This window comes from Bufo gargarizans, chromosome 3 (genome assembly GCF_014858855.1).
Source record: "Bufo gargarizans isolate SCDJY-AF-19 chromosome 3, ASM1485885v1, whole genome shotgun sequence".
NCBI lineage: Eukaryota > Metazoa > Chordata > Amphibia > Anura > Bufonidae > Bufo > Bufo gargarizans.
This window is the reverse complement of record NC_058082.1, coordinates 45168180-45226594: the sequence shown is the minus strand read 5'-3', so window position 1 is coordinate 45226594 and position 58415 is coordinate 45168180. Positions and strand designations below refer to the sequence as shown.

The following is a 58415-nucleotide window of genomic DNA, read 5'->3' as shown; positions in this document are numbered from 1 at the left end:
CGCATACGGTCCACAAAAACGGAACGGAACACGGAAAGAAAATACGTTCATGTGCACGAGCCCCAGTACAGGGCAGGACCTCCAGCGAGGGAGACGCTCCTTATAACCGCTCTCCCCTCCAGCCAAGAGGTGAGGGTCCTGAACAGCAGACCCTCCTCTATCAGTCAGGAGTCCATACGCCTCTGACATGTATTTGCCGTGGAATCCGTGGCAGTCATGTGAGGCTGTCAGTAGTACATGCAGTCATGAGAACAGGGCCCCCCCCCTTGCCCACAGGGATGGAGCAGTGGTCGCACATGTGCAGTGCAGCTCCATTCATCTCTACGTGACCACCAGAGATAGCCAAGCGCTGCGCTGAGGTGGTCATGGCGCTTGTACGGGACCTCCGCTCCATTCATGTGGGGGAGGAAGGGGGGGGGGGGGACAGGACCTCCATTCTGGTGACCTGTGGGTACAGGACACATGTATAACCTGCAGGGTGACCGTAGTCTCAGTAGTGCAGCCTCATTCTTTGGGCCACCGTTTTGTCAGCACTTACCTCGGGGGGAGGCCGGTTGTCAGTGTGCAGCAGACATGTCCTTGTTCTCACGGCGCTGTTACAAGGTTGCGGCCAGACTGTAACCATGACGACAGCACAGCGGCGCCATCTTGTGTGCTCTACGCTTTAATGATAAATAAGGCAACGTAATATCTACAAAGAAAGGACACAGAAAGGTTCTCCGATCTGAGGCTGGAGCGGCCGTCGCCCTACCGCGTGGGCCCGATTCCTCCACCAGCCAATGAATATGAAGTATAAGAAAGGGGAGGAGTCTGCTAGTTCAGGAAATTAGCCGCGAGCAGCTACAATGTCTGTGGGGTCCCTGGTATTGTCCGCGGCTTCTCTTTGGTGCAGGGGGGGGGGGGGGGGGGGCTCTTCCATAAATATGGAGATCAGATTGAGTCTCATGGATCTTAAAGGGGCTGTGTCCTCTCACACGGTGATAGCATATCGCTTGGATAGGGACCCGCTCCTATCTCCAGAACAGGGCCCCCGAAGTGAACAGAGAGCGGTGTCACACGCACAGCCAACCTCTATTCTCCGCTATGGGAGTTCTGAAAACAGTTGAGCGCAGGCTTGGCTATTTCGGGCAGTCGTGTAGCTGAATCGGCTATTTTCGGAACTCCCATACAAATGAATGGAGAGCACGTGCGCCCTCCTTCACTTTGGGGACCCCATTCTGGAGATAGGTAGGTGGGGGTCCCACCCTTGGGGCCTGCTCCTATCTGACCTTGGTGGCACGTCTGCAATGTGAATCCCCCCCCCCCCCCCCCCAGTGCCTAGACCCGCCATGTTGATAATACTTACCTGGTCCCCCGACGCTGGTTTCCTCCCGGATCACTCCACGCGGTGACCTGCCGCCTTGCGTCATGTATGATGTCGCACACGACGCAAGGTGGGCAGGTCATCTTTATTTCTGCAGGCAGGAGCGATCCGGAAGGAAACTAGCGTCAGGGGCCAGGTAAGTATTGTCAATATGGGGGTCCGGGCACTGTATGGGGGGTGGGGGGGGGGGGGGGGGTTATTCACTCTTGGAAAACCCCTTTAAAGTGAGTTTCTGTTCCTTTGCAAGTAAATCTTAAAGGGGTTGTCCCATTAGGACAACTTATGCCCTGGCCGCAGTATAAGGGCTCATGTACATGACCGTATGTATTTTGCGGTCTGCAAAACATGGATCTGCAACAAAAAAAAATAACGGATGACGTCTGTGTTGCATCCGTTTTTTTGTTGGATGCATTGTAACAATGCCTTTCCTTGTCCGCAAAATGGACAAGAATAGGACATGTTCTATTTTTATGCGGACACGGAATGCAGACGGAGTAACTACCAGCGGTCGGATCCCCACCGACCGATCACTTATGTGGATAAGTTGTCTTAATGGGACAACCCCTTTCCAAGGACTGACCAGATTAGATGAACACGGCTCTTTCCTACTAGACACACTGCCACACCTGTCTGCAGGTCACGTGCGGTATTGCAGCTCAGATCCCTCCACTTCACCGGGCCCCAGCTGCAGTACCAGGCACAGCCCATGAACAGGGGTGCCACTGTTTTCTGAAGGAAGCGGCCATGATTTTCTAATCCTGTACAATACCTCCTTAATAAACGTTCTGGAACTTTTAGTATACCTTGTTTCAGTTCAAGATCTCTGCTTGCCGTCAGTGAAGGACCGGTGGTAATCAAGTAATATGACCTAGACATTTCCAGTAGGTCTCTTGAAAAAAATAAAAATAAATGCAGATCTCATTCTGCCCGGAGACACTCGGGATGGAGATCTGGGGATGCCGACAAGAAACCCTGAATCTGCACCTTTCAAATATACTTTATGTTCCAGTTTCCACATCGTTTCAAGACCTCTGCTTGCTGTCTGGGAATAGGAGCATTCTTGTTTACATCCACACAGACTTAACAGTTCTCACCGCTGAGGTTTTGTTACACTTGTATCCATTCTGGACAATCCTTTGTGAGCAAAACATCTCAGCGGCACAAATTTCTCGACAGATGGTTTGTTACAATGTATCAGTCTAGGGGTCAGGATTTTCTGGACCCATAAGTTCTAGCAGCCATATACATTAGAGTTGGACATTTCGGATTTCAATATGCCCGATCCTGTGGTTCTGTGCCAACGGCTTTCGCTCCTCTCCACAACACACGCATGCTTGGTCAGGCTGAGCATGCATGTGTGTGGGGGATCTGAAGTGACAGCAGTTCAGGCGATTGTTATCTAACCGTGTAAGGCCGGCTCTATAGCTGTACAGGTTTTCAGCCGCTGGATGTAAACAAAAATGCTCCTATTCACTGACAGCAAGCAGGGATCTAAAAAAAAGGAATCAATACATAATGTATGTTATAAAGATGCACATCTCTGCATTCCATCAAGGTTTGACGCTTTCCCCGATCCCTCCCCCTATTTCCACAGGGCATTTTTTTTTTCAAGGGACCTACTGGACCTACCACCTAGAACTGGGAGATCCACCTCCGTGCCAGCCCGCATCATGCCTCGGGCCAATCGCCTCTCACTGATTGGTCGACTGCCTAGTGCATCACATCGGATGGATCAGCCCGGTAGTCACCGCTCTAGTGGACCTCGTGTGCTCCAGGAATACAACTCCCACTAGGATCAGGACACTGAGTACGGTTCCATTGCATGAACCTTGCTGTGGGCCATAAGGGCGGACTTCTGCAGGAAGCACTTTCCGCAGGCCGAGCAGGTGAAGGCCTTGTGTCGGTTGTGGAAGGCCTGATGAGCTTCCATGACCGACAGGACCGAAAAACACTTCCCGCAATCGGAGCAAGCGAACGACTCCTTGCTGGTGTGGACGCTCTGATGGGTGATGAGGTGGCACCGCTGGGTGAACCGTCGGCCGCACTCTGAGCAGGCATAGGGCTTCTCTCCTGTGTGAGTCCTCCGGTGTATGATGAGACCCGTCTTGTCCGAGAGACACTTCCCGCAGTCCGGGCAAGCGAAGGCGCCCGTGTGGATCCTCTGATGCTTGACCAGGCTCGACTTCTTCATGAACGTCTTCCCGCACTCCAGGCACGAGAACGGCTTTTCCTCCTTCGTCACACGTTTGGGTCGGGATTTCCCCACCTTGGACTCGGGAATGTGAAAAGTCCACTCGTGGACCACCAGGGAGGACTTATCCATGAAGCTCTGCTGACACAACACGCAGTGGAACGGTTTTTCGTGCGTCCTCTGGTGGGAGAGCAGGTCAAGATTGTTTCTGAAGCCCCGCCCACACTGCAAGCATTTATGTAGAGCGGGGCTCTCCAGCAGTGGCGGTAAGTTTACGGCCCCACCTCCGTATTGCATTCGATGACTGGAGGAGGCATCTACTCGGGGGTTTTGCCAAAACAGGTGTGGTTGCTCTGTCTTGCTCCTCGGGGGCAGGGCCTCATTTAGAACAGTCTTGGGTTTTACCATTACCACTACGGGGGGAGCATCGCTGGAAAAACTCCCTTCTAGGTTACTTGGGTGAACTCCGTTTTTATGGTGTACAGGAATTAACAGGTGGGGGGAGTCAGGTTGGACTTTCCAGGTGGTGGGATGACCTGTAATAGATGTGGAAAGTAATTAGATGCACAATAGAGATCATCCCCATTTCCAAAAACCCTACATGATACTGGTGGAACCATGTAGTGATTAACCAACACAGGACCCTGGCATAACAGGATTTGTAATTTCACTTGAAGCCCCGCCCCCACGGAGCTGCTCAGCACTGTGAACACTGTAGGACACATAGTGTGGAGCATATTATGGTGGTACGTCACCACCAGGGCAGGGTTTCTTTACTCACCTGATCTGATCTTGGTAGGATCTGGTCTCTTCTTACGCCAGTTGGACACCACGTCTCCAGTTTTAGCCTGTAATACAAAAGTCGAGTCATAAGGCTCACACGAGAGGGTGCCTTCCATGGTCTGACCCCCGAGTCCCCACTGCTTCCCTGCCAAGCGAACTGTTAGAAAAACATGGCTGCTTTCTTCCAAAAACAGCGCCACAGCCGTCTGCAGGTTGCGTGTGGAATTACAGTGCGACCTCATTGACGGGAAAAGTTTCCTGTACCTGATATTTCTGTGGGATGATCTGGATATCACCCTCTATACAGTCCTGGGAACGGACCGGGCTCCCTCTTATTTCCGGGGGGTTCACAGATTTAGGGTCACCTGTGAAAAATGGACACAAATTATTTATAAATCGCCACAGGAGGGGCTCCTGGGGTATTAATAATAAAGGGTTCCCTCTCTATAATTCGGGCCCTTGTGGCAGGTAAGATGTAGGACCCTCAGAGGTACATGTGAACGACCCCATCATTTGCTCCACAACCTGTAAAATTCCTTTAAATGTTTGATAAAAGGAGAATTCTCATCAGATATTCTGGATTACTGGACGTTTTGCAGCCATATTTGACGCGGTCTCACCTGAGCTGATCTCTACGGGATCATCTTCCTCCTTAAGCGGGGGCGGTAATATCTCTCCTCCCGGAGAAGCCTGCCACATAAGAAGAAGACCTCACTTACTATACGTAGCGGAAGAGACTCAAAGTCGTTAATATCCGATGGGCGGGGGTCTGACCCCCCACACCCTCCCCGAACAGCTGTCCGGCACGGGAACTGGCACCGCCATGAAACCCGGCACGCCCACTACACTGGGAGCAGTACTTCCTAGGCTGATCGGTGGTGGGGATCGGCGCAAGACCCTCCCCAATTAGATCTTAATGACCTATCCTGGGGATCATTCCTGGAAACCCCTTTAATCTCCTGCCATTTTCAGATGGGGATTGGCTAAAGGGCGGGGATTAACAATTTTGGAGTAGAGGGGGGGGAGGCTCCTGCTGCAGCCAGCTGTCTTACTGCCAGAGTCGGGACAGTGAGGGGGAGGACACAGAGTGAAGATTAAGGAAGGAATGGTTGGGAATTTTTAGTTTTTTTTAATTTTCCATGTTTCGTGTCCTCCTCTGAGCCAGAGCTGATGTCTCCATTCTGCGGGATCACTGGAATGACCACAAAATTAAGCCTTAGACTAAAATAGTCCCCCCAATATTGGCCAATGGGGGGACACCGAGAGGGACCACATGTCAGCGCGGCCGCCTCCTGGACTCGACCAGCTGCTAAAGAGGCAGAGGAGCCCTCGCTGCTGGTCTCAGTGGATGGGAACATCCAGATTTACCACGCCAAGAGGCCTCCACTTTGACCCCCTGTGGATGGAACAGCACTAGTGATAGGTCGGTGTGGTCACTTGGGGGGTCGGTGCTGCAGGGAGGGGCACACGAGATCAACGGCAGTGAGCACCGTCGGCTGGGGCGCTCCCTGTACCTGGTGATCCTCCGTCATCATCATCATCCCGCTATCATCCTCCTCCGTGCACTTCTGAGGAATGAGGGGGCTTGTGCAGCTTTCTGGGGGGTTTGTAGGAATGTCTCCACCTGTGAGGAACAGATATCGATATGACATCAGTAACTATTAAATCAGGCTGATAAATAATAGCACCTCCCCCAAAATGGCTGCCTCTAGTGCGCAGACCGGGGGAGAAGCATGGAAAATCGTACTTTGTGGGGCCATCTTTTAAAAAATATTGCAGTTTTCACAATAGCCACTAGAGGGCATAGGGCTGCACTTCTGCTCCACATCTCACTTTACAGCTGTGCTGTGAAGACTGAAAGCTACCAGAAGACAGGAGACAAGATAGGCAGGAAGGACAATACCAGATGTGGAGACACACGCAGCGTTATTCTGCACTAGTGCTGTACGCAGCGCCCCCTGCAGATGGATATATGATGCCTTACACATCACTGACCTGTGGAGGGGGGGTCAGCAGGTGTGGTGGCCGCATCCTCCTCATTCAGCTCAGTGTCTTCATCTGCAGCAATAACCCGGTCACAGTCTGTGAGAAAGGACGAAAATGGGAATCTACACATCAGTGAACCCCCAATAGCGAACGTTCAGACAATGATGGGAGTTGTAGTGTCACATTAGCTGCAGGTTAAACATCGCTGATCTAATTTCTATGTCCGAGCTAAGAAATCATAGCAGCACCAGCAGAATAGTGAGTGCAGCTCTGGAGTATAATACAGGATGTAACTCAGGATCAGTACAGGATAAGTAATGTAATGTATGTACACAGTGACTGCACCAGCAGAATAGTGAGTGCAGCTCTGGAGTATAATACAGGATGTAACTCAGGATCAGTACAGGATAAGTAATGTATGTACACAGTGACTGCACCAGCAGAATAGTGAGTGCAGCTCTGGAGTATAATACAGGATGTAACTCAGGATCAGTACAGGATAAGTAATGTAATGTATGTACACAGTGACTACACCAGCAGAATAGTGAGTGCAGCTCTGGAGAATAATACAGGATGTAACTCAGGATCAGTACAGGATAAGTAATGTAATGTAAGTACACAGTGACTGCACCAGCAGAATAGTGAGCGCAGCTCTGGAGTATAATACAGGATGTAACTCAGGATCAGTACAGGATAAGTAATGTAATGTATGTACACAGTGACTCCACCAGCAGAATAGTGAGTGCAGCTCTGGAGTATAATACAGGATGTAACTCAGTATCAGTACAGGATAAGTAATGTATGTACACAGTGACTGCACCAGCAGAATAGTGAGCGCAGCTCTGGAGTATAATACAGGATGTAACTCAGGATCAGTACAGGATAAGTAATGTATGTACACAGTGACTGCACCAGCAGAATAGTGAGCGCAGCTCTGGAGTATAATACAGGATGTAACTCAGGATCAGTACAGGATAAGTAATGTAATGTATGTACACAGTGACTGCACCAGCAGAATAGTGAGCGCAGCTCTGGAGTATAATGCAGGATGTAACTCAGGATCAGTGCAGGATAAGTAATGTATGTACATAGTGACTGCACCAGCAGAATAGTGAGTGCAGCTCTGGAGTATAATACAGGATGTAACTCAGGATCAGTACAGGATAAGTAATGTAATGTATGTACACAGTGACTGCACCAGCAGAATAGTGAGTGCAGCTCTGGAGTATATTACAGACTCAGTCTCTACCATTATACGGTGATTATTACGTACCCGCAGGCACTGGAGGCTGATTATCCTTTGATACAACATCTTTGTAACATTCTTTATGTCCTTCCAAATATTCCCACTCCTCCAAGGAGAGGAAGACGGCGATATCCTCACATCTCACAGGAACCTGAGAGAAGCAGAAGAAAACCTGATGAAGTTCCTACAATTATCATTTAGTAGCTTCGGTGGAGACGACATGTTCACCTCTTGAGCCGTGGACTGGGTGTTCTCGCTCGGCTCTGGGGTCTCTTCCTCTGTGGCCTCCTCGGGGGCCGGTGACTGACATGGACGTTCCTCCTTTGGACTCTGATCCTTGCTCGGTCCCTCTGATAAACATAACTGGCAGTCGTCTGGGGATCGGTCGTCCTGCTTCTTGCTCAGGACAAAGTCCTGTGTGGAGAGAGAACTGGTGTCAGATTAGGGGGGACTTTTCGGGATCCAGATCACCGTCCACATCAATATCCACTGTGCATCCAACATGGCAGGAACAGCGGTTGATGTGGATGGTAAAATACTGGGGAGTAGTGCATCATGTCTCATACTCTAGTCACATCCAGAGCTGCATCATGTCTCATACTCTAAAAGTACCGATACTGATAGAGGTGACGGCAGTAGATATCCCGGGGCTGCACAGATCTGTCACTCAGATGTAGGTATGTACACAGGTAGGTACTCTACATAAACACTGATTACAACAGAGGGTCATTCATATTATATAAAGTATTGAACATGATTAATAACATAAAATATCTCGCTAATATATCTATATGGATGATAACTAGAGATGAGCCAATGTCCGCTCAGGAAATTCGTTCACACTTCGTTTGGTGGTTAAAGGTGAATTGCGTTATGGATTCCGTTACCACGGACCATAACGCAATTCTGTGACGGAATGCATAACGACCCATAGACTTCTATTATGACGGAACGAATAACGGAATGCCTCTAAAGGCATTCCGTTATGCATTTTGTCATAGAATTGCGTTATGGCCCTTGGTAACGGAATCCATAACGCAATTCACCTTTAACCACCAAACGAAGCGTGAAGGAATTTCCTGAGCGGACATTGGCTCATCTCTAGTTAGCAGCGTACCTGCAGACTCCATAGACAGAGGACATCTCTGTATGCGCTGATGATGGAGGACCCGGGTGAGGAATAATCATTTATTAGCCGCAAATATCATTTCTCCGGACAGATTTGCCCTTCGAAAATACGAATAAAACGTACAAAATTGTTAAGGAGATATTTCCGATTTTGCCACTGGCCAGGTTCGTGCATAGAAAAGGAAAAAGACATCACAGTCCGAGTCTGCCCTATCCCACCCACACACCTTTCTCTACACCATAAGAGGCCTCCTATCCATCTTCATATATCAATCATTCAATTATCATTAGGACCTTTTATAACTGTAGATTCAGTCGTCATAATCACCCCCAAATACCACCCAGAGGTTCTAATCTCCCTTCCGCTCCACCATCGCCTCTACTAATTCCTAGGCCGGTCATAGTTCATCCGACCCACCCGAGTCCCATGTACTATTGACTGAACCCCCTTCCCTTCCTCCAGTCCAGAGCCTTTTTTTAGCGTTACCACCCAATGTATCAGAGAACCCTCCATTGAATCAACTCTCCCCAGTACCGACTCCGCCCCGATCCATTTGGTCAAGTATCCAACTCCTCACAGCCCTACTATCATAGAATACACAGATCCGGTCCAACATTCCGCTACCCTCTCGTCCTCAGGAGAAAATGACTTCACTTTTACAGTCCGCTCTCCACGCCAAACCAAATGAAAAGGAAATAAAATAAAAGTCAAAACATAGAAGACGTGGATGCAGAGGAGGCAAAAAGCGATCATGCACACAAAAAATCACGGCCTCGTCAGGTCTAATTCAGGACAGCCCACCGAACACCACAACCTCAGGTCTAATTCAGGACAGCCCACCGAACACTCGGAGGTCTAAGGGCATGTCCTTGGTAAGGGCCTCTCCTTCTGTCCTCCCGGTGGCCCAGACCTTTTCGAACTATTTGTGGACCTAAACCAGTTCACTCAGAAATTGACCCTACACTGCCGAAACACATCGATTCCCCCGACCCCAACGGTTGGAGACCCCCTAGCTATAGAGGACATCGACATGGAGACTCTAGTTGAGGAATGCACCGAGATCCTCTCCTCTCTTAAACCAAAATCTACTCTCTATCCAGTGGAAAGCAGGGGTCCACATTCAGAGACCTTCTAGAATTTGGTCCTCAACGATCTTAAGTAAACGATGAAGAAATCCCACTCTCTGCTCCTAACCTCTCTGGAAACCAACGTAAGGCCATTTTCAGTCTGGCTAAAAATAGAGATAGTCATTTAAAAAAAAAAACGCAGATAAGGGGGGGGGGGGGGGTTGGGGAGGGGTAGTCATTATGGGCTCTAGGTATTACAATGAAGAAGCCCTAAACATCCTTTCTGACGTGAACTATCATCAAAAACTACAGGTAGACCCTGCAGATGAATAGAAGAAAAAGCTAACCGCTCTGGATATGCACAGAAAATAGTAAGCAAACAAGAGAGACATGTTCCCCTGACTGAACACCCTTCTACGCCCCATTTCTACTTTCTTCCAAAAATTCATAAGACTCTCAATAATCCACCAGACATAGACTATCACCTCAAACCTTTCAGCGTACGTAGGTAATCCCTTACGAAAATACGTTATTAGCCTTCCTGAGGGAGTCAAGTCATCTCATCACGTTGTTGCAGGACCTCCTTGGTCCAGTGACATGTTTTGGGCCCCCCTCTACTGCATGTGATCCTATCTATGGACCCCTTTATGCCTATAACACACAAAAACATTATTTTATCCGGAATTCCATTTCTGTTATCCTCCATCACAACTATTTTAGCTATAATAATGTGTTTTATATCCAAAAAAAGGGGGACTGCCATGGGTACGAAATTTGCCCCATCCTACGCGAATCTATTTATGGGAGTATTTGAAGAAGACTTCGGTCTGTCACATGATCCTAGTATTAATTGTATTTTATAAAACGACATAGCGATGATATAAATTTTTTTTGGCAAGGTGAACGGAATGTTTTAGATCAATGTATTTACCACCCACATAGATCCCACTACCGCCACCTTTTTTAGATTTAGAATGATCAACCCTGACGAATCGGGTCGAGATGAGAACACGTTTTAAGAGCGTAGACGGAAATAGCCATCTCGACTACAAAAGTTGCCATGACCATAAATGGAAACTCAACATTCCTTGTGGACAGATGAGGAGAAGAAGAAGAAGAAGAAACTGCTCGGATAATAAGGTCATGCGAGAACAACTGGAAGTTCTAAAATCTTGATTTTTTTAAAAAGGGCACCCTAAGGCTCTATCAAAAAAGTGGAACAAGAGAAAACCAGTTTGACTATTTAGTATCCAAGAAAAATATTAATAATAAAGATTCGCATACAACATCTGAGGACGATAAATACAAATACAATTTCATAACACGTTATTATTCAGCACATCAAAAAATGTAAGATATACTGAACCGACATTGGCCGATTCTCCGTAAAGACCCTATTTTGGGGGGACAGTGTCACAACTCAACCACATCTTACATTCCGAAGAGCTAAGACTCTTAAAGATCTATTAGCACCCTCCTGCCCTAAGTGAAGCAAGCTCGCCACCATCACCGCCACTACTACTACTAATAGGGACACTAGACTCCCCACACTGAACCCTGGGCCAAAGGGCTCCTACAAATGTGGACAAACGGTCTAACTGTTGTCTGATAAGAAGGGAGGGAATTGAGGAAGTTACTATTGTTACTTCTACTCCACAGTCGCATGGACTGTAGCACATCCAGTGTCGTATATCTGCTCCAGTGCCCACGCGGGCTCCAATCTGTGGGCCGTACCACTCGGAATCTTAGGAATTGATTGAATTTGCATCATTCCAACACTTTGTGTCCCGACACTTTGCACAGGTTCACTCTAGCGACGCGTCCCTTCTCAGATTAACCCCCATAGAATGGGTCCCAAAATCATTCCAATGCTCGTGCAGGAAAAAAATAATAATAATAAGCATTTTCCGCTAACTTGTGACAAAAAATAAAAACTTCCATGAACTCACTATGCCCATCAGTGAATACCTTAGGGCACGGGTGTCAAACACAAGGCCCGCGGGCCGAATCCGGCCCGCCAGACCTTGTCATGTGGCCCGCGTAGCCGCCGCCGGCCGCCAGCCTTCATCTTTTTATTATCATTATCACTTACACCCGATACAGGAGCCGGGAGGATCAGCTGTGAGGGAGGCGGTACTTACATCTACAAGCGCCCGCCGAGAGGAGGGAGGAGGCAGGCCGGGAGGACAGGCGCTGGCAGTGCGAGTCATACGTCACGCGCCTGCGCCGCCCACTTTATGAATGAAGCAGGCGGCGTGGGCGCATGTTGTATGACTCACACTGCCAGCGCCTGTCCTCCCGGCCTGCCTCCTCCCTCCTCTCGGCGAGCGCTTGTAGATGTAAGTACCGCCTCCCTCACAGCTGATCCTCCCGGCTCCTGTATCGGGTGTAAGTGATAATGATAATAAAAAGGTGAAGGCTGGTGATTGTGAAACTTGAAAGGGGGGAAAGACCGTATGTGAATGGCTACTGGGCTGGCGCTGCTGAAAGGGGTTAATTAAAACTACTGTGGGAGCAAAGGGGGGAATAATTAGCTACACTGAAGAGGGGACTGAAAGGGGTTAATAAATACTGTGAATGGGGGACTGCTGAAAAAGGGGTTAATAACTACTGTGAAGCCCCTTCACAGTAGTTAACCCCTTTCAGCAGTCCCCCTTCACAGTATTTATTAAACTCAGCAGTCCCCCTTCAGTGAAGGGGGGACTGCTGGGGTTAATAACTACTGTGAAGGGGGACTGCTGAAAGGGGGAAATAACTATGAAGAGGGGGCTGCTGAAAGGGGTTAATAACTACTGTGAAGGGGGGCTGCTGAAAGGGGTTAATAACTACTGTGAAGAGGGGACTGCTGAAAGGGGTTAATAACTACTGTGAAGGGGGCTGCTGAAAGGGGTTAATAACTACTATGAAGCCCCTTCACAGTAGTTATTAATCTCTTTCAGCAGTCCCTCCTTAACAGTATTTATTAACCCCTTTCAGTCCCCTCTTCAGTGTAGTTATTTATTCCCTCTTTTGCTCCCACAGTAGTTATAATTAACCCCTTTCAGCAGTCCCAGCAGGGGACTGCTAAAAGGGGTTAATAACTACTGGGGGGGGGGGCTTGGGGGGGTGACACCATTTTCTACTGCACCGGGTGACACCAGCCCTAGCAACGCCACTGTCAGCGCTCCTTATGCGATTATATACATACGGTAACCATTAACTATTAGAGATACGATTATACAGTGAGTGGACACATAGTCCTACAGATACAACCGGCCCTTTGAGGGTGACCAAACTGCTGATGCGGCCCCCGATGCATTTGAGTTTGACACCCCTGCCTTAGGGTGTCTACTTTCCGAAATGGGGTCATTTGTGGGGTGTTTCTACTGTCTGGGCATTGTAGAACCTCAGGAAACATGACAGGTGCTCAGAAAGTCAGAGCTGCTTCAAAAAGCGGAAATTCACATTTTTGCACCATAGTTTGTAAACGCTATAACTTTTACCCAAACCAATAAATATACACTTATTGCATTTTTTTTTTATCAAAGACATGTAGAACAATAAATTTAGAGAAAAATGTATATAGAAATGTAGTTTTAATTGAAAAATTTTACAACCGAAAGTGAAAAATGTCATTTTTTTGCAAAAATTTAGATCAATTTCGATTAATATCAAAAAAAGTAAAAATGTCAGCAGCAATAAAATACCACCAAATGAAAGCTCTATTAGTGAGAAGAAAAGGAGGTAAAATTCATTTGGGTGGTAAGTTGCATGACCGAGCGATAAACGGTGAAAGTAGTGTAGTGCAGAAGTGTAAAAAGTGGCCTGGTCATTAATCCCTTACCAGTACGTCCTAACTTTAAATCGTTATTCCGGCGCCGCGGGGGTTAATCGGAACGGGATGCCGGCTGAAATCATTCAGCCGGCATCCTGTCACAACGCCAGGGGGGGTCCTGTGACCCCCCCGTATCGGCGATCGCCGTAAACCGCAGGTCAATTCAGACCTGCAGTTTGCTGCGGTTTCTGCAGTTTCTGATCCCCGCGGTCCCTGACCGCGGGGATCAGAAACTTTATTGTCCCTAAAATATTGATTTTGCACCCCCCCCATGCATGTTTTTTTGTGGGTGGTGCGGGAGGCGGGATCGCGATCCCCCGCCCGCCTCCCCTTGAATAATCGTTGGTGGACAGTGGGTATACCAGGGTGCCAGCACATTGCTGACACCCTGGTATAAACGGCTGACATCTGTGCAGATGTCAGACGTTTAACCCTTTCCATACCGGGGTCCGTTCGGACCGCTGTATGGAAAAAGTTAACAGTAAGAGGGAGCTCCCTCCCTCTCCCATCGGGGGGCTACTGTGCCTTTGCAGCCCCCCGATGGAGAGGGAGAGAGCTCCCAGACAGCCCCCCGCCAGCCCTGTCCTTACCCTTCCCCGTCTGCGAAGTTCTGACCACTACTGAGCAGACGGAGAAGGTTCCCATGGTAACAGGACGCCTTCTCAGGCATCCTGCTGTCCATGGTGCTGAACAGATCTGTGCAAAAGGCATAGATCTGTTCAGACAAAGTGTAAGTAAAATACAGTACAAAACACTATATGGTGTACTGTACTGTATTATACAGACATCAGACCCATTGGATCTTCAAGAACCAAGTGGGTCTGGGTAAAAAAAAACTTTAAAAAAGTGAAAAAAAAGTAAAAATCAAAAAACACATTTATCACGGATTAAAAGATAAATAAATTCCCTACACGTTTGGTATCGCCGCGTCCGTAACGGCCTGATCTATAAAACGGTCATGTTACTTTTCCCACACGGTGAACGCCATAAAAATAGGCGCATGTACGCCAAAATAGTACTAATCAAACCATCATCTCATCCCGCAAAAATCATACCCTACCCAAGATAATCGCCCAAAAACTGAAAAAACTATGGCTCTCAGACTATGGAAACACTAAAACATGATTTTTTTTGTTTCAAAAATGAAATCATTGTGTAAAACTTAAATAAATAAATAAAAAGTATACATATTAGGTATCGCCGCGTCCGTATCGACCGGCTCTATAAAATTATCACATGACCTAACCCCTCAGGTGACCACCGTAAAAAAATCAAAATAAAAACGGTGTAAAAAAAGCAATTTTTTGTCATCTTACATCACAAAAAGTGTAATAGCAAGCAAATATGCACCCCAAAATAGTGCCAATCAAACCGTCATCTCATCCCGCACAAAAATGAGACCCTACTTAAGATAATCGCCCAAAAACTGAAAAAACTATGGCTCTTAGACTATGGAGACACTAAAACATTTGTTTTGTTTTAAAAATGAAATCATTGTGTAAAACTTACATAAATAAAAAAAATTGTATACATATTAGGTATCGCCGTGTCCGTGACAACCTGCTCTATAAAATTACCACATGATCTAACCTGTCAGATAAATGTTGTAAATCTATTTCTTGTTACCTTGCCGCACAAAAAAGTGTAATTTAGAGCAACCAAAAATCATAGGTACCCTAAACTAGTACCAACAAAACTGCCACCCTATCCCGTAGTTTCTAAAATGGGGTCACTTTTTTGGAGTTTCTACTCTAGGGGTGCATCAGGGGGGCTTCAAAAGGGACATGGTGTAAAAAAAACAGTCCAGCAAAATCTGCCTTCCAAAAACCGTATGGCGCTCCTTTCCTTCTGCGCCCTGCCGTGTGCCCGTACAGCAGTTTACGACCACATATAGTGTGTTTCTGTAAACTACAGAATCAGGGCCATAAATAATGAGTTTTGTTTGGCTGTTAACCCTTGCTTTGTAACTGGAAAAAAAAAAATTAAAATGGAAAATCTGCCAAAAAAGTTAAATTTTTAAATTGTATCTCTATTTTCCATTAAATCTTGTGGAGCACCTAAAGGGTTAACAAAGTTTGTAAAATCAGTTTTGAATACCTTGAGGGGTGTAGTTTCTTCGATGGGGTCACTTTTAGGGAGTTTCTCCTTTAGGGGTGCATCAGGGGGGCTTCAAATGGGACATGGTGTCAAAAAAACTGTCCAGCAAAACCTGCCTTCCAAAAACCATACGGCGCACCTTTCACTCTACGCCCCGCTGTGTGGCCGTACAGTAGTTTACGGTCACATTTGGGGTGTTTCTGAAAACGGCAGAGTCAGGGCAATAAAGATACAGTCTTGTTTGGCTGTTAACCCTTGCTTTGTTAGTGGAAAAAATGGGTTAAAATGGAAAATTAGGCAAAAAAATGAAATTCTCAAATTTCATCCCCATTTGCCAAAAAACTCTTGTGCAAAACCTAAAGGGTTAACGAAGTTTGTAAAATCAGTTTTGAATACCTTGAGGGGTGTAGTTTATAGAATGGGGTCATTTTTGGGCGGTTTCTACTATGTAAGCCTCGCAAAGTGACTTCAGAGCTGTAGTGGTCCCTAAAAATTGGGTTTTTGTAAATTTCTGAAAAATTTCAAGATTTGCTTCTAAACTTCTAAGCCTTGTAACATCCCCAAAAAATAACGGAGATCCCGCGCATGCCCAATACGAAGTTACGGTTATCGGCCTCAATAGGGGACGCAGGCGCAATGTGATCCCGGCGAGCGACGGTGCCGGGCGCATGCGCAGGATCTCCGAATGTCGGGGACAGGAAAATACCGCCCAGCGAAGTGAATACTAATTAGATGGGCGTGTCTAAGGATCCGGCAGTTGGGGCGCGGGCGGGGTACAAATGCGGCACAAAGAACGCCCCTTGGGCAGAAAGGACGGGTGATTATAAAGATTATTTTTCACGTTTTACAATGCGCACAGGGATAATACTTATATGAATTGGAAACTTATTATAAGACCTAGGGGGGCATATAAAGAGCTAATTATGCTCAGAAGGCCTGACAGTGTCCCTTTAAGGCGAAATAGGGCTGAGTCCTTAAGGGGTTAAGGGGGTTTCAGCTAGGGGAGCTGAGGGGGTTAATATCCAACAATGTAAAATAGGATTTTTTGCCATTTTTCAAGTGGTCTTAAGCTTTTGATCAGGACTGTATAATGTGTGGATTAGCGGGGCCCAAGGTTACCATCTATAGATATATTAGCGAGATATTTCATGTTATTAATCATGTTCAATACTTTATATAATATGAACGACCCTCTGCTGTAATCAGTGTTTATGTAGAGTACCTACCTGTGTACATACCTACATCTGAGTGACAGATCTGTGCAGCCCCGGGATATCTACTGCCGTCACCTCTACCAGTATTGGTACTTTATTAATATACACGGCGGACAGAGCGCCCATATATTTTATCTGAGAGGGTGAGCCACTATTATAGTTATTTAATGTCTCATACTCTAGTCACATCCAGAGCTGCAACCAGAGATTGTACTGCCACCATCTTAACTGAGGTGGCGTAAAATGCTAATTGTGACTAGAAAAGTCTCAACTAAGAAGCTAATCCGGTGGACTGGCGCCTTTTTTTTTTTTTTTTTTACGCCAAAAAATGTCATAGAGGGAATAATGAATTTCCACCTACATCTCGGAAAACGCAGCAGAGCTCAGAATGTTCTATAACAGCAATGAACCAGCAGGGGGCAGCAGTGCAAGTTCCTACAGGCGGGGAGCAGACAGGAAAACCAGCAGAACTGTGAGTGCAGCTCTGGAGGCAGCCCGCAGACCTGGCCCTCACCTCTCCGGTCAGCAGGAATATAATCTCCAGGGTCAGGTTCAGTATCTTCTCGGTCACCTCCATCTTGTCCTTGTGCATCGTCAGCGAATGACGTAATAACTCGGAAATGCGGCCGCGCTCCTTACAGATGTGCATGATCCCGAGGTGGGGGCTGAAAGTGATGGAAGAAATCACAGAGGCACAGTACAACTTCTCCGGGATCAGATAAACCCCCGCACAGTACAACTTCTCCGGGATCAGATAAACCCCCGCACAGTACAACTTCTCCGGGATCAGATAAACCCCCGCACAGTACAACTTCCACCACCCTGCATTCTGCATATCCCTATAGAGATATATAGAGCAACCTGCACAGCACCAGTATGGGGGATCTGCGGGGGTGACACACTGTTATGGGGGGGGATCTGCGGGGGTGACACACTGTTATGGGGGGGGGGGGGGATCTGCGGGGGTGACACACTGTTATGGGGGGGGGGGATCTGCGGGGGTGACACACTGTTATGGGGGGGGGGGGGATCTGCGGAGGACACTGTTATGGGGGGGGGGATCTGCGGAGGACACTGTTATGGGGGGGGGATCTGCGGAGGACACTGTTATGGGGGGGGGGGTATCTGCGGAGGACACTGTTATGGGGGGGATGATCTGCGGAGGACACTGTTATGGGGGGGGGGGTATCTGCGGAGGACACTGTTATGGGGGGGATCTGCGGAGGACACTGTTATGGGGGGGGGTATCTGCGGAGGACACTGTTATGGGGGGATCTGCGGAGGACACTGTTATGGGGGGGGGGGATCTGCGGAGGACACTGTTATGGGGGGGGGGGATCTGCGGAGGACACTGTTATGGGGGGGGGGGATCTGCGGAGGACACTGTTATGGGGGGGGGGGGATCTGCGGAGGACACTGTTATGGGGGGGGGGGATCTGCGGAGGACACTGTTATGGGGGGTATCTGCGGAGGACACTTATGGGGGGGGGTATCTGCGGAGGACACTGTTATGGGGTGGGATCTGCGGAGGACACTGTTATGGGGGGGGGTATCTGCGGAGGACACTGTTATGGGGGGGGGGGGGATCTGCGGAGGACACTGTTATGGGGGGGGGGGATCTGCGGAGGACACTGTTATGGGGGGGGGGATCTGCGGAGGACACTGTTATGGGGGGGGGATCTGCGGAGGACACTGTTATGGGGGGGGGGGATCTGCGGAGGACACTGTTATGGGGGGGGGGATCTGCGGAGGACACTGTTATGGGGGGGGGATCTGCGGAGGACACTGTTTGTTAGGGGGGGATCTGCGGAGGACACTGTTTGTTAGGGGGGGGATCTGCGGAGGACACTGTTTGTTAGGGGGGGGATCTGCGGAGGACACTGTTTGTTAGGGGAGGGATCTGCGGAGGACACTGTTTGTTAGGGGGGGGATCTGCGGAGGACACTGTTATGGGGGGGGGGATCTGCGGAGGACACTGTTATGGGGGGGGGGGGATCTGCGGAGGACACTGTTATGGGGGGGGGATCTGCGGAGGACACTGTTTATGGGGGGGGATCTGCGGAGGACACTGTTATGGGGGGGGGATCTGCGGAGGACACTGTTATGGGGGGGGGATCTGCGGAGGACACTGTTATGGGGGGGGGGATCTGCGGAGGACACTGTTATGGGGGGGGGGATCTGCGGAGGACACTGTTATGGGGGGGGGGATCTGCGGAGGACACTGTTTGTTAGGGGGGGGATCTGCGGAGGACACTGTTTGTTAGGGGGGGGATCTGCGGAGGACACTGTTTGTAGGGGGGGGGGGGATCTGCGGAGGACACTGTTTGTTAGGGGGGGGATCTGCGGAGGACACTGTTTGTTAGGGGGGGGGATCTGCGGAGGACACTGTTAGGGGGGGGGATCTGCGGAGGACACTGTTTGTTAGGGGGGGGATCTGCGGAGGACACTGTTAGGGGGGGGATCTGCGGAGGACACTGTTAGGGGGGGGGGATCTGCGGAGGACACTGTTATGGGGGGGGGGGGGATCTGCGGAGGACACTGTTATGGGGGGGGGGATCTGCGGAGGACACTGTTATGGGGGGGGGGATCTGCGGAGGACACTGTTATGGGGGGGGGGATCTGCGGAGGACACTGTTATGGGGGGGGGGATCTGCGGAGGACACTGTTATGGGGGGGGGATCTGCGGAGGACACTGTTATGGGGGGGGGGATCTGCGGAGGACACTGTTATGGGGGGGGGGGATCTGCGGAGGACACTGTTTGTTAGGGGGGGGGATCTGCGGAGGACACTGTTTGTTAGGGGGGGGATCTGCGGAGGACACTGTTTGTTAGGGGGGGGGATCTGCGGAGGACACTGTTAGGGGGGGGGATCTGCGGAGGACACTGTTTGTTAGGGGGGGGATCTGCGGAGGACACTGTTAGGGGGGGGATCTGCGGAGGACACTGTTAGGGGGGGGGATCTGCGGAGGACACTGTTTGTTATGGGGGGGATCTGCGGAGGACACTGTTAGGGGGGGGGATCTGCGGAGGACACTGTTTGTTAGGGGGGGATCTGCGGAGGACACTGTTTGTTAGGGGGGGATCTGCGGAGGACACTGTTTGTTAGGGGGGGATCTGCGGAGGACACTGTTTGTTAGGGGGGGGATCTGCGGAGGACACACTGTTATGGGGGATCTGCGGAGGACACACTGTTATGGGGGATCTGCGGAGGACACACTGTTATGGGGGATCTGCGGAGGACACACTGTTATGGGGGATCTTGCGGAGGACACACTGTTATGGGGGATCTGCGGAGGACACACTGTTATGGGGGGATCTGCGGAGGACACACTGTTATGGGGGATCTGCGGAGGACACACTGTTATGGGGGATCTGCGGAGGACACACTGTTATGGGGGATCTGCGGAGGACACACTGTTATGGGGGATCTGCGGAGGACACACTGTTATGGGGGATCTGCGGAGGACACACTGTTATGGGGGATCTGCGGAGGACACACTGTTATGGGGGATCTGCGGAGGACACACTGTTATGGGGGATCTGCGGAGGACACACTGTTATGGGGGATCTGCGGAGGACACACTGTTATGGGGGATCTGCGGAGGACACACTGTTATGGGGGATCTGCGGAGGACACACTGTTATGGGGGATCTGCGGAGGACACACTGTTATGGGGGATCTGCGGAGGACACACTGTTATGGGGGATCTGCGGAGGACACACTGTTATGGGGGATCTGCGGAGGACACACTGTTATGGGGGATCTGCGGAGGACACACTGTTATGGGGGATCTGCGGAGGACACACTGTTATGGGGGATCTGCGGAGGACACACTGTTATGGGGGATCTGCGGAGGACACACTGTTATGGGGGATCTGCGGAGGACACACTGTTATGGGGGATCTGCGGAGGACACACTGTTATGGGGGATCTGCGGAGGACACACTGTTATGGGGGATCTGCGGAGGACACACTGTTATGGGGGATCTGCGGAGGACACACTGTTATGGGGGATCTGCGGAGGACACACTGTTATGGGGGATCTGCGGAGGACACACTGTTATGGGGGATCTGCGGAGGACACACTGTTATGGGGGATCTGCGGAGGACACACTGTTATGGGGGATCTGCGGAGGACACACTGTTATGGGGGATCTGCGGAGGACACACTGTTATGGGGGATCTGCGGAGGACACACTGTTATGGGGGATCTGCGGAGGACACACTGTTATGGGGGATCTGCGGAGGACACACTGTTATGGGGGATCTGCGGAGGACACACTGTTATGGGGGATCTGCGGAGGACACACTGTTATGGGGGATCTGCGGAGGACACACTGTTATGGGGGATCTGCGGAGGACACACTGTTATGGGGGATCTGCGGAGGACACACTGTTATGGGGGATCTGCGGAGGACACACTGTTATGGGGGATCTGCGGAGGACACACTGTATGGGGGATCTGCGGAGGACACACTGTTATGGGGGATCTGCGGAGGACACACTGTTATGGGGGATCTGCGGAGGACACACTGTTATGGGGGATCTGCGGAGGACACACTGTTATGGGGGATCTGCGGAGGACACACTGTTATGGGGGATCTGCGGAGGACACACTGTTATGGGGGATCTGCGGAGGACACACTGTTATGGGGGATCTGCGGAGGACACTTATGGGGGATCTGCGGAGGACACTGTTTGTTAGGGGGGGATCTGCGGAGGACACTGTTTGTTAGGGGGGGATCTGCGGAGGACACTGTTTGTTAGGGGGGGATCTGCGGAGGACACACTGTTATGGGGGATCTGCGGAGGACACACTGTTATGGGGGATCTGCGGAGGACACTGTTATGGGGGATCTGCGGAGGACACTGTTAGGGGGGGATCTGCGGAGGACACTGTTAGGGGGGGATCTGCGGAGGACACTGATAGGGGGGGATCTGCGGAGGACACTGTTAGGGGGGGATCTGCGGAGGACACTGTTAGGGGGGGATCTGCGGAGGACACTGTTAGGGGGGGATCTGCGGAGGACACTGTTAGGGGGGGATCTGCGGAGGACACTGTTAGGGGGGGATCTGCGGAGGACACTGTTAGGGGGGGATCTGCGGAGGACACTGTTAGGGGGGGATCTGCGGAGGACACTGTTACAGGTTATACTACAATCACGCCCATCGCTTTAACCCACCAACAAAATGGTGTCCTGTCTCCTCCCCGTCTTCACACTGACGACACTTACCGGCCGGGCTCCAGACACACAGGAGAAGATGCGGCGGCGGCAGAAGAAGAGCGCGGCCGGTCCAGCAGCTCGGTGACTACTAGCGGGATCGGCAGGATGTCAGCGGGGTGTTGTGTCACGTGATTCCGGTGTCATCACTCAGCGACTAGAAGGGCTCTCCTTACAATAACACCTAGGACCGTCGCCGCTGATTGAGCACGTGATCTGAATGTCATCAATCAGCGACCAGAACATTTTTCCGTCCAAGGGGAATACTGTAAACGTCATCACTCTGCGTCCGCCGGCGGCTATGACACCTTCCATACAGTTATAGTGTACACACAGTGCAACTTCAGGTGAAGAATTAGGAATGCTCAGTGCAGCCTCCGCCAACATCCTGCTGTATACAGATACTGTACAGTGCAGCCTCCACCAATATACTGCTGTATACAGATAATGTACAGCGCAGCCTACGCCACCATCCTGCTGTATACAGATAATGTACAGTGCAGCCTCCACCAATATACTGCTGTATACAGATAATGTACAGTGCAGCCTCCGCCACCATCCTGCTGTATACAGATAATGTACAGTGCAGCCTCCGCCACCATCCTGCTGTATACAGATACTGTACAGAGCAGCCTCCACCAATATACTGCTGTATACAGATAATGTACAGTGCAGCCTCCGCCACCATCCTGCTGTATACAGATACTGTACAGTGCAGCCTCCGCCATCATCCTGCTGTATACAGATACTGTACAGCGCAGCCTCCGCCACCATCCTGCTGTATACAGATACTGTACAGCGCAGCCTCCGCCACCATCCTGCTTTATACAGATAATGTACAGCGCAGCCTCCGCCACCATCCTGCTGTATACAGATACTGTACAGTGCAGCCTCCACCAAAATACTGCTGTTTACAGATACTGTACAGCGCAGCCTCCGCCACCATCCTGCTGTATACAGATAATGTACAGCGCAGCCTCCGCCACCATCCTGCTGTATACAGATAATGTACAGCGCAGCCTCCGCCAACATCCTGCTGTATACAGATAATGTACAGCGCAGCCTCCGCCACCATCCTGCTGTATACAGATACTGTACAGTGCAGCCTCCACCAATATACTGCTGTTTACAGATAATGTACAGTGCAGCCTCCGCCACCATCCTGCTGTATACAGATACCTTACAGTGCAGCCTACGCCACCATCCTGCTGTATACAGATACCTTACAGTGCAGCCTACGCCACCATCCTGCTGTATACAGATAATGTACAGCGCAGCCTCCGCCACCATCCTGCTGTATACAGATACTGTACAGTGCAGCCTCCACCAATATACTGCTGTATACAGATAATGTACAGTGCAGCCTCCACCAATATACTGCTGTATACAGATAATGTACAGTGCAGCCTCCACCAATATACTGCTGTATACAGATAATGTACAGTGCAGCCTCCGCCACCATCCTGCTGTATACAGATACTGTACAGAGCAGCCTCCACCAATATACTGCTGTATACAGATAATGTACAGTGCAGCCTCCGCCACCATCCTGCTGTATACAGATACTGTACAGTGCAGCCTCCGCCATCATCCTGCTGTATACAGATACTGTACAGCGCAGCCTCCGCCACCATCCTGCTGTATACAGATACTGTACAGCGCAGCCTCCGCCACCATCCTGCTGTATACAGATACTGTACAGTGCAGCCTCCGCCACCATCCTGCTGTATACAGATACTGTACAGTGCAGCCTCCGCCACCATCCTGCTGTATACAGATACTGTACAGTGCAGCCTCCACCAATATACTGCTGTATACAGATAATGTACAGCGCAGCCTCCGCCACCATCCTGCTGTATACAGATAATGTACAGCGCAGCCTCCGCCACCATCCTGCTGTATACAGATACTGTACAGTGCAGCCTCCACCAAAATATTGCTGTTTACAGATACTGTACAGCGCAGCCTCCGCCACCATCCTGCTGTATACAGATAATGTACAGCGCAGCCTCCGCCACCATCCTGCTGTATACAGATACTGTACAGCGCAGCCTCCGCCAACATCCTGCTGTATACAGATAATGTACAGCGCAGCCTCCGCCACCATCCTGCTGTATACAGATACCTTACAGTGCAGCCTACGCCACCATCCTGCTGTATACAGATACCTTACAGTGCAGCCTACGCCACCATCCTGCTGTATACAGATACTGTACAGTGCAGCATATACTGCTGTATACAGATAATGTACAGTGCAGCCTCCGCCACCATCCTGCTGTATACAGATAATGTACAGTGCAGCCTCCGCCACCATCCTGCTGTATACAGATACTGTACAGCGCAGCCTCCGCCACCATCCTGCTGTATACAGATACTGTACAGTGCAGCCTCCGCTACCATCCTGCTGTATACAGATACTGTACAGTGCAGCCTCCGCCACCATCCTGCTGTATACAGATACTGTACAGTGCAGCCTCCGCCAATATACTGCTGTATACAGATACTGTACAGCGCAGCCTCCGCCACCATCCTGCTGTATACAGATAATGCACAGCGCAGCCTCCGCCAACATCCTGCTGTATACAGATAATGTACAGCGCAGCCTCCACCACCATCCTGCTGTATACAGATAATGTACAGCGCAGCCTCCGCCACCATCCTGCTGTATACAGATACTGTACAGTGCAGCCTCCGCCACCATCCTGCTGTATAGATACTGTACAGCGCAGCCTCCGCCACCATCCTGCTGTATAGATACTGTACAGCGCAGCCTCCGCCACCATCCTGCTGTATACAGATACTGTACAGCGCAGCCTCCACCAACATCCTGCTGTATACAGATAATGCACAGCGCAGCCTCCACCAACATCCTGCTGTATACAGATAATGTACAGCGCAGCCTCCACCAACATCCTGCTGTATACAGATAATGTACAGCGCAGCCTCCACCAACATCCTGCTGTATACAGATAATGCACAGCGCAGCCTCCACGCCCCTATATACGGTATATATACACAGTACCACTCCTTCCTTGGGAGAATGCACAGTATGACACCTCTGGTGAACCCTCCGCGATGTCTTGCTTTCTCAGACTGAAAAGAAAACCAGCAAACCTCTGAACGCAGCTCTGGTTGTGAGTGGAGTACACATTAGATTGATTCATTGGCCATGAATTGTACGACCAGGAGACGAGCGCCCATGAAGCTTTGCACTTCGCCATGGTGCATTGGATTTCTGGTGAATATCATGTCAAACTTGCTGACAGTCTCCCTTTGAAGAGATTTTTACTTATTTTAGTGGTAAGGGCTCATGCACACGGCCGTGTCCGGATTGCGGCCCTCTTACAGCGGGTCCGCCATACACGGGCACCAGCCGTGTGCAACCCGCATCACGGACCCATTCACCTGAAGGGGTCCGCAATCCGGGAGATGCGGAGCAGAAGCACTACGGATTGCTTCCGTGGGTTTACTGTACGTGCCTCCGCACCGCATGCCGACCATCAGATGCGGATCGTGGACCCCATTCAAATGAATAGGTCCGAGATCCGCATGAGGCTGCCCCGTGGTCGGTGCCCGTCTGCAGCATAGGCCCGGCCACCACACCGACAAAGCCTCTTTCACACGAACGTTTATTTTTTTTTTGTTTACGGACCGTTTTTTGCGTTCTGTGTACGGAACCATTCATTTCATTGGTTCTTTAAAAAAAAAACGGAATGTACTCCGTATGCATTCCATTTCCGTTCCATTGAAAGATGGAATGCATATGTATGAAATCACGTTCCGTGACTCTATTCAAGTCAATGGGTCCGCAAAAAAAACGGAATGCATACGGAAAAGGTTCCCAGGGATAAACAACAAGGATTTTATCCAAAAGTTGGTCAGGGAAAGGGACTGTTTGTAAAAGTATTAGCGCAGGGGAGGACAGACGCCCAGATTGTGTATCCGTCAGCATACTGTGCCCTGAACCAGCAGGGGGCGACAAACTGATAGGAGCACCTGCAACCTGTCGGCAAGCAAACAGCAGAATTACGATTGCAGCTCTGGATGTAACTGGAGCAGAAAACAAAGGGACTCAAGACCAGCAATGTCACGTTTATTCACTGTCCGTGTATATACAAAACCAGCAGGAAGATGTAAAGACGTTTCCCCCATATCAAATTATAATTTACAAAATGGCGGATCCCGTGTGCGAGGTGTAGACAGAACCGGATCGGACCAGTTATGGCGATTAAGGCTCCAGAAGAATAATTAAAATATCCCTGTGCTACGCGGGGGCGCGGCGCTACGTGTTCTCCGCGGGCTTCGCAGATTCAAATCCTTTTGCTTCCATTTCTTCTTTGAATTTTAGGTAATCTCTCCTCTTATCGAAATATTTAATCTGTGGGGGAGGAGAATCAGAAGATCAGCACAACCCTCACACCACCGCCATTAAAATGGCACGTAATCAGGTCTACTCTAGTCACAGCCAAAGCTGCATTCAAATCCTGCAAGCTGGCATTACCCGGCACTTTGCTGCTGACAGACGCACCAGCTGATATCCCATAAGGCACTTCTGAGTCAGACAGTGGCCTGCCATTAACATGAGCGTAAAGTGCTGAGAAGAAACAGGCAAACTTATAAGTGCAGCTCTGGGTGTGACTGGAGTAGAAGACAGAACGGAGGATAAAATTACAGGATCGGGTTTAGAGACGCTGAAGCCTCCATCTCTACTAGAGGAGAATAAAAAAAAGTCTTAAAGTATAATCAGATTGTGCGGTTCAGACAAAATTTTGCTGCGTCGCCAAACACGACACAGTCACAGTCTGAACACGGCTCTTACTGCACAACAGTCAGAAGCTTTTACAATCTCTGACTTCTAGCCTGAGGCTGCAACACTGAGACTCTCAGGTCGAAAGCCTGAGGTTGCACTACTAAGCCTGTCAGGCCCAAAGCCTGAGGCTGCCACAGTGAGAATGTCAGGTCAAAAGCCTGGGGCTGCACTACTAAGACTGCCATTCCCAAAGCCTGGGGCTGCACTACTAAGACTGCCATTCCCAAAGCCTGAGGCTGCACTACTAAGACTGCCATTCCCAAAGCCTGGGGCTGCACTACTAAGACTGCCATTCCCAAAGCCTGGGGCTGCACTACTAAGACTGCCATTCCCAAAGCCTGGGGCTGCACTACTAAGACTGCCATTCCCAAAGCCTGAGGCTGCACTACTAAGGCCTCATGCACACGACCGTTGTGTGCATCCGTGGCCGTTGTGCCGTTTTCAGTTTTTTTTCACGGACCCATTGACTTTCAATGGGTCGGTGGAAAAATCGGAAAATGCACCGTTTTGCAGCCGCATCCGTGATCCGTGTTTCCTGGCCGTGAAAAAAATATGACCTGCCCTATTTTTTTCACGGCCAACAGTTCACGGACCCATTCAAGTCAATGGGTCCGTGAAAAATCACGGATGCACACAAGATTGTCATCCGTGTCCGTGATCCGTGTCCGTTTTTTCCTATCATTTCAAAGGCAAACTTGACTTAGATTTTTTTTTCATTTTTCATGTCCGTGGATCCTCCAAAAATCAAGGAAGACCCATGGAAGAAAAAACGGACACGGATCACGGACCCTGTTTTTGCGGACCTTAAAAAAAAACGGTCGTGTGCATGAGGCCTAAGACTGCCATTCCCAAAGCCTGAGGCTGCACTACTAAGACTGCCATTCCCAAAGCCTGAGGCTGCACTACTAAGACTGCCATTCCCAAAGCCTGAGGCTGCACTACTAAGACTGCCATTCCCAAAGCCTGAGGCTGCACTACTAAGACTGCCATTCCCAAAGCCTGAGGCTGCACTACTAAGACTGCCATTCCCAAAGCCTGAGGCTGCACTACTAAGACTGTCATTCCCAAAGCCTGAGACTGCACTACTAAGACTGTCATTTCCAAAGCCTGAGGCTGCACTACTAAGACCATCAGGCCCAAAGCCTGACGCTGGGTTCAGACCTGAGCGTACTTGAACGTACGCTCTGTATGCACAATTGTACCGGCGTTTGCAAACGCGCATACAGAGACAAGCGAATGCCCATTGTCGCGCGTTCCCGCTGAAGTCTATGTACGGGAATGCACGACAAGACGCCCCAAAGAAGCTCCTGTACTTCTTGGGGCGTCGGGCGTTTTCTAGGTCTGAACCCAGCCTGAGACTGCACTACTAAGACTGTCATTTCTAAAGCCTGAGGCTGCACTACTAAGACCATCAGGCCCAAAGCCTGAGACTGCACTACTAAGGACGTCAGGTCCTAAGCCTGAGACTGCACTACTAAGGACGTCAGGTCCTAAGCCTGAGACTGCACTACTAAGGACGTCAGGTCCTAAGCCTGTGGCTGCACTACTAAGCCTAAAATACTCCTCATCGGAGTCGTTCACAGGGATCTGCAGGTATAACGGGAACATACCCACTGCCGGGGACAGAGGTTTTCGAAGCTTTGCCTTATCTGCTGGCACTTGCCCGCTTCGTCCTTATTGTCCTCCAGGCACTGCCAGTATTTGTCCCTGGCGTCCCAGCATGCTTTTCTCTCCTGTGCGGAGGGCGCCGTCATGTTACCTCTGCAATAAAAGCATAAAGGGGAAAAAAATTATTATGTTTTTAGAAGCCAAAAGCCATGACCTTTTAGATTTCAATGATAAGAATGCCGCCATTCGCTGATAGCAAGCAGAGGTCTTGAGACTAATGAGAAACTCAAAACAGGACTCATTCATCACAACTAGCCCTCTTTATTGTTCCGTAGCCACCAATCAGAGCTCAGTTTTCATCCGTGAAACTGTTCCGGAAGGATGAAAGCCGAGTGCTGATTGGCTGCTATGGGCCATTCTCCTGTAAGACAGTTTTGAGCGAGGCCCCTAAATGTCTAGAACCACTTTAGAGGGGGGTTATCTATGACAGGGTTGGGTTCTTAACGGCTATAAACATCTTTGGGGGCAATTTTTTTTTTTAATGATTGCATTGTACTCATTTTGAGCTAAAAAATAAATATGTTAAATTGGTCTTTATTACAAATATGGAGCCCTTATTTCTGTACAGAGCGGAGATTCTCTAGTAGCAGGATCTGAATTTTCAGTCTGTTCCATCAGGCAGCTCAGCTGAGGGCCTTCTTATCTCTTCTCCTTGACATTATAAACACTCATCACAGCTCAGCTCTTATCTTACTGATAGGAATGTGGCCTAAACCAGTGTTTATGACCCCTCAGTAGGGTAAGATAAGGGTTATTAGATGACCGGCACAAATGAAAGTAAAAAAGTACATTCACACAGCTGGACAGTTAACCCTTTGTGACAGAACGGCTCAATATTTTTAATAAAGTCCAATTGAAAAAATGATTTGCAGCCCAAAAGTTGTAAAATGCAATCATAAAAAAAAAAATTGCATCCGAAGGTGTACATAGCCTTTAACGCTTAGGAGTCCATTACATCCCAGTATGTAAAGGGATACTGGTCGGAAAAACGATGGGAGTCTGGTTCACAAAGCCATACAAGACAAGAAAAGGGGCAGCACAGGATTACAAAGACACGGCTGCTTTCTTTCAAAAATAGCACCCCACCTATCCACAGGTTGTGTGTGGTATTACAGCGCAGTCCCATTCTCTTCAGGTGTCTGGGAGATAGCAGCCGTACATTTCTCATCACTCATCTGACTGGCCGCCAGGTAATGCTACATTTTCTCAGATTTCTATGGCAGCTGCATCGGAAAATAGGGCTGACGACCGCTTTTAAGGGGCTGTGTAGTTTCAGGTCTGGAGAACAGGTAAGTACTTACCTGCCAGATCCCACGCCATCGCTACAGTCCTTGCAGCAGTGACGTCACCTGAAGAGGCCAGTGATTGGCTGCAGTGGTCCCGTGTTGTTGATGTGATGTCGCTGCTGCAGTAGTGGCGGAGTGGGATCCGGCAGATAAGTCGTACTTACCCGTTCTTTATTGCAGGCTGATCCCAGGGGTTGTCTGGTTTCGGCCTGAAACTGGTCATCCCCTTTAAATCCTAACAGATCAAGGCTGTTCTTTTCTCTGTGTCGCCTCCGGTGTCCGGGTTTTGCATCCGTAGGCCCCCGTGAACGTAATACGGAAAATTCTAAAGGAGTAATACAGGTCTGTAAAACAGGCAGCCTACTAGGCCACCCATGTTAGATTGTGGGGGTCCAACTCTCAGCATCCTCGCAGCCAGGTAAGCGCTGTCACCTCCTTTGAGATCTAATAGAGATGGCGCCACATATCCTAAGGATAGTTCAAAGCTGGATACCCCCTTAGTAGACGTGGCAGATCTAAGGTCAATGAGGCCCTGCGGGGTCAGTCATGGTATTTTTTGGGGGGTACCAGCAGCTTCCAGACCCTGATAACACACACAAGACTTCAATGACTCGTCTAAGGTCAAAAGTAAAAAGGACAGCTAAGAGCCCCCCTCTCCTCTAGTGACTGTCCCCCCAGCCCCCTCCCAGAGCTGCACCCCTGAAATCAGCTGACAGCACATGCACTCTTACCAGAGACAGCTCTGCACACAGACCATAGGGGCACATACAGAACTTTCACATTATGCAGTCGCAGTTTGATGACGTCAAAGACTCTTCCGCGATGCCGACACTAGAGGCCAAAGTGACGTTAAATAATTCAAAACGTTTCTGGCTTGCCCGTGGATCGCACAGCACCGCAGCTGGTCCCAAGCAATACTATAGAACCCACGGCCCTGTTCATCTTTTACAAGTCTCAGGGCAAAGATTTAAATGAAAACGTTTGTCTGTGTGGATGTTGCAGTCACTGATCTTCAACAAAATGGCGTTTAACTGCGCCTGCCACATCACAAGGCTTTCTAGAGGTTATAGCGCTCTAGTATATTTGTTGAAGGTGACCACGCCCATTCGGAGTCACATGATGCTCCATATTTAGAGCTCTGGCGTGAGTCTGCAGCCACAGAATTTGCTCCTTATGCCGCCACCTTGTGGCCACCACTGGGAGCGTCTGTAAAAAAATAAAATAAAACGTTGCATTGGTTTGTTGAGGTATTTCGCCTGCCTCATATTTCTGAAGTTGACTTTCAGGTCATAGAGAATGCAGGAAACTGTGCAATGAATGTGGGAAACCCAGTAGTCTCCAACCGTGGTGACATGGCTCTGTTAGGAGCTGCATACACAAAACGGAATATATATATGTGTTTGTTTGTTTGTTTTTCCCCCCCAGATGCACTGGAGCAACAATAAAAAGAAGTTCCAAAAGTGTACACACCCCTTAAAGTGCACAGCATATGTCCCAGCCACCCCAGGGCTTCGCTATTATGAGGGGCGGGCAGACTAGGAACTAAGTGGCCCCATGGAAGGCGGGTCCAAACTAACAGAAGATGTGGTAACACAAGTAGAACAAGAGAAGTAAACAGGGCCACAATACCACATCGCAGCACAAAATACCGCCCTATCACTACACTGAGGACACCTGCAGGAGCCGGCTGAGAGCGTGAAACCTAACTACTGTGTGGGGCACTAAGGGCGCATGATTACTATGTGGGGCACTAAGGGGGTATAATTACTATGTGGGGCACTAAGGGGGTATAATTACTATGTGGGGCACTAAGGGGGTATAATTACTATGTGGGCCACTAAGGAGGCATAACTACTTTGTGAGGCACTAAGGGGGCATGACTACTGCGTGGGGGTACTAAGAGGGCATAACTACTGTGTGGGGCACTATAGGGAAATAACTACTGTGTGGGGGTACTAAGGGGCATAACTACTGTGTGGGGACACTAAAGGGGTATAATTACTATGTGGGGACACTAAGGGGGTATAATTACTATGTGGGGACACTAAGGGGGTATAATTACTATGTGGGGCACTAAGGGGGTATAATTACTATGTGGGGCGCTAAGAGAGCATAACTACTGTGTGGGCCACTAAGGGGCATAACTACTGTGTGGGGGTACTAAGGGGCATAACTACTGTGTGGGGACACTAAGGGGGCATGATTATTATGTGGGGCACTAAGGGGGTATAATTAGTGAGTGGTGGCATTAAGTGGGTATAACTACTATGTGGGGCACTAAGGGGGCATGACTACTGTGTGGGGGTACTAAGGGGGTATAACTACATGTGGGCGCCCTGTCTAAGGCGGGAAACCATGACTCCGCCCCATGTAGGGCTTGGTGTATCAGAAAGTCACCGGCGTTGCTGAAGGAGTCCTGGCAGTGCAGACATTGGTACGCCGTCCCATCGTCAGCGGCATCTAGATGATGAAGGAGGTCGTTGTCAAGCCCCGCCTCCCACGCAGCGCAGCCGCACTCTGCGTCTTGTCTGAGCAGTAACGGATTACCTTTCCTCCGTTTACTTGGCGGATCATAGGAATTCTGGGCGCATTTCTCGTCCCGACCTGTTGGTTGTGTCACCCGTAGATCACAGGCGCCAGCGCAAAGACGGTCAGAATGTTCCTAATTGCCAACTGCCAAGATTAGAAATATAATAAAAAATGTTACAGGAATAGTGAAATCCTGAGCTCCCTGATTCACGAACACAATGCGAGTGCTGCAGTGAAGACTGACACAGACAGAGAAGAGGTAAGAATGAACTGGTAAACAACAGTGCAAACGTAAGCACTCTTCTGGGTCTACGGAAAGCAGGACGGTTCAGTCTATTTAGGTCATAAGGATCGTCTAGGTCAGATACGACTGTGACAAACCCTCAGCTGTGGCGCATTTTATCTCTGTACAGACTTGTATATAAAGAAAACAATTCCTGTTCACCGACAGCCAGCAGAGATCTGGAAAATGATGAGGAATCATACTAGGCCTCATTTATCAAGGCCTGTATCTGTTGCCCATAGCGACCAATCAGAGCTCAGCTTTCATTCTGCCAGAGCAGCTTAGGAAATGAAACCTGCGCACTGATTGGTTGCCCTGGGCAATAGAAACGTTATTAAGTGAGGCCGTTACCTGAGGTCACATGACCGGGCTCCGCCTCCTCCGCGCTACATCTGTAATATAAGGACATGGACATTTATCAGGGCTCTGGGAAAGCTGAATGGCGGCCATATTGGTTACACCCAGCTTTCCCAGACACAGATTGTACCTGATAATCCCACAGGATCGTCCCCTCATCTCCCTCAACCAGAATCATAAATGCAGCTCCGGATGTAACTGCAGTATAAGAATCCTAAATGCAGCTCTGGATGTGCAGTGGATATAAAAAGTCTACACGCCCCTGGTAAAATGTCAGGATTCTGTGATGTAAAAAAAGCCTTTGCGACAGGAGGTGGATTAAGATGAAGTCACTGATCATAGCTATGCCCTAATGAAGCAGAGCTGCAGTGTAAATCATGGGGGATGGAGATTATCTTTGACTCCAGCTAGTGCCAACTGCAGACATGCTGAGGGGGGGGGGGGGGCTACATGCACACGACAGTTGTTTTTTGCGATCCGCAAATAGCGGATCCGTGTTCCTGTTTTCTTTTACATCCACATCCGTTCCGTTTGTCGGCAAATTTTGTAGGTTGTGTTTCCGTGTGTCTTCAGTTTTTTTTTTGCAGTCCGTAAAAATAACCTGAAGGCTGTAATTCTTGAAATTTAATATATACAGGTTTCCCAGCAACCATCTGCAAAAGAAACTGATGCGGATGACATACGGATTGCTTCCGTTGGTCATCCGCATTTTTTTGCGGACCCATTGACTTCAATGGGTCAGCAAAACGTTTATTGCAGACAAGAATAGCACATGCAATACTTTTTTTGCGGACGTGAAACACGGACAGCGGACGCGGACAAGAAATGGACCACAGCATTTTTAACGGATCCATAGAAATGAATGGGAAACCATCCGATCCGCAAAAAAAACTGAACGGAGGCCGCAAAAAACCACTGCCGTGTGCATGTAGCCTTATACAGCACCGACATATTCTGCAGCGCTCGTAAATATCAACATCCCCCCATTTTCTATATATCTGTGGGGGAGGGGTAGCATTAACCCTTTCATTGCTGTGCCCCTGCGCCCAGTGCTGGGTCTAGGAGGGCGGCAGAGATCTCCCTGCAGCACCTACTACAGTGCACTCTGTCCCCGGGCTGCTTCATGCTGCCGCCATATTGGAGGAGGTCTGATAGCTGCTGTCTCTCTTACACTGCCTGCGCTCTCTTCTGCCTCCCACAGTCTGCAGACACTCTCTTTCATTATATCCTCTGCACACTTCTGCTTTCTATCTGCTCTCTCTTCCTGACCCCTCTCTGCCCTTCCTTCTCCTCCAGTCTCATTTTATACTCTCTTCTCTCATTGCTCTAGGATCTAAATTCTCATTTCTCTCCCCCTCTCTATATTCTCAGCTTTCTTCTCTAGCCCCCTCTCTATACTCAGCTCTCTCTTCTCTCCCCCTCTCTATACTCAGCTCTATCTTCTCTCCCCCTCTCTAGATTCTCAGCTCTCTTCTCTCCCCCCTCTCTATATTCTCAGCTCTCTTCTCTCCCCTCTCTCTATATTCTCAGCTCTCTTCTCTCCCCTCTCTCTCTATTCTCAGCTCTCTCTTCTCTCCCCCTCTATTCTCAGCTCTCTTCTCTCCCCCTCTATTCTCAGCTAGCTTCTCTCCCCTCTCTCTATATTCTCAGCTCTCTCTTCTCTATCCCCCTCTCTATATTCTCAGCTCTCTTCTCTATCCCCCTCTCTATATTCTCAGCTCTCTCTTCTCTATCCCTCTCTATATTCTCAGCTCTCTCCTCTATCCCTCTCTAGATTCTCAGCTCTCTCCTCTATCCCTCTCTAGATTCTCAGCTCTCTTCTCTATCCCTCTCTAGATTCTCAGCTCTCTTCTCTATCCCTCTCTAGATTCTCAGCTCTCTTCTCTATCCCTCTCTAGATTCTCAGCTCTCTTCTCTATCCCTCTCTAGATTCTCAGCTCTCTTCTCTATCCCTCTCTAGATTCTCAGCTCTCTTCTCTATCCCCCTCTCTAGATTCTCAGCTCTCTTCTCTATCCCTCTCTAGATTCTCAGCTCTCTTCTCTATCCCTCTCTAGATTCTCAGCTCTCTTCTCTATCCCCCTCTCTAGATTCTCAGCTCTCTTCTCTATCCCCCTCTCTAGATTCTCAGCTCTCTTCTCTATCCCCCTCTCTAGATTCTCAGCTCTCTTCTCTATCCCCCTCTAGATTCTCAGCTCTCTTCTCTATACCCCTCTCTAGATTCTCAGCTCTCTTCTCTATCCCCCTCTCTAGATTCTCAGCTCTCTTCTCTATCCCCCTCTCTAGATTCTCAGCTCTCTTCTCTATCCCTCTCTATATTCTCAGCTCTCTTCTCTATCCCCCTCTCTATATTCTCAGCTCTCTTCTCTATCCCTCTCTATATTCTCAGGTCTCTTCTCTCCCCCTCTCTATATTCTCTGCTCTCTTCTCTCCCTATATTCTCAGCTCTCTCTTATCTCCCCCCCCTCTATATTCTCAGCTCTCTCTTCTCCCCCTCTTTATTCTCAGCTCTCTTCTCTATCCCCCTCTCTATATTCTCAGCTCTCTTCTCTCCCCTCTCTCTATATTCTCAGCTCTCTCTTCTCTCCCCCTCTTTATTCTCAGCTCTCTTCTCTATATTCTCAGCTCGCTTCTCTCCCCTCTCTATATTCTCAGCTCTCTTCTCTATCCCCCTCTCTATATTCTCAGCTCTCTTCTCTCCCATCTCTCTATATTCTCAGCTCTTCTCTCCCCCTCTCTATATTCAGCTCTCTTCTCTTCCCCTCTCTATATTCTCAGCTCTCCCCTCTCTATATCCAGCTCTTTTCTACCCCTCTCTCTATATTCTGAGCTCTCTTCTCTATCCCCCTCTCTATATTCTCAGCTCTTCTCTATCCCCCTCTCTATATTCTCAGCTCTTCTCTATCCCCTCTCTATATTCTCAGCTCTTCTCTATCCCCCTCTCTATATTATCAGCTCTCTTCTCTATCCCCCTCTCTATATTATCAGCTCTCTTCTCTATCCCCCTCTCTATATTATCAGCTCTCTTCTCTATCCCCCTCTCTATATTATCAGCTCTCTTCTCTCCCATCTCTCTATATTATCAGCTTCTCTCTCCCCCTCTATATTCTCAGCTCTCTTCTCTCCCATCTCTCTATATTATCAGCTTCTCTCTCCCCCTCTCTATATTCTCAGCTCTCTTCTCCTCTCTATATTCTCAGCTCTCTTCTCCTCTCTATATTCTCAGCTCTCTTCTCCTCTCTATATTCTCAGCTCTCTTCTCTATATTCAGCTCTCTCCTCTCTCTATATTCAGCTCTTTTCTACCCCTCTCTCTATATTCTGAGCTCTCTTCTCCATCCCCGCCTCTATATTCTCAGCTCTTCTCTACCTCTCTCTATATTGAGCTCTCTTCTCTACCCCTCTCTATATTGAGCTCTCTTCTCTACCCCTCTCTATATTGAGCTCTCTTCTCTACCCCTCTCTATATTCTCAGCTCTTTTCTACCTCTCTCTATATTCTCAGCTCTCTCTTCTCTCCCCCGCTCCATATTCTCAGCTCTCTCCTCTCCCCCGCTCTATATTCTCAGCTCTCTCTTCTCTCCCCCTCTCTATATTCTCAGCTCTCTCTTCTCTCCCCCTCTCTATATTCTCAGCTCTCTTTTTGTCTTCTATTCTCTCTTTCAGATCTCTTCTCCCTCTATACCTTCAGCTTTCTTTCTCCTTCTACACTTCTCTCTTCCCCTCGGGTCACCAGCTCTCTTTAGTTTTTCTTGCTCTTCTCTATACTCTGTTCTCCTCTTAGCAGCTTTCTCTATTCTATACCCAGCTCTTCTCTCTTCTACTCTTGGATCCCTCCTCTGATATCCTCTCTGCTCATTCTCTTTCCCCGTTTTGTATGTTTCACCTCCCTCAATGTTAGCTCCTTTCCCTCTCTAGTCACTCTCTTCTTTCCAGTCCTACAGTGACTTCTCTCGTCGGCTAGGACGGGATCCTTCTGATCTTGGCTGTTTAACCCCTTATATGCTGCCGTCACTAGAGACCCAGGTCCCTAAGTGGTCTGACGGAAGGAGGAAGCTGATCTGGTGAGGATCCTTCCACCGGTGAAAGCAGCGACACATTGGTAGAGAACATACATTTTTTATTGCCAGAAATTGAATATTTAACTCTTTTTGTTTATATACATACAAAATTAACATTCCCAAATTTTGGAATTTTCTCCCATCCCAGAGATTTCTCGGCTCCGGCGGAGACGTCCGGTCATGTGACAAAGCGGCGGCTAAAGTGAAAATTTATGAGCGGAATCAATAATTGTGCAATAGCAAGTTCCACAGCTTTCTGACATTGTGCTTCAATTCCTCACCATTTTCAAAATCTCTGCTTGCTGCCATTGAATAAGAACATTCCTGTTCACCTACAGAGGTTGAAAAGCCGGTAAAAGACCTAACACTTCTCACAGCTGAGGGGTTGTTGCAGTTGTATCCAGTCTATTCAATCCTTAACGATATAAATAGTCCGGACTCCAGAATATGTTTTACTGACACATTGTAACAAACTATCAGGACACAAGATTTCCGAAGCTGACGTGTTTCCCTTACAGAAGATTGTCTACACCGGATACAACTGTAACAAATCCTCAGCTGTGAGAACTAACGGCCCTCATAAATGTTTCTATTCAATGACAGAAAACAGAGATAAACGTTCCACATCTGAAAAGCAAATTCTGTGCGCTGCATTCCGCACCGCAGGTCAATGATTTAAGATCTCATCCACTTTGCTGGCACGGTAACGAGCTGCAGATTTGTCACAGTGTGTCAGTTCAATGAGGATATACCTTAGATGGGATGCACTGCTAAACCAGCTTTGTGACCCCTCCACACTCAAACAGTGGGAGGCCAAGAGGCTGGCCCTCCACAGACCATACAGCGATGGCACAATCTGGCGGTATTATAATGTGGGAACACCCCTCTGAAGACAGCGCCCAGGCCGAGCGATGTGTCCGCGGCTCTGATAACATAAAGCAGCACTCCGACTGCATCCAATAAGCCATTTCACTCTCTCAATGTCCACAGGTCCGACTGACCAGTGCTCCCAGTACACGCTCATCAGAGATCAGCCAGCTGGTATTTGCGGATAATCCCATCCCTGCAGCAAGTATAGGCAAACTTCTCAGAGACTGCGACCTGCAGAGAGAAAGACTGGGAATAAATCTACAAGGTGTCAACACACTGCTCACCTGAAATACTCTGTACTGCTGGGGACCGCTATGTAACACTCTGTGACCTCCCACTCGATAAGCCCACTCCGCTCCTGAAATACTCTGTACTGCTGGGGACCGCTATATAACACTCTGACCTCCCACTAGAAGATGAGCCCACTCCACTCCTAAAATACTCTGTACTGCTGGGGACCGCTATGTAACACTGACCTCCCACTAGATAAGCCCACTACACTCCTGAAATACTCTGTACTGCTGGGAACCACTATGTAACACACTGATCGCCCACTCCTCTCCTGAAATACTCTGTACTGCTGGGGAACGCTATGTAACACGCTGAGACGTCCCACTAGATCAGCACACTACACTCCTGAAATACTCTGCACTGCTGGGGACCACTATGTAAGGGTCCATTCACACGTCCATGTGTGTTTTGCCGATCCACGGATCCGCAAAACACGGACATCAGCGATGTGCAGTCCTCATTTTGCGGACCGCACATCGCCGGCACTTAATAGAAAATGCCTAATCTTGTCCGCCATTGCGGACAGGAATAGGACATGTTCTATATTTTTCGGGATCGGAATTGCGGACCTGGAAGTGCGGATCCGGGCAGCACATTGTGCTGCCCCACAGAAATGAATGGGTCCGCAATTCCGTTCCGCAAAATGCGGAACGAAATTGCGGACGTGTGAATGGACCCTAACACTAACACTGATTGCCCACTCCATTCCTGAAATACTCTGTACTGCTGGGGACCAGTATGTAACACGCTGTGACCTCCCACTCGATAAGCCCACTCCGCTCCTGAAATACTCTGTACTGCTGGGACCTCTATGCAATACCGATCTCCGACTACACATGCCCATTCCACTTCTAAAAATACTCTGTGCTGCTGGGGATCATGCTTCCACCATTATTTAACCCTCAGTCTGTGACCCATCACTCGATCCACACTTTATTCCTTCAGTCATTAAAGGGTTTCTACCACTTAGGCGTCACATATTTGGCTGTCAGACACTAGCGATCCGCTAGTGTCTGCTCTGCCCAACCATCCTAATATAATTGCTTTTGGGGCGGTGGTTTGGCTAAAAAAACTACTTTTATTAATATGCTAATGAGCCTCTAGGTGCTATGGGGGCGTCATTAGCACCTAGAGGCTCCGTCTACCTTTAGAAACTGCCGCCCCCAGCGCGTCCCTCCAGCCCGCCCATCTCCTCCTGAATGCGATCCTCGTATGTATTATGCGCATGCGCAGTAAATGTCTGACAGCTTCCCTGTTCAGACATCTCCACTGCGCCTGTTCCTCGGAGCACTATGGCGTCATCGCGCAGGCGCAGTGGAGATGTCTGAGCAAGGAAGCGGTCAGACATTCACTGCGCATGCGCAGAATACATACGAGGATCGCATTCAGGAGGAGATGGGCGGGCTGGAGGGACGCGCTCGGCGGCGGCAGTTTCTGAAGGTAGACGGAGCCTCTAGGTGCTAATGACGCCCCCATAGCACCTAGAGGCTCATTAGCATAATAATAAAAGTAGTTTTTTTAGCCAAACCACCGCCCCAAAAGCAATTATATTAGGATGGTTGGCCAGAGCAGACACTAGCGGATCGCTAGTGTCTGACAGCCAAATATGTGACGCCAAAGTGGTAGAAACCCTTTAACCTCTGCACTTATGTCTGTTCCTCGGCAAGACATTGCTTCCAAATGACTTTCCTTTTGTCATACGGGAGCAGAAAACTCCTCCCCTTAAAGACTCTGTGCTGCTGGGAGACCCCGCTCCATAGATTATATAAATGTCAGATCCCAAAAGAGCAGCACTATCCTATCCTTAAATACTCTGTGCTGCTGGGGCATCCTGATCCTTTCACTAAGTAACTCTCAGTCTGTGATCTCCCATAAGATCTGCATACGCTTCTCCTAAAATCCTCTGTGCTGCTGGGGGCAGAACTTCTTCCACTGTACTCTGCTCATCAAAAACCAACAGTTATACAGTGGACTCCATACCATCGAGGTGCCAGCCGGACTAATGGACTATCCCTTTACCTCCCCTCCCACCCAAGGATCCAGTTCAGGAACGGGAATCCGATTCCACTGCTAGTTCCAGGGCTGGATTGGGGGTCACCTCTCTCACCTTGTACACGGGGTCACAGTCTGGTTCCGTCAGCTCCAGAACATGATCTAGATCCTGCTGGAGGATGAAGCACGTCCCGTCCCCTGGAGAAAAAATGGCAGAGAATTCATCGTGTGATTCTGAGACATAAGGCAAGGTCGTAATGCAGCAAAATAGTACCGCCATATGTATACACTAGAAATGTTATATGCTATATTAGCAGGCGCTGCAGACTCCGTACCTTGACTGGCGATAAAACCTTCCCTGAACGGCGCCAGCGATAGAACCGGTGCCCCTGACTTGGACACGACCTGCACAGGGACTCTGAGAAAATACATTTTAAAAAAAACGTCACATGCAGCGGCGGCATCTTGCGGTCTCATAAACACGGGGAGAACATACAAACTCCATGCAGATGTTGAATCCAGGGCACCAGTGCTAACCACTGAGCCACCGTCCTGCCCCAGAGGGGGCACTTACTTTGTGTTCCTGAGGTCCAGCTGGTAGATGTTACCGTCCTGACTCCCTCCTAAGATGTTCACACCGGAGAGGAAAGTGCAGCAATTAAAGGCATCGGCGCCGTCAAAGGTGAAGACCTGCAATGATGGCGGACAAGGGTGCAGGTCAGCCATGGAAACTGTAGATGTCTGAGGGGAAGGTCCTTGTACCTGGAAACGGCCCTCCAAGCTGACGGCATTATATTGTAAAACCTCTCTTTTACCACTAGGGGGAGGTCACTGCTATGGGGAGCAGCATCATTTAGTATGTGGTGAGCTCCCCCTAGTGGTGGCACCAGGTAAACAGAATTCTATCATCTAACTCGAAATCTATGTGGAGAGGATTCGGAGCTAGTCCAGAAAGAGGATTTTGGAGCATTTACTCTCCATCAGCTGTCCGCCATATTGGACAGCGTATCAGGCACTCCTCCGAGCAGTGACTTACGGATTGGCGGCTCTGCAGACTCACGCCCTCCAGCTTCTTATCCTCTCTCGCCAGCAGCAGTAACTTTCCTTCAGTTCCTATTTCCCGGTCACCTGCAGCCAATTATGAGAATTTACAGATCCACAACTGTGTATACAATTCCTCTGCAGACCTATATGTTTCCATGGTTACAGACTACGAGTGAAACCTGCGTGTAGTCTGATCCTCCCTCTTGCACTTACTCGGGGGCGTTTCTGGAGTTCCCAGGTCTATGGTGTTATCAGCAACACCGATGGAGATCCCGTTAATGGCGGCTCCGCAGTCCGCTACCACAGCAAGGCACGTGGATTTACCGCAGTCCCATAATCTGGCCGTACCGTCTCTGGAACAGGACGCAACGTTTCTTCCCCGATCGACCACGGCCAAATCCAGGATACCTGGCGAGGTAATACATCAGATTCCAATAGACGACCACAAAGGCAAGAACCCTGGGACTGCAGTAAGTATGGCGGTAACCTACCTGCTTTATGTCCTTTAAAGGTGACCGGGCAGCTGGCATCCTCCACAGACCAGATCTTCACCTGTGCGTCCATGCCGCCACTTAGGACCACCATACCAGAGGGGAAGAACATGCAGCAATTGACGTCATAGACGTGACCTTCTAGGACTCTCTGAGGAAGACAAGAAAGTCCAAACCCTGAAGACTTTACTTTTAAAGAAGCCTTCCATTAACGTAAGATATACTTGGCGGAAAACAGAGAACAGCAAACGGCAGTCAAGTGCTCTAAACGTGGGGGTAACTGTAGAACCCCTTAAAAAGGCCACATTCACACACGACAGAAACTGCAGGAAGAAACCAGAGTGAAAAATACTGTACATAACACACGGAAATCACGTCCCAGCAAAAGTCTTACTCGTGTCTCTCCATTATTGGTCTGCCAGATCTTCATCGAGCCATCTGTACTGGTGGAGACGCCGAGTCCCCCCCCACAGGAAAGATCAAGACATGTGACCTGCAAACATAACCAGTGCAGTATTATAGTAGTTATATTCTTGTACATAGGAGGCAGTATTATAGTAGTTATATTCTTGTACATAGGAGCAGTATTATAGTAGTTATATTCCTGTACATAGGAGGCAGTATTATAGTAGTTATATTCTTGTACATAGGAGCAGTATTATAGTAGTTATATTCCTGTACACAGGGGGCAGTATTATAGTAGTTATAGTTTTGTACATAGGAGGCAGTATTATAGTAGTTATATTCTTGTACATAGGAGCAGTATTATAGTAGTTATATTCTTGTACACAGGGGGCAGTATTATAGTAGTTATATTCTTGTACATAGGAGCAGTATTATAGTAATTATATACTTGTACATAGGAGCAGTATTATAGTAGTTATATTCTTGTACATAGGGGCAGTATTATAGTAGTTATATTCTTGTACACAGGAGCAGTATTATAGTAGTTATATTCTTGTACACAGGAGCAGTATTATAGTAGTTATATTCTTGTACACAGGGGGCAGTATTATAGTAGTTATATTCTTGTACACAGGGGGCAGTATTATAGTAGTTATATTCTTGTACATAGGAGGCAGTATTATAGTAGTAATAGTTCTGTACATAGGAGCAGTATTATAGTAGTTATATTCTTATACATAGGAGGCAGTATTATAGTAGTTATATTCTTGTACATAGGAGCAGTATTATAGTAGTTATATTCTTGTACATAGGAGGCAGTATTATAGTAGTTATATTCTTGTACACAGGGGGCAGTATTATAGTAGTTATATTCTTGTACACAGGGGGCAGTATTATAGTAGTTATATTCTTGTACACAGGGGGCAGTATTATAGTAGTTATATTCTTGTACACAGGGGGCAGTATTATAGTAGTTATATTCTTGTACACAGGGGGCAGTATTATAGTAGTTATATTCTTGTACACAGGGGGCAGTATTATAGTAGTTATATTCTTGTACACAGGGGGCAGTATTATAGTAGTTATATTCTTGTACACAGGGGGCAGTATTATAGTAGTTATATTCTTGTACATAGGAGGCAGTATTAGAAACTATTGAGAAAACTATTGGGACCTACACATTCCACCTCCAGGAGCTTTTATGACATCACATTCTACATCCACAGGAGTTAATATATACTTTGTTCCCCCTTTGCTCCTCTGGCTTTCTACCAGATGTTGGAGGGTGTCCGTGGAAATATTTTCTCATTCATCCAGTAGAGCATTTGTGGGATCTGATACGGATGTTGGAGGAGAGCGCCTGGCTCACAATCTCCATTCCAGTTCATCAGAAAGGTGTTGGATGGGGCTGATGTCAGAGCTCTGTGCTGCCGATCAAGTTCGTCACACCAGAGTTCTCCAATAGTGTTGAGCGAACTTCTGTTTTAAGTTCGGTGTCTAAAGTTCGGCTTCCGGTTAGCGGAGAATCCCGATATGGATTCCGAATTCCGTTGTGGTCCGTGGTAGCGGAATCAATAAAACGGAATTCGGAATCCATATCGGGATTCTCCGCTAACCGGAAGCCGAACTTTAGACGCCGAACTTAAAACAGAAGTTCGCTCAACACTATTCTCCAACCATGCCTTTTTGGACCTTGCTTTGTGCACTGGGGCACAGTCATGCTAGAACAGAAAAGGGGGCTTTCCCAAACTGTTCCCACAAATTTGGGAGCATACAATAGTCCACAACGTCTTGTCTGCTGAAGCGTTAAGATTTTCCTTCATTGGAAGTAATGGTCCAAGGCTGACTCCATGAAAAAAACCATAACATTATCTCTACTCCACCAGACTTCCAGCTGCACAATGTCATGAAGCTCCCGACACAGCACAGTACAGTCTTTGAGCTGACGTTAATGGATATTATACACTGTGGTAATGGCAGACTGCATGTCCGGGGACTGGATGTTATACACCTGAGGTAACGGCAGACTGCATGGTTGGGGGCTGGATGTTATACACCTGAGGTAACGGCAGACTGCATGGTTGGGGGCTGGATGTTATACACCTGAGGTAACGGCAGACTGCATGGTTGGGGGCTGGATGTTATACACCTGAGGTAACGGCAGACTGCATGGTTGGGGGCTGGATTTTATACACCTGAGGTAACGGCAGACTGCATGGTTGGGGGCTGGATGTTATACACCTGAGGTAACGGCAGACTGCATGGTTGGGGGCTGGATGTTATACACCTGAGGTAACGGCAGACTGCATGGTTGGGGGCTGGATTTTATACACCTGAGGTAACGGCAGACTGCATGTCCCGGGGCTGGATGTTATACACCTGAGGTAACGGCAGACTGCATGGTTGGGGGCTGGATGTTATACACCTGAGGTAACGGCAGACTGCATGGTTGGGGGCTGGATGTTATACACCTGAGGTAACGGCAGACTGCATGGTTGGGGGCTGGATTTTATACACCTGAGGTAACGGCAGACTGCATGTCCCGGGGCTGGATGTTATACACCTGAGGTAACGGCAGACTGCATGGTTGGGGGCTGGATGTTATACACCTGAGGTAACGGCAGACTGCATGTCCCGGGGCTGGATGTTATACACCTGAGGTAATGGCACTGAATGAAACTCCTACTTTCAATTATTAAAACGTAGGGGCCCGATACTATTCTCCATATAGTGTACATCAAGGATCAGCAACCTCCGGCAATCCAGCTGTTGTGAAACTACAACTCCCAACAATAAAGCAGGTGTACATGCTGGGAGTGGAAGTTTCACCATAGCTGATTCCAGGTGTACATTCTCTAAGAACTTGAGAATATTTATTTTATGGGAGACAGAAATGTGCCATGAAGAGCTGTCACCTCCTTTTCCCTTGCTAGTCTTGGTAGCTCCAAGAAAACGTACTACTCAGTAGGGGGCGACACTCAGCACACAGGAAGGTAAGTGAATAACATGGTCCTAATTTACCCAGTATCCCATTGTCAATGACAGGAAAGGAGTAAAAATACCGTACACTTTTCTGGTGGACTCTTGAGAAGCTGGTGTAAGGAGCCAGAAATTTACTGGAGATGTTCTCGGCCGGACAGGAGATGAGGAGACTCTTCTGTGGAACATATAATCACCGGTCATACCACACGACGTCTGACCGAACGGTCACATTATCCGATAAAATATCAAACCTTAGTGACTTCAAGGACCGAAAACTCCTCCGAAGATGTAATTTCCGGGATCCCACCTGGGCCGATCCCTCCACACTTCAGGGTGCCGTAGACCGTGGGCTTCCCTGTAAGACAGGAGGTAAGTGAACGCACCAATCTAATGTGCCGCTTCTATAAATGCAACCTGGGTTGTCACCCATCATTTCCCACTTAGGAAAGCGGAGACCGTCTGAATGGTAGATCTGCCACCCACCCCTTGCTCTATGTATAGCGGCATAACTAGACAGATTTGCAATTCCAATGTCTGGACAAGTTCGGTGACAACCCTTGAGAGACTTGTACGGGAGAAGTTATGTTGTTTGACACCCAGCTTTCCAAGGAACAGATATAACTAAGGAACACCTAAATCAGGCATGTCAAAACTGCGGCCCTCCAGCTGTTGCAAAACTAATACTCCTAGCATGCCTGGATAGCTTACAGCTATTAGGGCATGCTGGGAGTTGTAGTTTTGCAACAGCTGGAGGGCCGCAGTTTGGACATGCCTGACCTAAATGGAACAAAGATGATGGCAGATGCCATATGCAGGTATATATGTTAGGTTCTGTACCTATGACACTGGCTGACCTGTTACATGTGCACTTGGCAGCTGAAGGCGTCTGTGTTGGTCCCATGTTCATATGTGCCGGCATTGCTGAGAAAAATTATATTTTAATATATGCAAATGAGCCTCTAGGAGCAACGGGGGCGTTGCCGTTACACCTAAAGACTCTGCTCTCTCTGCAACTGCCGCACCCTCTGCACTTTGACAGGTACAGGCAGTAAAAACATTATAACGCTTGACCCTGTCAGTCACAGTGCAGAGGGCACAGCAGTTGCAGAGAGAGAAGAGCCTCTTGGTGTAACGGCAACGCCCCCATTGCTCCTAGAGGCTCATTTGCATATATTAAAATATTTTTCTCAGTAATGCGGACACATATGAACATGGGACCAACACAGATGCCTTCAGGTTCCAAGTGCACATGTAACAGGTCAGCCAGTGTCATAGGGACAAAACTGCTGACAGATGCCCTTTATTTCACTGGTGTCATGGTTCCTGTTTTTTACAGGATCCTTCCACCCCCAGTAACCTATACTGGTGCGCTGGATCCGTTAGGTTTTTGCCAGTGTGAACAGTGTATTAAAGGGGTTATCGCAACATATAACCTTATACCCTGTGACGGAGGGGTCTCCCACTGATTGCTGCCCTCTACGAGCCAAAGTGGATAGCCGCCGAGTTGGACCCGTCCACGTATTACACGTCTGCAGTGTAATACTACATCTTCCCTGCAGGAGAGGCTGCTGAGCAAACATACAGCAGAATCCGTCTTACCTGGGATCTTACACGACACCCACGCCTCTCCTTCCACCTTCCTGGAAGACAAAGGGAGAAAAAAAACATGAAGGAGTCAGAGCCGGGACATGGCTGGATATCTACGGGAGCCACGGTGGGTACAAGGTAACAAACCCTCAGCTGAGAGAAGTATTAGGTTTCAGTCCTTGGATGTAAATAAGAGTATATGGCAATAGCGATGGGCCACATTCACAAACTATTTGGCGTAAAGCGAGTTAAAAATAGAAAAATAAAAAAATAATATGTTTCCAATTATGACAAGACAAATTAATAACTTTTTTTTTTATTGAACACCAAAAATATAAAGTAAAAAAAAGCAAAGATCTGGGGGGAGATTTATTATATGACTTCTGTAAAAAAAAATAAAAAAATTTATAAAAAAATGCTAATTTTTGTGCACACCGTTTTTCTTTTTACACTGCTCTCATAATTCTCCACCCCCCACCCAAAAAAATAAAAAATAAAAATAAAAAAATGGGGGGCTGATAAATTCCAGGGGCAAACTGACCACAGATCCTACAGGGAAATTGTCTGGTGGGCCGATGCCCAGGGGTCCGCCCAGGCCCTCCTTACTGCCTCTTGTCAAGTACATCATTCTCTGCTGCTCTCAGTGGGAGCGGTCAGGTAGTCATGTATTTGGCCGGTGGTCGCAGACAACGCCAGACTGACCCACCGGAGAATACTCGGGGCCCTCATTCCATATCGGGCCCCAAAAGGTCCAGAGGAAAAGAAAAACATTAGGAGCCAATCACTTGGCACTAGGGTCCATTTCTTTGAATAAAAACCTATGAGACATTGTTGATGATATGGAGGTTGGGCCCCGAGAATAATTTCCTCTGGTGGGCCCCAGGAACCCCAGTCCGACCCTGGCTGCAGGTGCCCTCCTGAATTCAACTGTCCTCAGGACGGTGACACAGTCGGACACTGCGGTGGGACATGGACAGAATGTGGCAGCTATTGATGGCCAGCACAGAGGGGCGGTATTTCGTGCTGCTCTGCGGTAATTCGTTCCGCCGGGGCTGTACTTTGGTACTACTGACTCCGCCTACTTGCAATGCCCCACCTTCTATCAATTTGGACCCGCCTACAACATGATTTCTGCCGCAGATCCAAAGGGCTAATCTGAACGCGGAGTACAAAAAACACAAAAAATATCCCAACTGAGAAAGACGGACGGCACGCTGTTCTCAGGGTAGAAACATGCGCCGAAATCCACATGAAAACCGCCATCTGGACAGGACGCCCTGCACCCTCATGAGCAGATCTAAGAGATGCTTGTACGTAAAATGGCGCAGGGGCAAACGCAACACCAAAAAATATCAACATAATATTGTGCAGACAATACGTCCGAATGCTGTGAAACTACAACTCCCAGCAGATAGATAAGGGAGTTGTAGTTGAACAAACTAAGATAGGACGACAACAGTAAAGGACGTCTATGACTGAACCAGTTCCCACCCCTCTCACTTGCAGCCCCCACCTCAAGCTGTGAGCCCAGTCGCTCTGGAGGTAAATCCTGGCGGCCATGTTGGTGCAGGCAGAAGCAGGCGACACTGACTGGAAACCGACTGAACGGGAAGTAGAATGCTCTCGCCACAAGAGGTCGCCGCGCATGGCCACAAGGTGTCTCTGACCACTTCCTCTCCAGCTGCGGGCAATGTAATGACACTCGGGCTACGAGAAAATGGCGTCCGCCGGTGCTGCAGACAGGGAGACCGAGGACAATTGCGGAAAAGGTAAAACAAAAGTGTTATAAGGCCGAGAGGACACAGTGACACATGGGAAAGACGAGTCTGATGTAGGTAAGACCCCTTTTTCATGTGTCCTTTATAGATCACTGTGCAATGCATGTTTCATTGTAGAACCACAAGTCCCAGCACACTCTTGTGATGCCATCACTATGTAAACGGGCCTATCCGGGAAACCTAGAAGAGTACTTTCCTATTGTATGTGTTTAATAAAAGTTCTACAAGTTTCTAATATACTTTTGTGATTCAGTTCATTAACCTCTTCCAGATTTCCGCTTGTTGTCAGTGAATTGAAAACCATACAGGGCTAATACTTTCACAACTGAGGGTTTGTTACATTGTATCCGGTCTGGAAAATCCTCTGGGAACTCCAGACTGATACATTGTGACAAACCATCAGAGATTTGCACTACTGATGTGTTTTAGTTCTTAGAGGATTTTCTTGACTGGATATGATGGTAACGGATCCTCTGCTGTGGGAAGTTTTAACCTCTGAATGTCAATAATGACGTTTATGTTCACTGACTGCAAGCAGAGGTCTTGAAAATAGCCAGAAATTGAACGCAAAGTATATTCGGAAGGTTGAAAACTTTTCATTATACTACGATTTAACGCAAACATTTGGGGAATTTAACTTAAAATCCAAAAATCATCGGTTTCTAAGCTGTAAGGCAGTGAATAGAGCCTCCATGGGGTGGTCCCCCAGCTTTCCTGGATGCCTAAAGGGCGTAGGTTCCTGTGGTTGCTGCATATGTAGATGTTTGGGAAAGCTGGGTGACCGCCACTATGGCCACCACAGTAGTTGTCACCCAGCTTTCCTGTAGTTCTTTGCTGCATCCTCCTTTTCTGGTTCCCTGTGTAAAGTCGGGGTTGCCGTTCAGGATCCCGGGGAAGCCGTCCTCATTCATTTGTTTCTCTGTTGTTCTGCAGTAAACATGTCCGCCCCCGCGCCTCAGCCTCACAACCGCAGCCGCAAGCAGTTGGAGGAGGAGGAGGACGAGGCGGATCCGGTGGATGAGATGATCTCGCGGACCGGCTGTACGGCCTTTCACTATGCGGTGCAGGAGTGTATGGCGGAGCACCAGGACTGGAGGCGCTGCCAGGACCAAGTGCAGGACTTCAGGAACTGCATGCAGGACTATCAGAAGGGGAGGACGGAGGAACTGAAGAAGAAGAGGGGCCCACAAACCGCTTCCTAGCCTTCATGGCGTCTACCGTACCTCCGCTATGTGTCCGGGATCACACGACCGGCGCCTGGGACTAGGAATGACGCACCTCTCTATCATATATATATATTCATATAATGACAGTTGCACTTTCCAAACTGGGAGGGGATAAGGGACTGTTCATACCAAGCATCTTGATTAACGAACAAAATGCAAGAACTACAGTAGAGACTGACACAAGGCAGAGATGCCAGTCAGGGTCTGAGAAGAGTGGTGTGACTGGGAGGGTGGGTGCGTTACCTGTGTCACCAAGATCACTGCAGGGTCTCTCCTTCCAAATAAAGAAAAATCTTCTGTGTATTTTTTCCCTTACTCTGAATAGTGTCTTGAGAACGCCTCAGTTTGTGCTCCAGAGCTGCTCTTCCTACAGGAAGTTTTAACCAGTGTCAGCAGTTGTGAAGATCTCACCCTACGTGTACAGCGATGGGGGCGCCCGCCGTAACCTCCTCAGTCACATTCAAATTGGGAAAAACCCTCCCAAAAATGTCACCTTTTTTGGCTACGTTCACACGACCGTATGAAAAAAAAAAAAAAAAAAAAGGATGATGTCCATACGGCATCCGTTTTTTGTTTTGCGGATCCATTGTAACAATGCCTATCCCTGTCCGCAAAACGGACAAGAATAGGACATGTTCTATGTTTCTGCGGGGCTACGGAACGGACATACGGATAGCACACGGTGCGCTGTCTGCATTTTTTGCGGAACCCGTTGTAATGAATGGGTTCTCATCCAATCCGCAAATAAAACGGAACGGACACGGAAACAAAATACGTTCATGCGAATGCAGCAAATCTTAACTCAGGGAAGACAATTGCATTTTAACCCCTTAGTGACAACATTCTAGCCTTCAGGACCGGTAACTTAATAATAAATTTGAAGAAAAAATGAATATTTTTTTTTCATTTTGTGTTGAGTTGTAGGTTTTTTAGGAACCATTTTGGGGTATATATAGTGCATTAAATAAATTTTATTATTTAATTTGCGAAGGAAAGATTAAAAAAAACAGCACTTTTTACATTATTTTGTAGAATTTATTTACAGTGGGTTTTTTTTACATTTTTTTGTTTTTTTTATATATTTTTTTTAGTATTTATTTGCCGTGTGGTATAACTAACTTAATTTTATAAAGTGGGACTTTACAGTGATGATAATGTCAAATTTCTATATATTTTGACTATTTTTCCTTTCCTCCTGCAGCTGCTCCCCTCTCCACCTCCAGACTGCTTTATCCGCTCATATCTCCGGTTTGGTAGCAGCTAGAGACATGGGCCTGGTGTTGTTTGAAAGCATTATCTTCAGTACATGTTAGAAATCGGGATCCAGGGAATGCAGGTTTTACCGCTTTTATTCCTAACTCGATTTCTAAGGCTACTTTCACACTAGCGTTCGGGTGTCCGCTTGTGAGCTCCGTTTGAAGGCTCTCGCAAGCGGCCCCGAACGGATCCGTCCAGCCCCAATGCATTCTGAGTGGATGCGGATCCGCTCAGAATGCATCAGTCTGGCACCGTTTGTCCTCCGCTCCGCTCAGCAGGTCGGACACCTGAACGCAGCTTGCAGCCTGGCCGTGCGGAGGCAAACGGATCCGTCCAGACTTGCAATGGAAGTCAATGGGGACGGATCCGTTTGAAGATGACACACTATGGCTCAATTTTCAAACTGATTCGTCCCCCATTGACTTTCAATGTAAAGTCTGGACGGATCCGTCTGCGGCTACTTTCACACTTAGAATTTTTTTTACAATATAATGCAGACGGATCCGTTCTGAACGGATCCATCGTCTGCATTATATGAGCGGATCAGTCTCGGACGGATCCGTTCTGAACGCAAGTGTGAAAGTAGCCTTAGGCTACTTTCACACTAGCGTTCGATCGGATCCGTTCTGAACGGAGCCTCCGTCTGCATTAATATGAGCGGATCCGTTCAGTACGGATCTGTCTGCATTATTTTAGCATATAACAGCTAAGTGTGAAAATAGCCTCGTACGGATCCGTCCAGACTTTCAATGTAAAGTCAATGGGGGACGGATCCGCCTGAAGATTGAGCCATATTGTGGCATCTTCAAACGGATCCGTCCCCATTGACTTACATTGTAAGTCTGGACGGATCCGCACGGATCCGCACGGCCAGGCGGACACCCGAACGCTGCAAGCAGCGTTCAGCTGTCCGCCTGTCCGTGCGGAGGCGAGCGGAGCGGAGGCTGAACGCCGCCAGACTGATGCAGTCTGAGCGGATCCGCTCCATTCAGACTGCATCAGGGCTGGACGGCTGCGTTCGGGTCCGCTCGTGAGCTCCTTCAAACGGAGCTCACGAGCGGACCGACGAACGCAAGTGTGAAAGTAGCCTTACAGTGATATCTCCTGCTGAAGTTCTGCTAATGCTGTCATTTTGGTTTTCACTCCTATAGCTATCTGGTAGCGGCTTTTCCCCTCGCCTCATGGGAATACAAATTAACATGAGTCTGGAGAAATAGCTTCATTACAGGACTGTTCTCCCAGCCGCTATCTTATGTGTACAGCCAGCTTTACCTCTATTAGGCGAAATTCACAAGACAGTGAGAAAACAGCAGGACGGTTTGTTTTTAACATTCAAGCCTTTCTGAGAAAATTACTGTTAATAACGATCCCCCTCAAATATGTGGGGGCTGTCGGTCAATGATAACGGCCAAAATAGGATATGGCCTGATTTCTGACAGCTATTAAAAAAGTGCCGCATGAATAACACTATAGACTACAATAGTTCTTAAAACAGTTGTGAGACAGACGTTTTTCAGTTGTGAATGTAGTCTAAATACAAGTACCTAGTTCACACATGGCGGATTTCAATGTACTTGTCTCTAACACCTGCATGTTTTTTTTTTTTTTCTTTTTTTGAATTTAGCCTTTTACAAGAAAAATCTAACTACTATAATACTGCCTCCTATGTACAAGAATATAACTACTATAATACTGCTCCTATGTACAAGAATATAACTACTATAATACTGCCTCCTATGTACAAGAATATAACTACTATAATACTACTCCTATGTACAGGAATATAACTACTATAATACTGCCTCCTATGTACAGGAATATAACTACTATAATACTGCTCCTATGTACAAGAATATAACTACTATAATACTGCCTCCTATGTACAAGAATATAACTGCTATAATACTGCTCCTATGTACAAGAATATAACTACTATAATACTGCCTCCTATGTCCAAGAATATAACTACTATAATACTGCTCCTATGTACAAGAATATAACTACTATAATACTGCTCCTATGTACAAGAATATAACTACTATAATACTGCCTCCTATGTACAAGAATATAACTACTATAATACTGCTCCTATGTACAAGAATATAACTACTATAATACTGCTCCTATATACAAGAATATAACTACTATAATACTGCTCCTATATACAAGAATATAACTACTATAATACTGCTCCTATGTACAAGAATATAACTACTATAATACTGCTCCTATGTACAAGAATATAACTGCTATAATACTGCTCCTATGTACAAGAATATAACTGCTATAATACTGCCTCCTATGTACAAGAATATAACTGCTATAATACTGCCTCCTATGTACAAGAATATAACTGCTATAATACTGCCTCCTATGTACAAGAATATAACTACTATAATACTGCTCCTATATACAAGAATATAACTACTATAATACTGCTCCTATGTACAGGAATATAACTACTATAATACTGCTGCTATGTACAAGACTATAACTACTATAATACTGCTCCTATGTACAAGACTATAACTACTATAATACTGCTCCTATGTACAAGAATATAACTACTATAATACTGCCTCCTATGTACAAGAATATGACTACTATAATACTGCCTCCTATGTACAAGAATATAACTACTATAATACTGCCTCCTATGTACAAGAATATAACTACTATAATACTGCTCCTATGTACAAGAATATAACTGCTATAATACTGCTCCTATGTACAGGAATATAACTACTATAATACTGCTCCTATGTACAGGAATATAACTACTATAATACTGCTCCTATGTATAAGAATATAACTACTATAATACTGCCTCCTATGTACAAGAATATAACTACTATAATACTGCTCCTATGTACAAGAATATAACTGCTATAATACTGCTCCTATGTACAAGAATATAACTACTATAATACTGCCTCCTATGTACAAGAATATAACTACTATAATACTGCTCCTATGTACAAGAATATAACTACTATAATATTGCTCCTATGTACAGGAATATAACTACTATAATACTGTTCCTATGTACAAGAATATAACTGCTATAATACCGCTCCTATGTACAGGAATATAACTACTATAATACTGCTCCTATGTACAAGAATATAACTACTATAATACTGCCTCCTATGTACAAGAATATAACTACTATAATACTGCCTCCTATGTACAAGAATGTAACTACTATAATACTGCTCCTATGTACAAGAATATAACTACTATAATACTGCTCCTATATACAAGAATATAACTACTAGTGATGAGCGGCAGGGGTCATATTCGAATTCGCGATATTTCGCGAATATTTTTAGAATATTCGTAAAAAAAATTTCTTGCCAAAAAATCGGCAAGGTAATGATTGTGTAATATGCGAATTTTCGTAATTCGAATTTTTATTGCGAATTTTTCAACTTTAAGACAAAGAAGATTATAGCACTATATTAGCTAAATTGCTCTATATTCGTTTTTTTCGAATATTCGCTATATTGCTATAATTACGAATATTCGAAAAAACGAAGTTATAGCAATATAGCGAAAATTCTAAAAAAACGAATAAAGAGCAATTAAGCTAATATAGTGCTATAATCTTTGTCTAATAGTTGTAAGTTAAAAAATTCGCAATAAAAATTCGAATACAAAAATTCGCATATTACACAATCATTACATTGCCGATTTTTTTCAAGAAAAAAATAAAGATTATAGCACTATATTAGCTAAATTGCTCTATTTTCGATTTTTTTAATATTCGCTATATTGCTATAACAGTTTTTTCGAATATTCGTAATATATAGCAATATAGCGAATATTCGAAAAAAACGAATATAGAGCAATTTAGCTAATATAGTGCTATAACCTTTTTTTTTATATTTGTAATTTTTTTCCAATCTGAACTTCAGATGAGAAAAAAATTACAATTATTAGACAAAGAAGATTATAGCACTATATTAGCTTAATTGCTCTATATTCGTTTTTTTCGAATTTTCGCTATATTGCTATAACTTCGTTTTTTCAAATATTTGTAATATTCTAAAACAAGAATATATAGCAATATAGCGAATATTCGAAAAAAACGAATATAGAGCAATTTAGCTAACAGTGCTATAATCTTCTTTGTCTTAAAGTTGAAAAATTCGCAATAAAAATTCGAATCCGAAAATTCGAATTACGAAAATTCGCATATTACACAATAATTACCTTGCCGATTTTTTCAAGAAAAAAAAATCGTGCATTTTCGAATATGACCCCTGCCGCTCATCACTACTCCTAAAGTAAAGTATATTGCAGCCTTCTTATTGGCCCACAAGCTAGAAGCAGGAAGGGATCATGTGTACTGATAAAAAAAAACAAAAAAAAACAAAAAAAAAAAATAAAAAAATAAAAAAAACGGAAAAAAATGAATATTCTAAATTACGAATATATAACTATATTCGAAATATTCGCGAATTTTCGAAGTGGCTATATTCGCGATAAAAATTCGAAATTCGAATATTTGTGATCAACACTAATAACTAGAATATAACTACTATAATACTGCTCCTATGTACAAGAATATAACTACTATAATACTGCTCCTATGTACAGGAATATAACTACTATAATACTGCTCCTATGTACAAGAATATAACTACTATAATACTACCTCCTATGTACAAGAATATAACTACTATAATACTACCTCCTATGTACAAGAATATAACTACTATAATACTACCTCCTATGTACAAGAATATAACTACTATAATACTACCTCCTATGTACAAGAATATAACTACTATAATACTACCTCCTATGTACAAGAATATAACTACTATAATACTGCTCCTATGTACAAGAATATAACTACTATAATACTGCTCCTATGTACAAGAATATAACTACTATAATACTGCTCCTATGTACAAGAATATAACTACTATAATACTGCTCCTATGTACAAGAATATAACTACTATAATACTGCTCCTATGTACAAGAATATAACTACTATAATACTGCTCCTATGTACAAGAATATAACTACTATAATACTGCTCCTATGTACAAGAATATAACTACTATAATACTGCTCCTATGTACAAGAATATAACTACTATAATACTGCTCCTATGTACAAGAATATAACTACTATAATACTGCTCCTATGTACAAGAATATAACTACTATAATACTGCTCCTATGTACAAGAATATAACTACTATAATACTGCTCCTATGTACAAGAATATAACTACTATAATACTGCTCCTATGTACAAGAATATAACTACTATAATACTGCCTCCTATGTACAAGAATATAACTACTATAATACTGCCTCCTATGTACAAGAATATAACTACTATAATACTGCTCCTATGTACAAGAATATAACTACTATAATACTGTTCCTATGTACAAGAATATAACTACTATTGTAGCCGGGGCTATGTGTGAAAGAACCTACTGCCCTGAAATATCCCCTAAATAACTGGCAGCTTGAGTTGTGGCATAACCGCTTCCGTCGAGAGTACACCTGAAAGAGGGTATACCCTATTGGAGAATGTAGAGAATGGGAGGGGAATATCGCTGCCGTCCGGTGCCACCTGAGGAGCTGTGAGACAGATATAGGCCAGGACGCCCCTCCCACAAATACAGGCCAATAAATCGGCCTTGCTACTTGTGGCCGGGGCTATGTGTGAAAGAACCTACTGCCCTGAAATATCCCCTAAATAACTGGCGGCTTGAGTTGTGGCATAACCGCTTCCGTCGAGAGTACACCTGAAAGAGGCCAAAAATCCAGCATGAAAATACACACACGTTTATTGACACATTTACAACGCCAAATTCTGAAAGGCACAGTGAATCTCACTGACAGGGTTCGGCACATACCGGCTGTAACATGAGGACCGCCATCGGCCCAACTTGCGGATAATGTGAGCTGGTACTTGATTCCTGGAGGCGGCAGAGGCTGCCCCTATCCTGAACGAATGTCCTGACACAGAGAGGGGGTCTAAACCCAAATTGGTCGCTAGCATGCGTACGTGTGCTATGAATTGGGACGTGGACAATGCAGCTGTCCCGAAGGGTAACAGTGGGGTGTCAGCCCCACGACTGGCTAGTGCTTCTGACAACTCCCGTAGAACGTGGACCGGACACCATTTGTGATAGGTGGGGAAGAACCTGATGAGGGTAGGGGGACCTGATTGGGAAGTCTTAGTAACAGGTAAGGACAGTACAAAACCCTCTGGGCTGGGAACCAACTGTCGGCGGGATAGGAAGGGGCCGCTGAGTGACAGTGACGTGAACTCACCCGGCCTCATGAAGCCGTAAAAGGCCAAGTAGATGGCGGCTTTAAGCACCAAGCTTTGGAGAACCCCGAGAGGCCTGAGGTCCAATAGATCGGACATGCCCCTGAACATGGGACCGGACACGGGCTGTCTACGGGGGTTGACACCTGGGGTACAATTCTGTAGACCTTTCAACGTGGCCTTGACCACGTGACTGGAAAACAACGACGTTCTTTCTGGCTGCGAGCGAGACAAATGATGTTGGACCCCGGCCTGATAAGTTTTGACGGTGCCGGGAGAAAGGTGCATGTGCTCGTGACAGTACCCGATGAACGCCAAAATGAAGTCTATGTGGCCCAGGTCGTCTGGGGGGTGTTCCCGTTGGAACTTGAGGTACAAACGCCAGCCAGTGTTGTATGCTCTGGTGGTGTTAGCTGAGAGCGACCTGGCAAACAGCCCATGGGCCGTGTTCAGGTATCGGTTTAGCTGAGAAAGAGTGTGGCCGGACGAGGAGACGGGGTTCTCGACGCGTCGGTTCGGGGCAAACCTGAGAAATAAAAGGTAATTCATCTCAGCTAAAGCGTTAACTGTTACCACTTGCGTGTCACCTATGAGGGTACCACAGAATAAGAAGTTGTGTGAGAGCGACAACTGCACCAGACGTCTCATCAATGGCATGACCAGCTGAGATCTGGATTTGCCACTTTCGAGGATGGCCAAGGAGGCAGGACTAACAGAAGCGAAGACCACAGTGCGGCCTGTCCACAGGTTACCCCAAGCGCGAGCCGCCGCCACTATGGGATACAAGTCCCTAGCCTCCGTTGTCTGAGAGGTTCCTGCGGTCTCGCATACCTCCCCCGGCCACGCCCCGTTCAGCCAATGGGAGCCAAAAATGGCAGCGAACTCGGTGCTGATCCCGCTGCTGGAGAATATGACGGGGGAGTCATGCGAGACCCCCGGGACAAACATGGACACGCCATTCCAGTGACGCAAGAAGTGGTCCCACATGCTCAAGCCTGCTTGCGCTTGACTGTCCAGAAATACTGGGCTGTCCTGACAGGGAGCTGCTGAGAGGAGTGGTAGTAACCTAGCTACAAACGACCTGCC

The 58415-nt window shown here is 47.4% G+C and overlaps 4 protein-coding genes across 7 annotated transcripts; 1 reads left to right on the top strand and 3 right to left on the bottom strand.

The window, feature by feature from the left end:
- Nucleotides 1-1570: 1570 nt before the first annotated feature.
- Nucleotides 1571-22466, bottom strand: LOC122931131 (histone-lysine N-methyltransferase PRDM9-like). Of its 2 annotated transcripts, none has more exons than XM_044285082.1 (10): nt 22074-22466; nt 17405-17555; nt 7798-7983; nt 7597-7720; nt 6333-6419; nt 5852-5961; nt 4958-5027; nt 4602-4702; nt 4336-4402; nt 1571-4090 (listed from the first exon to the last, which is right to left on the bottom strand). In XM_044285082.1, exons 2-10 carry the CDS (start codon nt 17537-17539, stop codon nt 3159-3161), a joined length of 1812 nt encoding a protein of 603 aa, XP_044141017.1. In that variant the 5' UTR covers nt 17540-17555; nt 22074-22466; the 3' UTR covers nt 1571-3158. The 2 variants fall into 2 exon arrangements, with proteins under 2 accessions (XP_044141017.1, XP_044141016.1); XM_044285081.1 differs by having other exon boundaries at nt 22125-22464.
- Nucleotides 22467-26189: 3723 nt separating this feature from the next.
- On the bottom strand, nt 26190-30720 carry LOC122932908 (cytochrome c oxidase assembly factor 6 homolog). The gene is made up of 3 exons (XM_044287582.1): nt 30608-30720; nt 28533-28683; nt 26190-26490 (listed from the first exon to the last, which is right to left on the bottom strand). Exons 2-3 carry the CDS (start codon nt 28674-28676, stop codon nt 26395-26397), a joined length of 240 nt encoding a protein of 79 aa, XP_044143517.1. The 5' UTR covers nt 28677-28683; nt 30608-30720; the 3' UTR covers nt 26190-26394.
- A 6424-nt stretch (nt 30721-37144) lies between these two features.
- PAAF1 (proteasomal ATPase associated factor 1) lies at nt 37145-48386 on the bottom strand. Its single transcript, XM_044286626.1, has 12 exons — nt 48278-48386; nt 46777-46817; nt 45429-45532; nt 45263-45352; nt 42185-42283; nt 41791-41941; nt 41513-41707; nt 41292-41383; nt 40830-40945; nt 40591-40673; nt 40371-40453; nt 37145-38203 (listed from the first exon to the last, which is right to left on the bottom strand). Exons 1-12 carry the CDS (start codon nt 48322-48324, stop codon nt 38126-38128), a joined length of 1179 nt encoding a protein of 392 aa, XP_044142561.1. The 5' UTR covers nt 48325-48386; the 3' UTR covers nt 37145-38125.
- A 20-nt stretch (nt 48387-48406) lies between these two features.
- On the top strand, nt 48407-50069 carry LOC122932289 (cytochrome c oxidase assembly factor 4 homolog, mitochondrial). Of its 3 annotated transcripts, none has more exons than XM_044286623.1 (2): nt 48407-48533; nt 49476-50069. In XM_044286623.1, exons 1-2 carry the CDS (start codon nt 48482-48484, stop codon nt 49742-49744), a joined length of 321 nt encoding a protein of 106 aa, XP_044142558.1. In that variant the 5' UTR covers nt 48407-48481; the 3' UTR covers nt 49745-50069. The 3 variants fall into 3 exon arrangements, with proteins under 3 accessions (XP_044142558.1, XP_044142559.1, XP_044142560.1); XM_044286624.1 differs by having other exon boundaries at nt 48466-48599; XM_044286625.1 differs by having other exon boundaries at nt 48478-48595.
- The last annotated feature ends 8346 nt before the right edge of the window (nt 50070-58415 follow it).

What these genes read in the sequence shown, in the direction of transcription:
- LOC122932908 (XM_044287582.1), bottom strand. Translation starts at nt 28,676, where the DNA reads ATGACGGCGCCCTCCGCACAGGAGAGAAAAGCATGCTGGGACGCCAGG. An exon ending in ACCTCTGTCCCCGGCAGTGG is followed by an intron (nt 26,491 to 28,532) that starts GTATGTTCCCGT and finishes CCTCCCCCACAG; the next exon opens with ATTAAATATTTCGATAAGAG.
- LOC122932289 (XM_044286623.1), top strand. Translation starts at nt 48,482, where the DNA reads ATGGCGTCCGCCGGTGCTGCAGACAGGGAGACCGAGGACAATTGCGGA. An exon ending in CGAGGACAATTGCGGAAAAG is followed by an intron (nt 48,534 to 49,475) that starts GTAAAACAAAAG and finishes GTTGTTCTGCAG; the next exon opens with TAAACATGTCCGCCCCCGCG.
- LOC122931131 (XM_044285082.1), bottom strand. Translation starts at nt 17,539, where the DNA reads ATGCACATCTGTAAGGAGCGCGGCCGCATTTCCGAGTTATTACGTCAT. An exon ending in TCCCGTAGAGATCAGCTCAG is followed by an intron (nt 4,703 to 4,957) that starts GTGAGACCGCGT and finishes CATTTTTCACAG; the next exon opens with GTGACCCTAAATCTGTGAAC. An exon ending in TCCTACCAAGATCAGATCAG is followed by an intron (nt 4,091 to 4,335) that starts GTGAGTAAAGAA and finishes CATCTATTACAG; the next exon opens with GTCATCCCACCACCTGGAAA.
- PAAF1 (XM_044286626.1), bottom strand. Translation starts at nt 48,324, where the DNA reads ATGGCCGCCAGGATTTACCTCCAGAGCGACTGGGCTCACAGCTTGAG. An exon ending in CGGTCCTTGAAGTCACTAAG is followed by an intron (nt 45,353 to 45,428) that starts GTTTGATATTTT and finishes TATGTTCCACAG; the next exon opens with AAGAGTCTCCTCATCTCCTG. An exon ending in CTTTAAAGGACATAAAGCAG is followed by an intron (nt 41,708 to 41,790) that starts GTAGGTTACCGC and finishes TTACCTCGCCAG; the next exon opens with GTATCCTGGATTTGGCCGTG.